General features: G+C 50.4%; 1 protein-coding gene across 1 annotated transcript; it reads right to left on the bottom strand.

Moving 5' to 3' along the window:
- Positions 1-18996: 18996 nt before the first annotated feature.
- Positions 18997-69232, bottom strand: PKP1 (plakophilin 1). Its single transcript, XM_058819340.1, has 14 exons — positions 68910-69232; positions 61211-61311; positions 48793-49214; positions 39633-39777; positions 37215-37422; positions 36364-36541; positions 34208-34322; positions 32974-33129; positions 32696-32872; positions 30230-30383; positions 29597-29783; positions 24485-24569; positions 23150-23249; positions 18997-22173 (listed from the first exon to the last, which is right to left on the bottom strand). The coding sequence occupies exons 1-13, from the start codon at positions 69109-69111 to the stop codon at positions 23178-23180; spliced, it is 2202 nt and encodes a 733-aa protein (XP_058675323.1). The 5' UTR covers positions 69112-69232; the 3' UTR covers positions 18997-22173; positions 23150-23177.
- Between the last annotated feature and the right edge of the window lie 1709 nt (positions 69233-70941).

Below are 70941 nucleotides of genomic sequence, written 5' to 3'. Positions count from 1 at the left end.
TTATTGGCTCTCGGTGGAAGGAAAATGAGCTTCCTGGTGATGTGTGAATCACTGCTTTGCGTGTGCTCTCATGCCCTGGTTTCAGTGTGGGGCCTGGGTGTAAACCCTACTCCTGAGCACAGGCAGCAGCCCCTGGCAGGAGCATGGAGGGGTTGGGTCCTGCCTGGAGCTGGGACTGCCCTGTGCCCAGCACTGGATCCCTGAGGTCCCTGACAGGTGAGGGTGGCGCTGCCCTGTGGGGCTGACCTGGAGCTGAGCCCTGAGGGATCCCTGCAGTGGCAGGCACAGGCAAGCGATGGCACATCTGGAGCACTGCAGGGAGCTGGTGCTGCTCAGCACGGCCCCTAACCCACCCCAGCCAAGGGCACACTGAGATGGGACTCACCCTATGGATCTGGGACTCACCCCATGGAGATGGGACTCACCCCATGGAGATGGGACTCACCCTATGGATCTGGGACTCACCCCATGGAGATGGGACTCACCCCATGGAGATGGGACTCACCCCATGGGGATTGGACTCACCCCATGGGGATCGGACTCACCCCATGGATCCGGGACTCTCCGTGGCTGAGCTGCTCCCAGAACTCTGCAGGAGCAGTGAGTGTGAGGCAGGAGCCTTTAGCAGGGTCCCCCAGGTGCCACCTCTGGCAAAGCCCTCAGGGACAGGTCCCAGAAACCACCCCTGCAGTTCTGAGACCACGGATCTTCAGGACACAGACACACACACAGACACAGAGACACAGACACACAGAGGCACAGACACACACACAGACACAGAGACACAGACACACAGAGGCACAGACACACACACAGACAGACACACACAGACACAGACACAGACACACAGACACAGACACACACACACACACACACAGACACACACACAGACACACACACACAGACACACAGACAGACACACAGACAGACAGATGTGTGCAGTTCCAGCTGTGCACACACACACAGAGGAGCCTCCACACTCCCAGCACCAGTCCCTGTGGAGCCCCTCCAGAGGGAGGTGGAACAGCAGCACCGGGGAGAGGGGGCACAGGGGGCACAGGGGGCACAGGGGGCACAGCTGGCACAGGGTGTGCAGGGGGCACAGGGTGTGCAGAGGGCACAGGGGGCACAGCTGGCACAGGGCGCCGTTCCCCTGGCATTGCCAGGCCCTGCTGTTGCCTGGGCTGTCCCACAGCCTGGGATGAGGCTTTGGGTGTCCCCCACTCCCAGACCCCCGTTCAGAGCTGCCAGGGCTGTGCTGGCAGAGGGGGGCCCGGGGGGCACAGGGCAGGCAGAGGGGCACAGGGGCTGTGTTGGAGGGCTTGGGGCCATGCTCAGGGTCAGTTTGGGTTTCTCTGGGGAAGCCCTCAGGTCCCAGCTCTGCTGGTGGCCCAAGGCCCCTCCATGAGCAGGGTGAGGGGAGGATGGGATTTCAGAGACTAAGAGCAAGGTCCCACACCCGGGGCTGTCACCTCAGGAGCTGCGAGCCCACCTCCACAGCTGGGGGAGATGGAAATGCGGGTGTGAGCTCACAGGCTTTCCCTTCAGGTGTGAGCCCACAGGCTTTCCCTTCAGGCCTGAAATGACCCGGGCCTGGGAAAATCCTCATTCCACAGCAATTCCCTTTGGATGTCTGGCTGTGAGAAATGAACATGGGAGCAGCTGCTCTGGTGCAGGTGATGGAAGGGCCTGACCCCGAGGTGCCAGCACACCTCCCTCAGCCCTGCCTGCTCTCTGGGGCTGCTGCAGCCTCAGCACCTGCACAGAGCACTGGGCTTTATCCCAGTTTGCCTCTGAGCTGAGCCTTAAACCATAAACAAAGAGGAGGAGGGAAGAGCAGAGGAAGGGAAAGCATCCCTTATCTGACAGCTCAGAGGGCGCAGCACTTGCTGATGGGGTGGAAAATGTGAGTTCATGTCCTTGTCTGACACAAACATGGCTTTGAGCTCTGCTTTTTAACCCAGCTGAGGTGGGGTTAAAAACTGCAGCACTCAGTGCTGTCTTTGTGAGGTGCTGGTTTATCACAGAATCCCAGAGTGGTTTGGGTTGGACCTCAGATCCCATCCAGTGCCACCCCTGCCGTGGCAGGGACACCTCCCACTGTCCCAGGCTGCTCCAAGCCCTGCCCAGCCTGGCCTTGGGCACTGCCAGGGATGGGACAGCAACACCTGCTCTGGGCACGTGTGCCAGGGTCTCACCAACCTTACAGGTGTTAAGAAAGTTAATCCACAAACACCAGAGGTTTATGCCCAAAAAGGAGACTGAGGAGTCCTTTCTGGCTTTATTCCAATAAAGGGAGAGGCCATGGGGCATTCCCCTGGGATCTCTCACATTTTCAGAGGACACAGCCTCCTTTTTATACCAATTTCCAGCCACATTTCCCTTCTCTCTTTCCCCATTTCTGAGGTATTTGAGAAGTTCACACTTCCCAGAACACCTGATACCAATGATTCCCTCTAATGTACAACCCTCTCTTTAAATTTTTAATTCTTATGGAATTTAGGGGTTTTCCTTCCTCATTGTTCATTTAATCTTTCAGTGTCTAATTTCCTTTATCAGCAAACCTAAAGTTTATTTGTAAAAGCAAATATCTTCTTCCATTCATCAATCAGCGGAATCCTTCCCATTGTTTCTTTTATCTCTCAGTGCTGGTTTTATCTACCAGCAGACCCAAAGGTTGTTTGGAAAGACAAATCCACTATTCCTCTCACAGGGGAGAATTTCCAATAACCAATCCAGATCTCTCCCTGTCACTGTCTGGGTAAGAAGCTGCTCTTTTTGAGCCCCCTGTAGGTCTCAAAAGGCCCCTGAGATGTCCCCGGTGGATAAACCAGTGCTCCAGGCTCACGGGCACACTGGGATGTGGCACCCCGGGATGGGATGGGATGGGATGGGATGGGAAGGGATGGGATGGGATGGGATGGGATGGGATGGGATGGGATGGGATGGGATGGGATGGGATGGGATGGGATGGGATGGGATGGGATGGGATGGGATGGGATGGGATGGGCTCCATCCCTCTGCAGCTCCGGGTTGGGAAGGGCTGAGAGCCGCTCACACCTTTTATCTGCCTGAAAACAAACACGGCAGTGCCTCGGCAGAGCAATAGATGCGGCTCTGATAGCACGACAAAGAGGGAACACTTTGATCCAGGGCAGCGCTTTGATCTCCGCTGTGAGTCAGATGCTGCTGATTAGCTGTAAAAATAGAGCAATTATGGGCACTGTTCACGTGGGGTGGCAGCGGCTGTGCCACGGGGGCTGTCCCTGTCGCCTGTCCCTGTCACACCTCGGGGAAAAGCGACAGGACACGGAATTCAACAGAATGTCAAGTCCAACTGAATATTAAAATCAACTAAGTCCTGTCATTCTCAATTTTTGGACCAGCATATCTGGAAAAGGAAAGTTCGGCTTTGAGAGGTTTCCACCTCAAGGTTTTTGTTTTGTTTCAGACCCGTTGGTGTAATTATAACCTGGCAAAGACTCAGAAGCATCTCTGGGCTGGAGGAAGACAGGTCTGGTCCCTCAGGCTGAGTATCTCCAGGATGTCGCTGCTCTCTGCACATTCCCAGGGCTGTCACCATGGGCTGGCTGCACCAGGCTCGGTGTGGAGCAGCTCTGAGCCCTCCTGGGTCCGGATGTCCCCACTGGAACCCAGCCCTGGATACCCCCAGGGCTCAGCCTGACTCTTCTCCAGCACTCAGAGTGGATCGGGCACAGGAGGGTCAGGTTTATCCCAGCTCTCTCAGAGCATGGCCTGATTTCAGCTCCAGGTCTCTCCCAGCAGTGGGTACAGATAAACATCTCCAGAAGGTGATTCAGTGCTGTGTGACTGGCAGGGCAGAGCCAGCACAGGGTCCTGGCTGCGATGGGAACCAGCTCCTGAGTGTTTGCTGGATGGGGCAATCAGTGCTGGATGTTCCTGAGCCCTGTGATTAACTGCGGCCTCCAAACAGCATCATTGAGAAAACCAACTCAAGGATTCTGGAGACTGTTGGCATTTCTTGAACCCCATTTGCAGCCTGAAGGCCCCTGGGACAAAAACCCACAAACAGCTTGGAAGGAAGGAAGGAAGAGCTTCTCTTTTGGGAAGAAGGAAAACCAATGCAAATGCCCCCAAAGCTTCTGCCCAGGAACCAGGCGAGGAACCAGGGTGACTCCAGGCAGGTGGGTACAGCATGAAACCCATCCCTGGATGGTTCCTGAAGAACCAGGTTCCCTCAGGCACAAAACTCCTCTGCAGTTACAGACCCCATTGTCTGGGACGGGTATTTTGGAAATCTGCCTCAGTGCTCCATGGAAAAGCACTGGGCCCAAAAGTTCTGCCTCAGGCTGTGAGGGTGACAGGTGCAGAAATGTTTCTCTGGCTCCTCCAGGGGAAGCTGCAGCTCTGGCTGGGGCTTTGCAGCCCTCAGAGAGCAGAGAGGGACAGCAAGAGCACGGTGGCAGCATCCTCAGCATCCTGCTGTTAAAAACAGGACCACACTCCCAGTGCTAAAAGTGATTTCAGCATGAGAGGAATGAGGGATTTGTCTTTTACAAATGAGCTGTGGGTCTGCTGGTAGATAAAACCAGCCCTGAGAGATAAAAGAAACAATGGGAAGGATTCCACAGATTGATAAATAGAAAAAGATATTTGCTTTTACAAATAAACTTTAGGTTTGCTGATAAATGAAATTAGACATTGAAAGATGAAAGAAACTATGAGGAAGGAAAACCCCTAAATTATGTAAGAATTAAAAATTAAAAATTAAAAGGGAGGGTTATACATTAGAGGGAAATCTTTGGTATCAGGTGTTCTGGGAAGTGTGAACCTCTCAAATACCTTGGAAATGGGGAATGAGAGAAGGGAAATTGGGATAAAAAGGAGGCTGTGTCCTCCAAAAAATGTGAGAAATCCCAGGGGAATGCCCCATGGCTTCTCCCTTTATTGGAATAAAGTAAAAAGACTCCTCAGTCTCCTCTTTGGACATAAACCTCTGGTGTTTGTGGATTACTTTTCCTAACAAGCATTTATTATAATAAAAAGAAAGGCCTAAAGCAGGGGGGCCCAGGGGCTGAGCAGGAGCTCCTGTGGAGAATGGAGCGGTGCTGGGACGGCTCCAGCTCAGCAGGGATGGCCCCAATGATGTCCCCAGTGATTGTCCCCAATGATGTCCCCAGTGATTGTCCCCGATGTTCCAGGTGGAGTGTCACAGATTCAGTGGTTCAGATCCCCCTTTTTATCCTGTGTTTTCTCCCTCTGGATTGATTTCTGTTTAGATCCTTCATTTACATGAAAATTTAAGGCACTCGATGGGCCCATGACAGTTCTGCCCAGGCTGGCTGTTTCACTGGGGGTGCTATGGTACATTGAGTATTTCTTATTGTTGCAGACATCTTTTCATTAAAATCCCTTCTTTAGGATTTTCCCTTCTGGGAAGCTGAGGCCCCCGAAAAAGAATGTAAACAATGGTTATCTGCTGCTGTGGAATGCAACAGGTGCACCTGTGATTGGCCCATGTTGGATGTGTATAATTAATGGCCAATCAAGGACCGAGCTCTCTCTGGGACAGAGTCGGAGAGAGCTCCTTTGTTATTCATTCTTTTCTATTCTTAGCTTAGCTAGCTTTCTGAGAACTTTTCCTTCTATTTCTTTTTAGTATTGTTATAATGTAGTATATATATAATAAAATAATAAATCAAGCCTTCTGAACATGGAATCAACATTCTCGCCTCTCTCTTCACCTGAAAACCCTTGTGACCACTGTCATATCTTATAACTACCCTTTTAACCCTTTTACAATAACCAAACTAACAGCACATGCTCAACAATTATCAGATATTTTACAGAGGTTTCTAACCTGTTTTTGACACTGAATCCAGGTGGGATGGGAGCCCATCCAGCACCCCTGGGACTGGGGCTGGTGAGATGGGGCCTGGCATCCCTGAAAGGGGTCCTGGAACTGGGCACCTCCCTTGGAAAGGCCCCTGCCCTTGAGCAAGCTCCACAGTTGTGTTCCCTTCCCAGCAATCCCCCACAATCTGTGGGCTGGAATTTGCTGTGGATCTGGGGAAATTTGGTTTAATTTGGACTGAGGTTTCAAGGTTCTGCTTCAGATACAGAGCAGGGATGTTTCCTGCTGGAAATACACACAACTGGGCAGGAATCTCCAAGACAAAATTCTTGGCCTGAAATCTCCAAATTCTTCTGTAGGGCTGAGGCTCTGACTTCATTTATCCATGTTAAAAAACAATGTTCTCATCTTTATTTTGCCCAGGTGAATGTGACCCACGTTCCCCCAAAGCCAAGGACCTGCAAGAGAAGTCACATTCTTGTGGCATTTGAGAATTTGCCCAAAGCAAGGAATAAGAGCTGGGACTTAACAGAGCTCCTCCAGCTGGAGGAGCATGGACTTTGTAGCACCTAGAGTTATGTTAAGAAAAGCTAATTCTACACTAACAGACGGTGGAATGGAGTTCATTTGTGTCAGGAAAATTAATCCACAAACACTAGATGTTTATGTCCAAAAAGGAGCCAGAGGAGCCCTTTTTTGGCTTTATTCCAATAAAGGGAGAGGCCATGGGACATTCCCCTGGGGTGTCTCAGATTTTGGAGGATGCAGCCTCCTTTTTATTCCAATTTCCAGCCACATTTCCCTTCTCTCTTTTCCCATTGGCTGAGGGACTTAAGAGGTTCAGACTTCCTAGAACACCTGGTACCAAAGATTTGTCTCTAATGTATAACCCTCCCTTTTAATTTTCAATTCTTATGGAATTTGGGTTTTTTCCCCGCACTGTTTCTTTCATCTTTCAATATCCAATTTCGTTTATCAGCAAACCTAAAGTTTATTTGTGAAGGCAAATATCTTTTTCTATTCATCAATCAGTGGAACCCTTGCCATTGTTTCTTTTACCTCCCAGTGCTGGTTTTATCTACCAGCAGCCCCAGAGCTCATTTGTAAAGACAAATCCCTCATTCCTCTCATTTAAATCCACAATGCTGGGAAGGGGCTGTGTGCAGGCAGAGCCTCTCTGTGTGCAGCCCCCTCCCCAGCCCAGCTGAGCACTGGGTGTGAGCTCAGCAGTTTCACCCAGAGCCTGCAGATTGAAAGGAGGAGCTCCACGTTGGGTTTGGGGCATTCCTGCCCAGGTGCTGCTCTTTTGAAGTTGCTTCTCCCGGGTCTGTCCCTGGAATGTGGATTGGGGCGACCAGTTGGGCCAGTAAAGCCCTTCCTCCAAAATGAGTTTTTACTGAAAACTGCAAGGAGCTGTCGTAAGCACATTGACTCACTTGGTTTCTCAGCTCTTAGTTATGAGCTTGTGCTCTGGACAGTTAATTATTTGTTCTGTGGAGGCTTTGAAGATGCAAAGCAGGCTGGGAGAGTGGAGTGTTATTAGCTCATCTGAAATCCTTTTTATGTGACAGAGCAATGAAGTCCAGGCTCAGCCTGAGATGCTGAACAGCACTAAAATCTGAATTGTCTTCACACCCAGCTCTCTGATTTCTCTCTGTTCTCATTCAAGGCTCATTGACTCCTCAGTCCAAAGCTCTTTAACACAACCCAGGCAGATCTGGAGGGCTCAGCATCCCAGCCCTGGCAATCAGCAACAGCTCCAGGATTGACCTTACCCCGACAGAACACCTGGAAATTTGGAATTCGGGCCATTAATTTAAATCTTCTTTCTACTTATTTCCACTCAGACACAAAAGGGGAGATTAAAGACAGTTTGGGGTTTTTACAATTTCTGCCCTGATGTGGGTGTGTTCAGGTTCAAGTTCAGCATCTGAGAACCTGAGATTTTTATAGAGGAGTAAAATATAGCAGCCCAGAAAGCCATGAATGAGCAGCTGGGGCTGACTGAGGGGTTCTGACCAGCTCTGTCCACAGGAAGCAGCTCCTGTGTGTCTGGCTCAAAGAACAGAACTTGTATTGGCAGTTTTGTTTGTGTTTCTGCCAAGGAGAACTGGCCAGGTCCCTGCCCTGGGCACAGCAGCTCCAACAGCTCTGTCACAGCTGGGCACTGGTGCTGCTCTGGAAATTTGGGATCTCACCAGAGGCACCTCAAAAGCTGGAATGTGCTGGGATTTGGGCTGCTTCAAGGAATTGTGTGTCAGAACTGGTGCTTCACCTCTGCTGGCCCCATTGCAGTGGTCTCACATGCAGAATAAGCCTCTTGCTGAATTCCAGACCGTCCCTGAGCAGAAATATCCATGTGTTTCTCACGTGGGCTGTGCTGGTCACCCTGCAGAGCCCAGCCTGAGGCTGCAGCTCCAGGAGCAGCACAAGCCCAGCCTGTGGGAAAGGCTCTGCTGAGTGTGAGCCTCAGCCCTGGGCACGTGCAAGGCCTGAACATAAATGGGAATTCAATCATGAGCTGCTCCCAGGGCTCACTCCTCACTGCAGGTTTCACTGATACCATCTCATGAGCACTCCTGAGACCTTCCCAGAGTCTGCTACGAGTTTTGTTTCTTGGTGTTGCTGGACAGAAATGATTAATTCCTCTTATCCCTTGATACTAGGATGAATTAATGGTGTTCCCTGTGTGAGGAACAAAATGTTTCCTTTTCACTGCCTTTTGTGGCTCCTGGCACCAGTTCCCAATTTCCAGCTCCCATTTCAGTGCTGGCTCAGAGCCCCACGAGGGCAGGGCTGGACAATCAGGTGAAGCTTCCTTGGCTACCCAGCCTCCCTTTGCATTGCTGTGTCCGACCAGAGATGGGGAAAGCAGCCACAAATTGCCAAGGAAATGCAGGCAGAAGGGTTTCCACAGAGGCAGAAGGGTTTCCACAGAGGCTGAGCACAATGAACATGAGTCAGAGCACTCAGGATTTACAGAGAAATCTCTTAATCCTGGCCATAAAGATGCATTACCCTGCAGCACAAGGGTGGTGCTGAGCGTGCCAAGCTTTTCTCTGAAAACTTCTGCTTGCAAAGAAAAGAAAGCAAATGTCCTGGGCAGGGTAATGACTGCAGGAGGAGGGGATTTCAGAGGAATGGGGATGGCAAGGCAGGAGCTGGCAGCACTGCAGTGCTGGGAGCCCCTCAGGTGCAGCAGGAGCTGCAGAGCTGCTGTGGTTTCACCTCTTTGTTGGGCTGGCAGCAGTTTCAGCTCCTGCCAGAGACACAAGGAATGTGCTGTTTGCCATCCCAGCCTGCCAGAGCTGGTGTGGCTTCCTGGAAAGGAGATTGTTCCTCTGCAGGGAACACAGGCTGCCTGAGCCTGTGCTCTCCCAGCAGATAAAGGGTCAGGTTCCAGCCCTCCTCTACCTGTGCTGTGGCTGTGCCTGTGCTATAATAGGAGTCCTAGTAAAATCTATGTATTGTATAAGTGGCCTTTCCCAGTCGAGTTGTTCTAAATGGGCTGCAGCTGTGATGTCCTTAATTGGGCAGCAGCTGTGGCTAGTGAAGATAACTGGGATAAAAGGGCGTGGGTTGGCTGGTCAGGGACAGGCTTGGAGGAGCCCTGATGAAGAAGCAGGAACAGCACTGCTGTGAAGGGCTGCTTGTGAGAAAACCACTCAGAAGGTATGGGACTCTAGGAATGTGAAGACAACAATATGAATATAACAATTGGTGACCCCGATGTGATAGAAGATAGGACAGCTGTGAGCAGTGGCAGCCTGAGAGCTGTGAAGAAACATGGCCTTTGAGCAAGGAGCTGTGGTGAAACATGGCTTTTGAGTCATGAGGAAATGTATGTATTGTACTTAAATACCTATATAGTATTTGAATATCTGTAAGTAAAAGAAAAGGGGGAATATAGTAGGAGTCCTAGTAAAATATATGTATTGTATAAGTGGCCTTGCCCTGATCTTAGTAGTTCTAAATGGGCTGCAGCTGTGATGTCCTTAATTGGGTGGCAGCTGTGGCTAGTGAAGATAACTGGGATAAAAGGTGGTGGGTTGGCTGGTCAGGGAGATCCTTGGAGGAGCTCTGATGAAGAAGCAGGAACAACACTGCTGTGAAGAGCTGCTTGTGAGAAAACCACTCAGAAGGTATGGGACTCTAGAAATATGAATACAACACTGTGCCTGTGCTCTCCCAGCAGATAAAAGGTCATGAGGTCATGTTCCAGTCCTCCTGTGCCTGACCTCTGCTTGTCTTAATCTGCACTTCCTCAACCAGCAGTGGAAATAGAAAACTGTTCATTTGTCCCTCCATCCACCTGTGCCTGGCCATGAGGTGAAGCACGTGCTGGGCAGTTTATTTCTCCCCACTGGCTGTGAAGGGAACCCAGAACAACCATCTCAGACTCCAGTATCTCATTTTAAGCTGTCCAAGTGTGGGTGCATTGACCTTTGGAGATTCCTCCTAACAAGGAAGGAGCAATAAAGGCCAAGAAGGTGGGGAAACCTTCCTAGATGTGGTTGTTGAACTTAGTTTGTAGACAGGTGTTGGTGGCACCTTAAAAAAAACAACCAAAGAAGCTGCCAATGCTGCAACTCCATCCATCAGGGGTGGGAGGGCAGGTGTTGTGGGCATCCTCTGCTCCCACACCTGGCACGGTTGCCCTGCCCTGCACTAGCACTGCTGGCACTGATTTATTTATTTATCCTGAATAAATTATGCTTGGAGACACCCCCAAGCTCAAAAATACAGAATCAAAGAACCATAGAACAATTTAGGTCAGAAAAGACCTCAAGGATCATCGGTTCCAACACCCTGCCATGGGCAAGGACACATTCCATGAGTCCAGTTTGCTCCAATCAGGTGTCTGAGGGTATCACAGAGCACCTGAGGTTATGTGAGAAGTTTTCTGCCAGGATTTCCAGGAAGGAGGAGGCACGGGGAACTCTGTGGGACGCCTGAGCTGCCTCTTCTGCAGGGATTTGTGGAGGCAGCTCAGGACCAAAGCAGGTGCCCCATGTTAATGGCCTGGGACCTTCTCAAACCAGCAGAACAGATAACCTGGGGCCAACCAGGCACCTGGAAGGAGAGAAACCCACTCCTGGCTGGGCCTTGAATGCTGAAGGAAGGAGGCTGTCATGGTGCCAGCCCCTCTGTGGCCCAGGGAAGGGTGATGGGGTGGTGGCAGCACCTGGGCTTGGGAACCTTGTGCTCCTGGCCCTTCTGGGAAGGAGGAGCAGCCCAGTGTCCATAAACATGGACAGAGACAGCCACAGTGCTCTCTCACATGGGGATTGTCCCTGCAGCACCCACCCAAGCACAGCTGGACACACCAATGCTTTGGGCCTGGTTCCTCCTCAGGGCTTGGCCTTGGGCGGTGCTCCTGTGGTGAGAGCCCAGCTCTGCACTGGAGGGTGTGGAGGGGCTGCCCGTGGACAATTCTGGGCAGGCTGCATTCCCCTTTGGATAGTTCATGGTGGGTGCCTGTGGCTCTGGATCACAGTCACCACCCTGTCCTTGGCACAGCCATGGGGCTGCAGGATACTGCACGTGTCCCCTGCCACAATCTGCTCCTGTCCCCCAGCTCAGGTGGAGGGGAGGAGGGTCCCTCCCTCTGCCAAACCCCAGGAGATGTGTGGGACAAACCCCAGCCCCAGAAATCTGCTGGCACTTCCCCCTGCAGAGATGGTCCATGGCAGGAGGGTGGTGGCAGGGGGAAGATATTCTCACATCCCTTGCTCTTGGCTCTGTCAGCACTGGGCTCAGCTTGACCTGTCCCAGGGCAAAGCTGAGCGCTCCTGCCCATAAGTAAAGGTGTCTGCTCATCCCATCCCATTCCCAGAGACCTGAAAGTCACCATCAGCCTATCACTGCCTCAATCACTGGAGGAAAAGCCCATCCATCCATCCATCCATCCATCCATCCATCCATCCATCCATCCATCCATCCATCCATCTGTTGAAGTGAGGGGGAGAACGACCATCCTATAATGCATCGAACTCCAAATTTATTGATCGATCAGTCACTTTAAATAACAGTGTTAATTAACTTCATGCATATTCCAAAATCCAGGTTTACGATAGGCTAACAGAGAAAACTCTAACCACTCCTTTTGTTTTACAATACCGTTGATTGTTTACACAAAATAAAACCAGTGTTCCCACTGTGATATGAACGGTTCCCTAAACTTCCACATCTGTTCCCAGGGTGCCATCTTTTCCCAGAGAGGATGTTACATTTGTTATGGGAAGACTGCCTGAGAACCTTATTGTTTATACAATGATGCCTGAGAGAGACTAATTGTTTATAGAAGTCAGGCTGGGAACTGCTTCACAGCTACCTGTTACTTTTCTCTCAATTGCATGGCTTCATGCCCTTTTTCTTTAAGCCATGCTTGAGCTAAACTCCTGACATCCATCCATCCATCCATCCATCCATCCATCCATCCATCCATCCATCCATCCATCCATCCATCCCCTGCTGTGGCCGCACTCTCGGACAGTGGGATCGGGTTGGCTGTGCCCTGGCAGTGGGATGGGATGAGGTTGTTTCTGCCCCTCTCTGCTCAGCCTTTCCTGGGATCCCCCTGGGCTGTGCCTCCTGCAGTCCCTGCGGGGCAGGGCAGTGACCCAGCCCCAGCCGGGCTCGCGGTGGATCCTCCTGTGCTGCTGCTGCACTTGGGTGCTGGGTGTGGGATCTGCTCCCTTACCAGGCAGCCACCACTGCAAACACTATAAACACTCCCTGAGACATCTCCTGCTGCTCCCTCTCTCCTGGCTCCTCTTCTGCTTTGGCATGTCCTATGGGAAATCATTTGTGTGACTTCTGGCTTACCCTTGGGGAAAAAAAAGAAAAATATTTGGGATAGGCACAGCCAGTTTCTCATTGCACAGACAAGAATGACAGAAGCCATTTAAGAGATGTGCTGCTGCCTGGGAAATCCAGGGTCCCACTGAAATCCTGCCAGTGACCCTACTCCAATGATCCTTTCCAGTGTCTTTCTCCCTCCTGGCTGTGTCTCCTCCCCTGGAGGGAAACAGGAATCAGTTTTCTGCTCAAAGGCTCCCAGATAATCTTCAATTCTTTCCTTTACATTTTTTGAGCATTTCTTTCAGCCCTGGGAAAATCAGTGGGACTGATTTTCCTGTTCTGCTGGGAGAGATCCTCGTTGGTTGAATCAGGAGTTACCTGCACTGGGAGGGAAGGAGGCTTCCTGGAGAAAGAGGAAACAACTTTGGGAAGAAGCCACAGAGATGCACAAAGCAAATCTCTGCTGCTCTTTCCTGGACAGCAAAGGTTAGGGCATCTACCACACCAAAACTTGCCCTGGGGACCCAAAGCAGGGACAGGGACTGTCTGAGATCAGCTCTCAGTGAGATCGCTACCTTGTGAGGCTCTTTGTGGAGACAAGTGCCAGGGAAAGGCAGGAACAACTCTCCTTCTGTGGGAAAGTTTTTGGGTTTTGCAGTGCCAGGAACAGCCAATAAGTTTATGACCTTTGAAAATTTCCACCTGCTTTTTTCCCCATGGCATTCCCTTGGGAAGCCAGACCCACCCTGGACATGAGGGGATTCTTCCCTGCTGCCCAGCCTGGGGGTTTGGCTGCTTTGCTCCTCCTCTGCAGAAATGCAGCAATGCAGGGCCCCTGCAGGCTCTGCACACACACAGTGCTGAGCTCTGGGACTGCTGCAGGAACTGTACTCAGCTCTGGCCACCTCTGTCTTGGTTTGAAAGTCAGGTCTGTGCTAAGGAAGGCGGGAGCCTCTCCTGAAATGGAAAATGTAAACCTCCCCCCCTCTCCAAATTGCCATAAAATTTAAATTAGGGGGCTTTCATGCAAAAAATATGGGAGCAGGAATAACAGTTCTTTAGTAGGGAAGAAAATCAAAGGATAAAACAAACAATGCAGTAAACCAAAACAACACTGCCAGAGTCAGAACACAACCTGACACCCTGTGGGTCAGGCTGTTGGCAGCAGTCCCATTGGAATTGTGGCTCAGCCCTCCTGCAGTGTCAGGGCTGGTTCTGCTGGAGCAGGGATCCTGGAGAAAGGTGCAGTCTCTGCCTCTGAAGATGCAGGGGAAGAAGAGGCAGCTGCTGTTCCTCTGGGCAATCCAGTGCAGAAGCTGTGCTGGTGTTCCAGAATCTCCAGATTATATCTGGGTAGGAATGCTTGGCTCCTCCCTCTGGGCTCCCATCTCCCAGTGGGATGCTGTAGTTCTTATCAGCCATGCAGGGACATTCAATGGCTGTTATCAGCAGATGTCTGCCCAGTTGTGGAAGAGCTAAGGAAAACTGCCCACTGAACTGAATACATCTGCCATACAGATGGTAAATAGAATACAATTTGCTTGACAATCCAGGACAACCTCCCACCTTTGGGATACCCGAGGTCTCATCCAGGACCTGAAATATTGGCCAAAGTGTTGATCAAGACCAGATCTGCTGCCTAAAAATGCCTGTCAGCAGTTCCACCTTCCCAATGGCATTCCTTGATATCCTGCAGGGATTCCTGCTGTGCTCTTTTTGTGCTGAAGTATTTTCTTGGTCTCCATCTGCTGCGATGATGAGGCTGGGAGCACCAGGGATCTCATTTCTGCCCCAGGGATCTCATCTCATTTCTGCCACCACATCCAGGAGGGGTAAGAGGGAGGTAATTACATCAGAACCTCTCATCAGAGCCTTTTCTGCATGAGAGGATCAAGCTGCAGAGAGCTGGGATGGGAGAAGCATTCCTGGGGCTTGGGAGTAGATGCCACATCCTGACAAAATGTTCTCAGTTTTCTTTATCTGGGAAGTGTTGCTCTGGGTGTCACTGCCTCACATCCACCCTGATGGAGACTCAGGCTCAGTTTTCTGCATCCCATCAGTGCAGAGGAAAAATTTCCTGGTGCTGGATGCAATGGACCTGGCCCTGTGCTTGGGGTGCTTCCTGGGTATCCCTCAAAAGGCTCTCCTGAGACAAAGACAAGCTTAGGAAACACTGAAAAAGGGCCCAAGAGCAATGTGGGATCTGCAACACCTTCTGTGCAAGATCCAGTCTGCAAGGCTGGGTAACTGTGGGATGGGAGAGGCACAACTGGGGTTGTGCAGGAGCCCAAACCCTGCCTGTTCCAGGGCAGGCAGGCAGGGACTGAGTCCCTGTGGGGCTCTGCCCCCTCTTGAGCCAGCCCAGATCCCAGAGGAGCTGCCCTGGACTGGGGATTCTGGGTGCCAGTGCCAAACCCTGCCCTGGGGCTGTGGCAGTGCCAGCAGCAGTGTCTGTGCCTGGCCATGGGGCCAGAGCACAGCCTGATGATCCCTCCCAGCAGCTGGGAAACGCAGGCAGAGGGGCTTTGCTGAGCCAGCCTGTCCCTGCAGGGGCTCTGTGTGTCCCATCAGGAGCTCTGTGTGTCCCTGCAGGGGCTCTGTGTGTCCCATCAGGGGCTCTGTGTGTCCCATCAGGAGCTCTGTGTGTCCCTGCAGGGGCTCTGTGTGTCTGCAGGGGCTCTGTGTGTCCCATCAGGAGCTCTGTGTGTCCCTGCAGGGGCTGCTGATGCTGGGGGGTCCTTGGGGCTGCTCAGGTTCCTGCCCTGGCCTCGGTGCTGCCTGCACAGTTCAGGCTGGAGCCTGGGCCATGGAATTCTCTTGCATGGGAAGCCTGGGAAAGTCAGGCAGTTCTGGTGCCTGGATGGGATGGAATCCCATGGACCTGAAAATGCAGAGTGGGGTCTGTGTTGCCCTGAAGCATCACAGGCACAGAAAAGGATTCACACTTTGTGCTGTGGGATGGGAAGGGGCAGTGCCAGGGGCTGCCTGGCTGTGGGATGAGGCTTTGCTGGTGGAGCCCCATGGATTATTGGGGATGCTGGGGCTGTAAGACCTGTAGGTTTTCCACGGATTTGGTGCCTGCTCTCTTTGGGACACCAAGTGCTCTGTGGGTGCTGTGCACCCTGTAGTATCCATTTTCTCCCCTGGATCCTGCTGCAAGTCCCATTACAGTGAGCTAAATCAGTGCTGTGTGACTGTCAGCACAGCTGAGCCCCACCTTGCCTCCTCCCTGTGCTCTCTGTGTGTCCACAGACTTCCCTATCCAAAACTGGCTTTTGTCTCATGTCCACACACAGGATGCAGACCCCAAAAGGACCCAGTGGTTTCTTGGGATTCATTTCACCTGCTGCACATGGACAGAGATACAAACACGGGGTTGTGTGTTGGTTCCAGTGGTGAGCAAGAATTCATTTCCCAGCTGGAGATGTGTTCTGAGCTACACTGTCATGAACTGCCCTTCTCAGTGTCCAGGGAGCTACTCAGGACTGGGCAGCAGGACTGACCTGCACCCCTTGTAGACAGATTGGGTAGAAGGCAGCTCCCAGCCTGTCCTTGATCTGACCTTTCTTAGATGTGACTTCAGGTGGGATTCATGCCTGAAGAAGCTGCACACTGGACATCTCCAGCTGTGATGTTTGTGATGTCAAATTTAATCCTCCCTAGGACTGCTGGATGTGCTGCTCCCTAATGGGCTTTTATAAAACAATTATTATGTACCACACTCAAGGCCAGTGACAAACACTGCTGCTGTGCCAGGGCCCAGGAACATCTGAGTGATCACAGCTGAAATGCAATCAGGCTTTGAAGGGCTGTTGGGTCCACCCAAAGCTGGTTTAGACATTTGAGTTTGGATGCTTTGCCTTTGTGCTTAATCCTTTAGTGCTCACCCACCCTGAGCAGCCCGAGCAGAGCAGCAGAGGGTGCTCCTGGAAAGCAGCTCTGAGCCACGTGCAGGGAGTGGCACCTGTCCCTTGTCCCCTGCATGGCTCACAGAGTGAGCCCAGCCTGTCTGATGGGCTGCAAATCCTCTGTTCATGAGATCCTGGCAGTGGCAGAGGATTATTCCTCAGCCTTGCCTTGAGTAAATACCAAACACAGCTCAGAGGTGAGCTCATTCCCCTTAGCTTTGAAAACTCTCTGAAGGACATCAAGAGGAGCTGTTCCTTATCCCCTGTGTGGGGCTGCTCCTGTGCTTGCCCACTCCAGCCCTGGCAGTGCAAAATCCTTTGTTCATCCTGCACTGGGCTCTGGTTCCTGCAGGTCTGATGGAAAGACCAAATCCTTTGATGTTGTCACCAGCAATTCCATGGAGCAGGCTGGGGGTCCCCAAGGGCGCAGGTGCAGCTTCCAGTTTGGTCCTGAGTAGCAGGAAAAGTCTGGGCTCAACAAAACCCACTTTGTATCCACCAGCACAGGCTCATCCTCCAAAACAGGAACTCACAGGGAGCTGCTTTTAAAGGGAAAAGGAAAGGGAGAGTTAAAGTTTCCAGGCAATGTGGGCTGCATTCATCATCCTGAGGCTCAGCCCAGCACATCCCAGCAGTGAGGAACTCCCTGAGGAGCAGGAGATGGCAGCTGGCCTGGGTAAGCAGCAGGAGGAGGAAGTACCAGCAGGTGCTTTTCAAACAGCTAAAGACAAAAATAGGAAAGGCTTCACAACCTCTTCCAAGTTCAACATAAACTACACTAAACCTGCCAAAAGCAGTTGAAGGAACAACCAGCTGGAGTCAGAAGAATGAGCCAAAAATTCAGAGCATCTCTCAATAGAGGGGAAGGCCCTGCCAGGAGATTGGGGGATCAGTGGGGATCAGTGGGGATGACAAGAAGGAGAAGTCAGGAAGGAGAGGAGCAGAGAGGAGCAGTTATTTACCTTTTCCAGTTTGTGATGCTGGTGAAAAATGGGGAGGATTCCTACAAGCTGCTCCACCTGATACATCAGTGACATTCCTGAGGATGGAGGAATGTCTGTGGAATTTTGGGGAGGTAAATGACAGACAAACATCAACACAGTGAAATGTTGATACATGTGGGGTGAAATAATCTTTTCTTTTGTGAGATGGGCGTGGAGGTGACTCCATGGACCATTCATGGCCAGCCCATCCCAGTGACAGCTCAACAAAAGCTCAACCTCATATTCCAAGGGAATATTCCAAGGGAATATTAGCTATTGTGGGAAGGGGCTAACAGCAAGCCTGTTAGCTAAAGGAGTGAGAAGAAGCTGAGAAGCAAGAAGAAGCTGATAAGGAGCTCTCTCCAAGGCTGCAACCAAGAGAAGACACCAAGAGAAGTGAAGAATTCAAGAAAGATAAGAGAACTTTGCAGCTGGACAAAGAATTTTTAGAAAGTTAGTTGAAGTCATTGTAGCTTTTCACCAATAGTGTTATGTTAATTTATTGTAGCCAACAGTTAAGGTAGAAGAAGTATAAACAATTAGAAAGTGTATAAAAAGTCAGCTATGTTGGCTAATAAAGAATTGCCATCTGTGACTGCTTGTGGTCTCTGCTTTGTGTCGTGACCGCCTCAACAATGAGAAGGCAAGGGCAGGGTTGGAGCAGAGATCAGCTCTGTGATGTCCAGCACAGGCCTGGCCTCACTCCCCCTGTGCCCTGTGCTGGCTCCTTGGCCCAGGAAGGAGCCATTCCATGGGGCAGGGCCCCGAGGAGGGCACTGAGTGCCAGGAGCTGCTGGGTCTGAGCGAGGAGCTCCGCTGAGCTGGGCCTGCCCAGCCTGGCCCAGAGAAACTGGGGAGGATCCCCCACCCTCACCTCACCTTTGAAATGTCAGAACCACAGAGCTTCAACCACAGCTCAGGTGGGGCAGGTCTAGGAAAAGCTGAGGGGTTTTCCCTGCTGCAGCCTTTGGATCCTTTCAGCAATGGCACAAATGACACCCATGGTAATTAACTTTTCCATGGACTGAAGTCATGGCTGTGAAAGCTCTTGGGAGAGAAATCCACTGAGGATGAAATCATGGAATCATGAAGATCCTGGGCTGGGAGGGGCCCACAGGGATTCCTGAGTCCAACCCCTGCCCTGCACAGACACCCCAACAATCCCACCCTGGGCATCCCTGAGAACATTGTCCAAAACCCCCTGGAGCTCTGGCAGCCTCGGGGCTGTGCCCATTCCCTGGGGAGCCTGGGCAGTGCCAGGCTGGAGGAAATTGGATTTACAGCTTCCCTGCTCCTGTTGGGTAAGACAGATCAGTCCAAGCTGATTCCTGCTGCAGGGTAACAGGGTTTTTTCCATACCTTTCAGACCTTTCTTCTTTCCTAACACTGGCAAAACAACTAAAATAAAACCATCCAAACCAGAAAGCTTGAAGAATTTCAGCAATTTTTATTGATTTCAGCTTTTCCAATGAAGCAAATACATACAGTACAGCCAAAACAAAACTCTGAGACATTTTTCTCACATACCTATATCTTACAGAATACACTGTAGAGCTATGGACTGGGAAGGCTGAGTTGGTCTCACACTGGTGTGTGTTCAGAAAGGAATGAAACTGCCTTTGACTTGTCCATGAGGCTTCTGAAATGCTGGGGTGGGATTGTACACACACAAAATAAACAAAGCATTTAGAAGGAAATAGACCAAAAAAGCTCTGCTGTGCCCAGGACAGTGAGGGTGGTGTTTATTTACATGGCTGGGTGTCCAAGTGCTCCTGCTGGCCACACTCCTTCCTCCTCCTCAGGAATTCTCCATCCCTGTCTCTGTGCCCTGTCCCTGTCCTGGGGTGTGCCCTACCCCGGCTCTTCAAGGAGCAAGGAACAGGAAACCAGCTGAGAGAGAGGATGTCACAATTAAAATTATGACTTAAAAAAATACCTCCCCAGAATAAAAATAATTATATTGGAGGTGAAAACAGCATTAATTTATGTTGGGGAGAACCTCACTGGGCTCCCAGAATAGCTGGTTATGAGCAACAGCAGTTACTCCAATGTCTGAATTTCCCTTCACTTCTCAGAGTTGGGCATCAAAGTCACTTCACTGACTTGGGTGTCCAGATTTTAGAGAGACTGGGAGGAAAACAGAGGGTATCAGAGAATTTCCCAGGGGAGATCCAGCTGCAGAACAGCCCTGGAATGGCAGAATGGTTGTGATTTCTGCAGCTCATGGCTCTCCTGAGTGGGCTTTGCCCTGAGGTTTGCAAGCAGTGACAAACAGCATCCTAAAAACAGCTCAGGGGGAGGAACCTCTCTGGTGTGCCCAGCTCAGGGCAGGGACAACATCCCAGCCAGGTGAGGCTGCTCAGGGCTGTGCCCAGCCACATTTGGAAGAGCTTTGAGCATGGAGACAGATTTTATTTTTAGCTTTAAAAAACCCCTGTAATAAAAACAAGAGTAACAATGTTTTTTGTAATAAAATTTATGTGAATGATGAATCTGCCTCCTGGAGTCCAATACTCACTAATGAAATCTCCAGCACCTGTAAATTTAATTGTGAGTTGATGATCATAATGCTGTGGCTCTTTGTGCCTTGTACAGTGACTCAGTAAATGCATTAGGGGAGAAAGCAGCTGCACTGTTTTAAAATAAAGCCTAAATCACAGCCAATTAGAGTGAATTTCCTCTATATTCCATCATTCAATTTTGTAGTTGTTTCCTAATTAGTTTTCCAGAGGAAAATATCTGCTCCCAGGACTTGTGTTGGATGTGTCATTACAGATCAAACCTGAATGCAAAATTGCACAGAACACTTCACACCCAAACTGAACCAACCCTGTGGATGCTGCAGCCCTTGGGGACATCCACAGATGGGCCTTGCCCAAAGCATTTCCAACATTTTGCATCTGGGAATGCACATGGAGCAAGGGAACTGCTGGAAGGGCTTTGCCCACACACAGGGGCTCTGTGCTCTGTTTGAACCCTCCTGGAACACTTCTGTCCAACTGGATTCTCCTGGTTCTGCCTCTCCACTTCAAAGGGGCTTTTTTCCCTTTCTCCTTTGGCTGCAGCTCAGCACAGACTGACTGAGAAGGGTGGCTGCTCAGTAAAGTGCACGAGATGAAGCCACCCTTTGTAGCCCAAGAGGAAAAGCAGCTGGAAATGACCTCTCCCTATGGGCAGGAGCTCCCTGTGCTCCAGAGGGGAACCAGCAAGGGCCACCTGGAACTGCAGCAGAGCAAACCCAAACCTCACAGGGGGCTCTGTAGTGGGCACAGATCACCCCATGGATGTGAACTGAATATCCTGAGTCCCACCAATTAATGAGCCTGACACTTAAAATGAGACTGCTTTTCTATTTCCAGGCTCATCATCCATCCTTCCCCAAGCACCTCCTGTGCCCCTGATGTTTGAGAAACAGGGCCCTGTGCCCCTGCAGCCTTTGAGGAATAATAACCAGCACAGGCAGCACAGACAGCCTCAGCTGCTCCTTCCCTGTGGGTCTGAGCTGTGTCCCCTCCATGGGAAGGATATTTTTCTTCTGGAGAGAGGAAGGTTGTGAGAATTGAGTTGCTCTGAAATGAGCTCAGCAGTCCCTCAGCACAGCCTCAGCATCACAGGCAGATGAATGCAATTCAAGATCCCGAGAAATAAAACATTTCCAAACCTGACATCACACAAGTGCTCACATTCCTTTGCACATCAGTACCAGTTCTTTACATTGATCAATAAAAACAAAGTATGATTGAAGAGGACACATCCCTCCCCTCTTTCATTCCTGTGGCAGTCATTGATTCCAGGGGGAAAACACTTGGCCTGTCCTGCTCAGCTTCTCAAATGCCACCTTTGTCCAGGCACAGTCAGGAACTGGAATTGCTTTGGTGCCCAGAATGGATCAGGACCTGGGAATGTTCAAGCTCTGCAGCTGTGTCCCAACTGTCCTCTCACAAACAGCTTCAGGGAAGGGTGATGGAGGCCTGGGAGAGAATCTGCAGGTGTCAATTTGCTTCTTGAGATAAAGAGTTCATGTGACAGGAAAGAAAATGTTAACAATTATCAGAGAAAAATCCTAAGCAGAGAAGAAGCCCTTGTTCATAACTGTGAGGAATAACCAGCCTTGGAAAGAAGAGAATCCTTGTGTGTATCTGTTAATAATGGACAGATGCAAAGGGGGAACTTGACCTAAAATTGACTTTTTATGTGTTTGTGGACAAAACCACGTAGTGACAAAATTTTAGCATGGCAGTATTTGGTGCATGGATAGGGTGAAGTTGAAATAAAATCCTGCAAGGGGTTAAACTGCACAATCACCCTGACTTTGGGTGGAAAACAGGGGACTAAGCTGGAGGAAGATCCTGCTCCCCACGTGTGCTCTGTGTGCTGCCTGCACACACCTCTACATCACACCCAGAGTTACACAGACACACTCTTGGCAAAAAAAATAATTATTGACATCGAGAAAGTATATAAAAGTCCCTTCTCCCCCCTAAAAAGAAGAAAATGCTTAAAAATATCAGTGTCATCCACATGAAATCCACATGTTTGGTTTGCTTTACAGTTGAGTTGAACTCAGAAACTCTCTACATCTTTAACATCCTCAGGAATCATGGAAGTGTTGCTCTTCCTGGACATGAACCGACTCCAAATTCTGAAATGGAAAATAAATAAAACAAAGAAAAAGCAAAACTCCAGATAATTAAAGCATTCAAGAGATCTTTTCGTTACAGCAAACCCCAACTTTTAATCTTTTCTCTGAGCCTGGCTGCAGCTTCTCAGCTGCACAAACCTTTTCACCCTGGACTTCCACCCTCCTCAGAGTCCCAGTGCAAACATCCCAACAGAGCAGGAAGGGAAATCCATTCCTGGGCAGAGGGAGGGAAGGAGCTTTGGCACTGTTTTCCCTTGGTTTGATCACAAGGAAAATGCTGGGGAAGGCAGCAAATAATTCCCTCTGCATAATCTCAGACACTATCCAAGAGACCTCTGGTCTTTCCAAAGTGCTTAAAGCTTTTCCCTTCAGTGGGAATCATGAGTGAAAATTGCCTGATGGGTTAAATCCTCATTTCTCACTGAATATAAACCCATAACAATGCCCTGGAAATTCTGCCCATGGTTTCTCTTCCCTGATGCTCTATTGGGATTTTCAGCTGACAGAATGTGGTTCTCAACTCTGACCTGAGGTTGGCAGGCAGATTAAGGGCTCAAACAATTAGTTAAGGCTAATGATGCCATGAATGTGCTGGAATTCACTGCACATCACTGGCACTGTCTGGGTAACACTGCTGAAAGCTCAGCAATGAGGGCAGTGCCAGGGAGAATCCCAGAAGAGCCTCACCTGTGAGGGTTTGGGAAATGCACAAAATCAGTGATTGCTTGGCAAAGAAGGGAGAGGCACAGCCAAGCTTTGTCTGTCCTGTCACATCTGTCCTGTGACACCTCCAAAATGCACAGCTGGGCAGTGGGGGAAACATCTGCCCTGGGCCCAGAGACAGCACAGCCTCTGATCTCTCATAGAAACAGACTGGGATGGAAATCTCACAAACACACTTCTGGGGTGATCAAAAGTAGCAACAATCTCAAAGGATTCCTGTGTCCCAAATCCACCACAAGGGCCATGTTCTCACCTGCGGCCTGAATGTGCATGGAGAGGCTCTAAAATCTGGAGGAGAGGGTCCTGAAGGTCGTTCCAGCTAAAGATCCCATCATGTTCTTATCAAACCCTTGCTAAAAAAGCAGAAACATAAAGTGCATATCAATTTCTACACTGAGAAAAGGAATTGAGCAAAGTGTGCTTCATCCTCAGCCAACCTCCTCTGTCAGCTCCCTGGGTACTTCTGGCACCCTCACTGATGAACTCCACAGAACCATGTGATGGTTTGGGTTGAAGGGACCTCAAAGCTCATCTCACCCCACCCTGTGCCATGGGCAGGGACACCTTCCCCTAGACCAGGTGGCTTCTCCTTGCATTGCCTTCCACAAACCCAGAGCTGGACCCTTACAGGTTTTTGGAGGGAACTTTTATTGAATCATTCACTGAGTATTGTTTCATTTAGTTCCTCATCCTGCAAAAAGAGCAGAAGCCTTCACATGGTGCATGCACCCCTGCAGACTCCCATCCTCCTCCCTGACAGGCACCTCTGCAATAAACCAGTGTGTGAACACCAGAGTGACTCAGTCTCACCAAAATGAGCTGGGCTGTGAGCAGAGCCTGGCACAAAACCACCCCAGCCCCTGTGCAGAAAGGCCTCACTGTCAATGTGGGAACAGACTTTGGGTGCTCTGCTTTTGCCTCCAGGTGCTCCCCTTTGTAGGGATCCCTCCTCCTCTTTAATTTGGCCCTGTACTCCCTGCAGGTGCTGCTGCTTTTGAGTTGGAAAAACCCAAACTTGTTTAAAGAAAGCCACTGGGAGCTGGAGCTGGGAATTGGGAGCAGCTGGAGCTGGGGGCTGGAGCTGGCTCAGTGCCTGTTTGGCTCTGCACTTTCTCAGCTTCTGTTGCAGGGAGTAAAACAAATCCCAAATACTCCTCTCCTCTTGGTCTGAAAGTTACTCTGACTGCAGGGAGGTGTAACCACAGGGCAGGGCTATGGACAGAGAAGAAAATGAGGGGAAAGAGAGGAGGGACCTTGCCAGGCACCTGCTGGAACCCGATGGGCTGCAGTGAAGGAATCCCCTAAATGAGGGTGGAACAGCCCAGAGTGGGGGAGCTGTGCTGGGGACCATTCCAGCACCCAACCCAGGGAGGAAGGTGTCTGACACAGGCATGACACCCTCTGCTTTGTGCCCAGAGTGAGTCCCAGCAGTGTCCCCCTGCCACCTGCTCAGATGCCAAGTGCCCCAGGCTCCTCCTGGGCCCTGCCCTCCTGGCTGCTGGATCAGGGCCTTCACCAGCTCCCCACCTGAGCAGGTGAACAGCCCAGGGCTGCTCCTGACCCCCAGAAGCAGGAGAGCTGTCCTTACCTGCTTCAGCACACTCTGCAGCTCCCTGTTGGACCAAAGGTCTGTCAGGAGAAGTCGAGCAGCTTCAGCTGCTTTTGGACAGGAGCTGGGAAGGTGAAAGCAACAGGAGGATTATGGCAGGCACAGAGCAGCACCCCACAGGCACTGCTGAGCACTGGGACAAACCCCACAGGCACTGCTGAGCACTGGGATAAACCCCACAGACACTGCTGAGCACTGGGACAAATCCAGACACTGCTGAGCACTGAGACAAACCCAGACACTGCTGAGCACTGGGACAAACCCCACAGACACTGCTGAGCACTGGGACAAACCCAGACACTGCTGAGCACTGGGACAAACCCAGCTCCAGCTGGCCATGAACAGGACTGTCAGTAACACCCTCCTGCTCTCTCAGCAATGTTGTGTGACAATTGTCACCAGAGCAGGGCAAATGAAAGAGAGAGGAGGATCTGAGTGGGAAAATGAGCATAAAACTGAGCAGAGTCTGAAATTTGAGAGAGGGAAAGAGAAGGGAAATAGTGCCAGCCTTTTGCTGGAGTGTGCAGGGACTGCCAGCGTGGGTGGATCTCCTGGGAGGGGGCAGAGCAGCGGGCTTGGAGCTGCCTGGAGAGGACAAGGGATGGGAGCCTTTGCAATAACAACATCTGCAAGCAGCCCAGAGCCCTTACTCAGCACAAGGGAACAGATACCTGCTCACGTAACAGCTCGAAACCGTGAGTCATCGCAGGACCTTTTATAATTTTGGAACATTTCATACCCAGATATGCCCTCCCTGCTGGCTCCCATGGCTGCTCCTCATCTCCTGGGCCTCCTTCTGGCTGTGGGACTCCTGCTCTGGGCTCAGGGCAGCAGCCCCAACCTGTCCCACCCAGGATGATGGAGAGGAACAGGACCAAGCTCAGGACCCTCCCTGTCTGATACAGCTCCACAGAACCTTGTGCCCTCAAAAACATTCCTCAAAACAGTCCCCAAAAGCCTACAAGAAATGGGACCAATAGATCATGAGGAACCTGGGACATCAACTCCACACTTGGAGTGTGGCAGGACAGGGATGGAACCACATCCAGTAAATTTTGAGGCGTTTCTCTGATATACACAGCAGCTGTTACCAAAGAAATGATTGAGTTTAACTTGGTCATAAACTCCAAAGGTGTTGTGCAGCTCCTAGTGTTGTGTGGAGGGCTGGAGGACAGCCAGAAATTCCTGAGCAATGCTTTGGGACAGAAAAAACAGGTTTTATTGCCAAATCTCTTCTGTAGTTATAAGCACACTATGCTCTGTCACCAGAATGACAATGTTTTAAAACATTTTTGCCTGAAATGTCTGTGGCTGAAAAGCCATTAAATCCCTACAAACCCAAGGTACCTGTGATCAGACAGGCAGAGCATGAACTGAACTCTCAAGGATCTGTAGTTTCAAGTTGTTTCTCTCTTCCTAAGCCAGAGTAATTCTCTCTTATTTTTGAAAAAAAATTACTTCTAATGATGCTAAATATGTGCTTTTTGCCACTATGTCTCCAGAGAACACCTCAGAAGTTTTGTATTTTCAAGCCAAAATTACCAGCATCAGTACCTGAGTCATTTATGAATTCAGGCAGAAGTTCTGAACTCTTCATTTGAAGAACTGGCATTGACTGTTTCTTCCAGCATTGACTGCTACAATTTAGATATAAAAACCTCAATATGGGCTGGTGGAGTGTGATGCCACCTTCAGTAGGTAAAGCAGCATATCCCAAACAAAACAGTGTGAATATAGTAGTGGGTAACACAGAGCAGAATATCAAGGACAGCTGATTTGGGGGGGAAATTCCTTAATAACAAATTGCCTGAAAATCAAAGTTGATTTTAATACCATCTGTCCTTTACAAATAGAATTATTCATGAAAAATTGTGGAAAAGCAATGAGGGAGATGTCCCCTGGTGGCAGTGGCAGGAGTCATCCAAAAAGCTACAGATGTAACAAAACATAAACAAGACACAATCAGAAGGAGATGGTGGGGAATGGGGAAAAACAGAGTGGGGGCAACGAAGACAAACATCTTATCCACAGATATCAAATAATGGGGAGAAATAATCCTTCCTCAAAGGACAAATGTACAAAGAACTTAAGGTGTGTCACTGAGAATGCCAAGGAATTCCCAGAACAAGCAAGAGGTTATGAAATTGATATCAAGGTGCAATCTTTGGCAGAAATAGGAAATTGGAAATCTGTGGATAAGAACTCTCTGGCACAGGGAATAATCAAGGGAAGACCTGAGGCTCTTGAAAGATTAATTTTGGTGAAATGCTGTGGTGCAATTGAACTGCAAAATAAAACTGCAATAGCAGAAGTGTGAAAAGTGAAGGAACAAAGAGAAACAGAAATAAATCCATGGTAAAGGGATAAACTGCAAATGTTACACTACATAGCACAAGGAAAGATTTTGGGAAAAGCTTTGAGTGCAGCCAGTAGAATTAATGAGGGGAATTTCAATTTAATTAGTGAAATAATGTTGCTTGAAAATGAGTAGAGAAATGTTTTTCAGACAGAAAAGGAAACCAAACACCCTAATAAATCTGGTCCAGTGGCTTGATTTTCAGAAACACCACCAGAAATTGAAGGCAGTATTAAATATTTTGGCAACTTCAATTAAAAATAATGAAGAGTGAAGGAACCCCACTGACCACAAACTCCATGTCATAGAGGAGAGCATCTGCTCTATGACAATTACTTAATTGGGATGCTCCAGGAAGAAGTAGAAACCACATCCATCAGATAAACTGCTGAACTCTTTCTGCCTTTCTGCCAGAACCCAGCTATGAGAAACATGAGGAGAAAGAAACATGGGGAGGGAGGAGAACATGGGAAAGGACAAGATGCATAACTCACTGGTCTGGAACCTGGAGTCTCTTTCTAAGCTATGCCCCTGCAGCAGTTTGAGCAGGTGGAGCTCCTGGTTTGCAGCTGGCAATGTAGTGAGAGCCCAGCTCAGCAGCACAGGGCAGGATCTGTGGGTGGCACAGGAGACACAGGGAGGGAGCACCCAGACACCAACCCAGCCTGGGGGTCAGGGAATGTCCACAGGGACCTGAGGCAGATTACCAGAGAAAACTGCAAAGTCCTGACAGGGTGCAGGGTCCCCCCTGGTAATCAGACACCCCTGAGCCTCGTGCCCCCATCTCTGCTGCCTGCAGTGCTGGCAAGGAGCAGGTTGATGATGTGGGACTCACCACATTCAGAACCACAGTGGGGACCTGGGGGCTTCAGCCACCCCCCAGGAGAGGTGGAAATTTATTGATTTACAGTGGGGAGGGGGAGGCTCTTTCTGATGTAGGACTGGACAAATCCCACCCTAATTTTTCTTGTTTATCTTCACAGGCAGCATGTGACACTGGGAAAATTTCACCTTGGACCCAGCAAGAGCCAAAAATCTCTCCAACATCTGCTCTGTTGGGACAGCCTGAAATAATACAGCCTGGACAAGTAAGATTAGTCCTGGGTGGAAATTGTTCTCTTTTTCTTTTTCTGTAAGAAGTGAACAGCATAAAAATCTTTGAGGACAAAAATGAATAATGGAGGCAAAGGAACAACTCAAGTTTTGGACATTGTAAGAACTGGGGAGTTTCTCAGAGGACTCTGTGATCCAGGCAGGACTGGAGACATCTCCAGAATTTGGTAACTCCTCACAGCTCAGTGACTCACCTCCAAGAAAGCTCATCCCCAGCAGCCAAGGCAATTAAAGTGTTCCCAGCCCGGGTTGTGCAAGGCTGTGCTGGAGCAGCAAATTACTGAGCACTGGGCTGAGGAGCCACAGCAGGACTTCAGCACAAGTAAATAGCATTCAAAACAAGGAGGGCTTAGGAGAGGGCTGGGTTTCATGGTAATTGGGCTCATTGGAGAGTGGAAGCAAGCAAAAGCAGCAAATAGAGCAATGCTCCTTGGCCCAGGCCCAACCCAAACAAGGAGGCCCCATGTAATGACAGAGAGTGTCTCTGCCATGGAACAAGAGGTGGATTGGAATAACTTTATCAAAGGATGATGAAGGCATGCAAATGGATTTTCACAACAGAAAACAATGGGTTACTTGTCTAAGGCATTTTAAAACAAAGACAGATGGCAGGAGAGATGAAAGCCTAGGAAGGAGAGAACATGGTTGAAGATAATAGAAGTTTAACACCAGTTTGGCCAGAAATGAACACAGAACTTGGCAAGGCTTGACAGGCTTGTGCTGCAGGGAATATGGATAACAAACAGGACAGAATTCCTACCACCAAACCCCAAACCAAGTCTTAAAATAGAAAGAGGTAAAATATGATGAGATTGCTCAGCTGGTGTAAAATACAGGAGTAGATCAGGAAGGTACCTAAAATAATTCCTGCCTATGTTCCCTCAGAGTTGCCTCTTGAGGAAGATGATTCAACTAAAAGATGAACAGATTTGCCCATAAAAGTTAAGTACAGTCCTTGAGTACCTACAGTGTTGAACCTTCATGACAAGGTTTGAGGGAAGCCCAGGAGTCAGGAAGTCACTGACATCCCCTGCTCTGAGGGCTGGAATTTTTCATAGATCAGAGAACCCCAGAGTGGTTTGAGGTGGAAGGGACCTTAAACCTCATCCAGTCCCACCCCCTGCCATGGCAGGGACACCTTCCACTAGTCCAGGGTGCTCCAAGCCCTGTCCAACCTGGCCTTGGACACTTCCAGGGATGGAGCAGCCACAGCTTCTCTGGGCAACCTGTGCCAGGGCCTCACCACCTTCATGGGGAAGAATTTATTCCTAACATCCAGTATAAATGTCTCCTCTTTTAGTTTGAAACCATTCCCTCTTGTCCTGTCACTATCTGTTTGTGTAAAAAGTCACTTCTCCTTTTTTTCATAAGCTCTCCAAGTAATATTTTTAAAAGACTTTAAGATATTGGTGCTTCAGTTTTTAGAAATTCCTAAAATTCAGCCATAAAGTTTCCAGAGGACCTTCTGGAAATCCACCTTGCAGGATTTGCCTCCATCCTGCCTGTTTTCAAGAAAGCACTGCTGAGGATTTCTGCCCACCAACACACCCAGTTCCTTTATTGGGAAGGAATAATGCTCAGCCTGGCTCTGTCCCTGCCCCTGCCTCGTGCCCCACACTCACCCATTCCGGCACAGGCTCACTACATTATTTAGCAAGTTGCTGGACAGGTAAGACTTTCCCAGGTGGGGGTTGGACATGATGAGGTTCCTCAGAGTGTAACAAGCTGATGTCATGATCTCCCCATAGCTGCTGGTGTTTCCAGACTGGAACGACAGGAGACGGGACACATCTGGGAGCACCTGGTGAGCTAAAGAGGTGGAGGAATGTTCCAATCAACATTTAAACACAATCTGGCACAAGTGAATGATGCTATTTGTGTTAACACCAAGCAGAGTTATCTCTGCAGGGAGACACTGAAGTGTTGGACAGCAATGGCATCGTTGTCATGAGTGGATTTTCCCAAGACAAAGCGAGGCCTGCAGGCCTTTGGAAGGGCAGTGTCGTTGGCCACAGACACTGAAGTCCAACTCAGTTCCCAAAACACTGTCACCCTCATGGTCCTGCAGGTTTGTCACTGTCCATAAAGCACAGCACGTGTCACACAGCACTGGTGACTGTCCTTGGGGCCAGAGGAAATGACACTGCTCTGCCCAGCTTTGGAGCATGGCTAGGTCTCCTTATGGGGCTTACAAAGCAAGCTGGGCAGATCCCACAGAGCTGAAAGCTGGGATCCAGCATGGGGGAAGGACTTACCCATGGTTTTGTGGAGCACAGGATGCCTGGACATGTTGCTGAGCAGAGAGGCCCCGGAGCGCACGACCTCGGAGCTGTTGGACTGCAGCAGCCGCGCGATGCGGGGCAGCCCCTTCTCCTTCAGCCCGATCATCTGGCTCATGGCATTGGACATCTGGGGGACAACACAGGAGCCCATGGTTACAGTGCCAGGGGAAACAGCTGGCATGATGGTCAGGCCTGGAGGAATGTGACTGCACCATAAAATGAGCACTGTACCATCCTTTCTCCTGCTGTTGTAATCCCACTCTGTCACTTTTACCTCTCTTCCCCACAGCTACGGGAGCCTGGAGAAAAGGAGGCTCTGGGAGGATCTTCTGGCTCTCCTCAGCTCCCTGACTGGACGGTGCAGGGGGTTGGGCTCTGCTCCTACAGAACAAGGTACAGGACAAGGGCAAATGATCTCAAACTACCTCAGGGGAGGTTTAGATTGGATACTGGGGAAAATTCTTCACCAAAGCAGTTGCCAAGCAGTGGCACAGCTGTCCAGGGCAGTGGTGGAGTCACCATCCCTGGGAATGTTCAAAAAGTACGTGGATGGGGCACTTGGGCACATGGGATAGTGGTGAACATGGGTGAGCAGCTGGACTTAGTGATATTAGAGGGCTTTTCCAAGCTTAATGATTCCATTATTCTGTGACATTTGAAAAGTCAGCCTCTCATGTGCTGTGCTGGTGCTGTTCTTTGGAGCCCCAGAGGAGCAGCTGATCACTCAACTGACATTCCAAAAGCTGGAGAAGCTTTGCTTTCATGTCCACGTTGCCTTCACCCTTCACAACCCCCTGGCAGCTCCCTGCCCTGGCCCTTCACAGCTCCTACCATGCCACAATGGGCTGTTGGGGAGCAGGAACAGATAATGGATGCCTTTAAAAAGCAGTCTGAGGAACAAAAATACTCATCTTAGATGTGATCTTGTGCTTGTAAATGTAGAAAGTCTAAGGATGCAGCCAGGGCAGAGGAGCTCAAGCACATCTCCTGAATAAACTGCCTGACAGAACTTAAACTGAACTTCTCAGCTGCCCCACCAGAAAGGCTGATGGAGACACATGTCCATCAACAGTGAGATGGGAGGGGACAGAAGGGTCTGGAAAACATGTGCCCTGTTCCACATTCACACCAGCAGGACTGGGGTGTGAAAAGCACAGTTGAAGGATATTCAGAGCCATCCTCTATGAGCTAAAGGATCACAGCAAGCTCCATAAGCTCATCCCCAGATTCACTTTCCATCAAATGAGAGCAAACTCAGCAACTCCAGCTCCAGCTCTGAGCTGGAATGAGACCCTTGAGGGGAGGAGCCACTTCTGCACACCCAGACAAATTTCAGCCATTCCATACCAGGAGGCTGAATTAAGTTGCTCCAGCACTGTCAGAGCTGGGTTTGGTTGTTTGTCCCTTGTGCAATGTTGTTGATTGCTGAAATTTTCTTTTCCTGGGAGCACAGAACTCCAGCCCCATTTCCCTGACCAGCTCTGCCCATATGTGACAGCCTCTCTCCACCTTCAGGTTCGTGGCACTGCTTAGTTAAATTGCCAAAAGTCAAGGTTCCCAATTATTTAGCATGGAAATGGTTGTGACAAAAGGAGATCAGAGCTGGCAGGTTAATGCCATCCCAGCAGGGAAGGCTCAGAGTGAGTCACCTGTGTCTCTGGGTGACTCCCCACACGTGACACGCCTCTCCTACCTATGGAATCATTATCTCTTTATCTCCCCATCCATCTTATTTAAATTGGGATTGATGGAGCTGGGCACAAACAGACAAGTCAAGGGCTGTCCCAGGGGAGCAGCCTGCAAGGACGTGCCCAGGGCAGTGACGTGGGCCTGTGAGCCATGGCTGTGACGTGTCCCCACGGTGCCACAGCATCACCCAGCCCCTGGCACCGCCACGCTGCGTGCCCACGGGTCAGGACATCTGTCACAGCTGTTTTACAGGTAGCTCTGAGGTGTGGACAAGCCACAATCCACAGCACAACCCACCCTGTCATTAGAGCCACCTCCCCTTGGAGCACATGCACAGGTGGTGGCTCAGCCCTTCTCCCATCTCTCATCACATCTGGCTGGGGGTGCACATCTGGGCTCACCCTCACTGCCACCCTGGGAGAGGCTGCCAAAACCAGCAGCTGCTGGCAGTGTGAGCAACAGACTGGGGAAACTTGGAAACCCAGAGTACGGGTCTGGGATAGATCCTTGGGATGCTGGCTGTAGCTCCCCATGTGACCCTGAGCTTGGAGTTAGGATCCCACTGATCAAACACTATGGAGAGACTGGCTGTGGTGCCCTGAGGTTTAAGGAGGACATTTGCCTTTTTCATGGCCAAGAAGTGATGCTGATCAGGGACCTTAGAGGTCTTCCCAACCTGACTGACTGTCGGGTTCCATGAAGTGCTGACACATTTGGGTGCACACATGAGGAGGGGAGGGAAGCTCTTACCAGCCCTCGGCTCGCAGTGAGGTTCTGCAGAGCTCCAGCACAAGCCTCCAGGGTGGCATCCTTCTTGCTCTGATCCATCAGGGACAGGTAGGTGCGGATGGCATCTGAGTGGTAGAGCCAGCTGGGGCCTTTGGGCTTGAAATCCTCCTCAGGAAGGGGAACCCCATACTCATCATTCTGCAAAGACACGAGAAACGGAGTTCAGATCCTGCTCTTCCTTTGCAGCCCCTGCCTGGGGTTGAACATCACATTCCCAATCCCTCTGTGGCACATCCTACCTCCATTTTCCCACTCCTGCTGTTGAAGCAGCCTGTGAGAGTTTTGTCCATGTACACGCTCCGGGCCATGTGGTTGAGCTGGGTGTATTTGTTGGGAACTTCAGCATCCAGGCGGTAGGAGAGGTTGTGCAGGATGCAGATACAGTTCTCCACAGACTGCATCACCCCCAGAACACAAATGCAAACATCACATTAGGCAGAAAACTATGGAGCAGCAGCAGAGAGGGCATGGACTGGGCCATAATCAGCTTTTTAGCACCATAGATGCTCTTTAGCCTTTTTCAGGGAGCAAGGGATGGGAGGGAATGAGCTGGAATAGATGTGAAGGAGAAATCTCAGTGAGCTGCTGACCCAGAAAACCTTGGGAGGTCTCACTTGCCACAGACAAGTTGGCAAACAGGAAAAGAGAGTGTGAGAGTGGTTGGATCAAACCATGAAATTCTGAATCTTGAAATGCCCCTCTCACCAGGGGTAACTTCCAATGACTCTCTGAGTCACAGCTACAGATCAGGTGACACTTTTTACCAAGAACAGGCTTTAAAGCTCCTTTCTCTGAATGCCAGAGTGCCCAACGGGAAGAGCAAGAGAGAATTTTGGCTGGATACCCATAACCAATACCAGAACCTGTGGTTACTTTTCCAAAGAACTATGTTTTGTGTGTGCTGCTGGAAAGGGGCTTCCTGCAAAAGCCATCCCCAAAAGAGGGTTTGCTCAATCCAGAGAGAATTCAAAATAACTTTGGTAACTTTGATGGTTACATCTGAAAGGTGTCTACAAACACATTTTTGTCCAAGGCAAGTGCTGCTCACACACAGCCATCAGTCACAGTCAGGGGACTGGCAGAGAGATGCCAACTCCTGGCTTCCTGCTAAACATGGTGCCAAGCTGGGGATTGCACACTTGAGTCCTGCTGGATGGCAAGATGTGGGGGTAAAGAGCAAGAGATGGAGACTAGGATGGTGGAATGGGGAAGGGGAAGGGAAGTATTCTGGGGACTCAGGAGACAAAGTGTTTTACTGCTCCTCTGTGTCCGTTAAAATTTTAAAGCTCAGCTCTACTTCAGGCCCAGAGGCCCAAGGACTTACAACCCTCCAAGAGATCCCACTGTGGCTTGGAAGGACAAAAGCAGCCAGAGTCCAGCCACCTCTTGTGTTGGTTGGAAAGGGATTTTGAGGCATTCCCAGGGTTGCAATTGTTAACTGTGGGGCTGGGAGCCCAGGGCAGCAGCTGGTACCTTGTCATCAGGGCGGCTGGAGGCCACGCAGTTCTGGGTGTAAGTCATGACAGAGTCGATCAGGCCAGGGTAATTCCTCATGGTCTGGCGCCCCATGTCTGCAGAGCTCAGGTTCCTGAGAAGCCATCGAGGAGCACAGCAGGGGACAAAGAGGAGAGAGGGTGAGTTGGGCTCTGTTCTGGCTATGGCTGTCACTGAACTGGGGGATTTTTTGGCAGGTTCAGCAAGGCTGAAGAACTGCTCCTGTTCTGGAGGCCTTTGGTGGGACTGCACCAGTGCACACCTCTCTTGCTGCTCCTTGGGACTGATTTCACTTTGAACATGTCCTGCAAGGAGCTCTGCATAGAAGACACCCTCCTAGGGACAGTCCCCAGCAGGAGGCTGCCTCAGAGGCTCTGCATGTGCCACTACATAGACACTGTGTCTCCTGAGTGGAGTTTCCAAAGGGAAGACTGGCTAAAGGCTATCGGGGCTTGTTGTGATCATCAGGAAGGTGCACAGGGTTGTAAGCACAGACCTACCCAGGGTCAGCAGCAATATCTGTGTGGAAAATGGGCTGGAAATGCTGGAGAGCAGCAATGGCTCTTGCCAGAGGGACTGACCCATCTGTGAGGTCGAAATGGGTTCTTGGACATTGGCAGCTGTCAGGACAGGGGAGTTTTTCCAGTAACAGGATATGGGTTTTGTTGTTTTGCTCTGGGTTTTTTTTTCCCTATTTTATTGCCTTATAGCTTGCAAATGAAAAACAAAGAGAGGCTGGCAGTGGTTGTGAGATATTCACTGCAGGCGTTCCAGAACTGGATCTGATGTTCACTGTGATTTGCAGCCTCCTCATTAACATGGATTCATCTGCAATCCAGAAATGCTTGAGCAGCAATGGCTTGGGCCCAGGGCAAACCCAGGGCTGTTCTCATCCCTGTGTTCTGATGTGGCAGGGCAGTGACTCAGAGTAGTCCTGGCTCAGCCCTTGGAGCAGGGGCTCTGGATCCAACCCCAACTTCCCTCACTCTCCCTGCTCCCCAGTCCTGCTCCCTCAGGCCTCTGGAGCTCCCTTGCTGACCTGCAGCTGCCAGTCTTCCTTGGGATGTTGGGCACTGCTGCCACAGGCTGGATCATTTTCAGGAGGTAGAGCCTACCTCTAGTTAAACTCCACAAGATTTTTACAAGCTGTTGCCAATGTCTTTCCCTCATTTTAATGGGATATTTTATGGTGTTGTAGGCTGGGATGGCCTTAAAGCAGAGCAGCTCATACCCACTGCACCCCATACATCCCGAGCTGCAGCTGCTCGGGGAGCTGCCTTCCAGGACAGGCAAGGAGGGAGCAGCACTCCCTATCTCCCAGACACGGTTCCCAGCCACAGAAGCTGATGGTATCAGGTCTCCAAAGGCCCTGCCATGATCAGCCTCTCGTTTCATAAGCAGCTCCAGCTCCTGCGAGCTGCATGTCTGGGAAGGGCGCGGCCGGCGCTGCCTCCCTCAGGGAGAGCTTCCCTTGATGAAAGCACCTCATTATACAGGGCAGGTTTTTTGCCCCACTTGTTCCCATTGAGACAAGGAGCTCATATCCAAGTGGAGGAGGAAAGTAGGAGAAACAGCAAGTCAGGGCGAAGATCCTCTACAAAAGAACTCTGGTTTCCCGTGAACAAAATAAACTACTCTAGGCTCAGTCTGCACCTCCTGTTTCGTAGCTGAGTCTCCAGATGAAATGAGACAGGAAAAGTCCTGTACTGCACTAAAACAGTTATCAAAAGAAGTGGGAAAATGCTTGTTTTCCCCACATAGAGAATTCTGTCTTTTTGTCACCTAAATCCTTTTCTCTGAAAGCCTCAAAACTCTATAAGCAAAGTCTGTCCAGTTTCCTGGTCTGAGCTAAACACTGATGGTGATGGGTTTCCCTAGTACACAAAACAGCTTCCATTTTTTTCTGAGAAGAGACTCAGTAAGAACAAAATTATTAAAATAAAAAGCTACTAGAAAAGTATTCTACATGCAAATTTTTTTCTGCACCTTCTCTTATTCAAGAAAACTTTCTCAAGGAGAATTTTTCATGACGCAATTGTAATGAGCATGAATTCAGCTCATTGTAAGAGGATTTAGATGGCTTTAGCTTTTTCCCACAGACACAAGCTACAGTCAGTCCCTGCCTGGTGACTCACCTCAAACACCCTGTGGCATTGAAGAACACTTCTGGGTCGATAATTTCTCGTGTCCTGCTGCAGCTGCCATCAGACCAGCCCGAGAAAGGGATGATAACACAGTCTGTCAGCACAGGCAGAGCCTCCTGTATCAACTCTTCTTTTAGCTCATCAGTGGAGGATAGGTTCCAGAGCAGTCCTAGGAAGGATGTGGGACACAAGCTCAAGCACAAGGTCAGGGCATTAGGAGCTTTGTTTAGCTCAGGGTGATTCCAGCACCAAAATCCTTCTTCCCTTCACCTCTCTGAGCTGAGGATGCAGAGGCTGACTGAAACCTCAGTCCCTGTCCACCCCTATGGGAGACAGGCAGGATGGGTCCACATGGAGGTGGGCATTTAAGCATCCTTCCTCCTCCCAAAATTGCTGTTTATTGCTATTAGGTTGCGGGGGACAGCATCTCTCCAGGGAAAGACAGGCTTGCACATAAAACTTGGGACAGAGTTGAGGGTGACCTGCATCAAAAAACTCCCATCAACTCCTCAGGCAAAGGTGAGGCACCAAGGAGAGAACCCAGCCAACCCTACTGGGGTTGGCAACTTCCTCAGCCATTCCTGGAACAGCACAGGGGCCAGAGTGCAGGGAGGTGTGGGAAAGGCAGGGTGACCATATCTGGGAGGGGACCTGGGGCAGGTGCTTCCCCAACAAGCACTGAGGAAGTGAGGAACATGGAAGGGCCAGGACCTCCTCTGCTTTCTGATCTAGGCCCCGCTTTGGTGCAAGAGGAACAGAAGAGCCCCCCTATGTGCTAGGGTAGCACCAGGACTGCAGACCCCAGGCAAGGGGAACCTCATGGCTGAGCAGGCTCGGGGTACCTGTGAGCTGTTTCTGGATTTCAGTGTTCCGTGTCCTGCGGAGGAGGCTCACACACTCCCTGATCCCGTTCTGCCGCCGAGTTTCAATCTTGTTGGTGGGGTTCTTGAACACCAGGTTCCGGAGGGCTCCGGCTGCCGCCCGCTGCACGTTCTGGTTCTGGCTGCGGAGCAGCTCCACGAGCTTGGCAATGCCCCCCAGCCGATAGACCTGGACAGGACAGACACGGTACAGACACGGGACATGAGCATGGGGCATTGGGAGAGACACGGGACAGACACGGGACATGAGCATGGGGCACTGGGAGAGACACAGGACAGACACGGGACATGAGCATGGGGCACTGGGAGAGACACAGGACAGACATAGGACATGAGCACGGGGCAGCAGGACAGACATGGGACAGACACGGGACATGAGCATGGAGCACCGGGAGAGACACAGGACAGACATAGGACATGAGCATGGGGCACCAGGACAGACACGGGACAGACATGGGACAGACATGGGACATGAGCATGGAGCACCACGAGAGACATGGGACAGACATGGGACATGAGCATGGAGCACCACGAGAGACATGGGACAGACATGGGACAGACATGGGACATGAGCACAGCACCCGATCAGACACAGGCCATCAGCACAGAGCACAGGACACTGCTGGGACAGGGACACCCAGAAGTGCCCCAGCAGTGCCAGGGGTCAGACAGCCCATCCTGGGGGAGCTGAAGAAGCAGAGCTGCCAGGGAATGAGGGCCAGAGATGACAAGTCTGGTTCAGGCTGTGGGTCACGAGCTACTGGGCTGGAGGTTGGAGCCAAAAGCTCAAACTGCAGGAGTGGCTGTCTATGAGTAATGGCCATGGACAGAGTCCTTTGCTGATGGAAATGGGCTCCTGCAAACTTTCACCAACCTCCACAGTCTGCACCAAGTGGAAATGCTGCCTTGCCCATGAGCAGAGGCCATTTATAGCCATCTAATGACATGCTGTGGTCATTTATCTGCAGCCCGAGATCACAGGCTGAGCTCAGAGGGATGGTCACGGCCGGTGTCACCACCCTCGAGGTCAGCCCAGGCAGTGGAGGCAGCCCAGCCCCGCAGGACCCCGCACACGGAGCTCTGAGGGCGGATCCTGCAGCTGAGCTCTCCGAACGCTGAGCGCTCCCGCTGCGGGATGTGCTCTGCAGCGGATCCCGCCCGGAGCCCGTCCTGCCACAAAATCCCTCGGCTGAGCCTGCTGAAAATGGACAATGAGCAAGCGCCTTTGGGAGGGAAGGAAAACAAGCGCGAGCTGGGATGAGTCACCGACCTGCTCTGGCACATCCTCCTGGGAAGGATGGCACGGCCCAGCGCTCAGAGAGGGTTTGCAACGGTAACAAAGGGTGTGGCCAGCCCACAATGGGGCACCTGAACGTGGGCTGGGCACCTGCACTCATCCAGGCACCGCCAGGGCACAGGGGCACAGCCCCACATCCGGCAGTGCTTCCAGCTCCACTGCTGTGCCAGCACAGGGAAAGCCACTTCTAAAGGGTTGGCATGTCAGTAAAACCAGGGTGGGGATAAACTCTGGTGACATCCTTGCCACAGCAGATTCATCCCTCAGTCTGCCTCCTTTGCTGCATGTTGGCAAAGGAATTGATGAGTAAGAGCATCAGAAAAATAACCTGTGCTATAAGAAGGGCTTCTCTGTAGTCAGGTATCACAGAATCACGGAGGGATTTGGGTGGGAAAGAACCTTAAAACATCCTGTCCTACCCCCTGCCATGGGCAGGGACACCTTCCACTGTCCCAGGGTGCTCCAAGTGCCACCCAACCTGCCTTGGACACTTCCAGGATGGGGCAGGCAGCATTATGGATGTGCAAAATTATCTTTGTACATGGTCACTAATTAGCCCATTGTCTCAGGTGGCTGAAATAGTCTGGAAAAGGGCTGTGGAAAAGGCTGGCAAAGGGCTGCACGGTCACTGGCCAATGCCCAGCAAAGTTCACAGTGGGATTTAAAGCAGCTTTTATCTGGCTCTGACTGTAGCTCCGAGATAATGGAAGATTGATGTGGTATTGGGTGCAAGATTGATGTGGAACTGGATACAGTTGCCCCCAGGAGAGGACACTGGGTGGCAGCTTCCACACTGTCAAGCACCATCACCCTGTGCCAGAGCAGCTTGTGGTGACAACAGGAACAGTCTCCCTGCTACCCAGAAACTATTCCAGGCATTAAATCCTGACCAACTGCTGTTGTGAGAAAGTGGCCATCAATAGCTGAAAAATCTACTTAATTAATACCTGGGCCTGACTAAAGAGGCACAAAGCACCCTCATGAAAACCAAGGGAACCTATGGATCCTTGGCACTAAGGAAACCAGTCCCATCCCTCTCTTGTGCCATCAGCCCTGGTGTGGCACTGGAGGAGTCTGCTCACCTCCTGCTTGGCAGACTCATCCTGGAAGCAGGTGTGCTGCAGGTAGTAAGCCCCCATGGCTTGGTACTTGTCATCAGAGGAGCACAGGAGCTGGATGGCCTTCTGGATGGTCATGGTGCCAGCATCAATCTCATCACCACAGATCCTGTGTCAAAGAGAAATACAGAACTGGGTGAGTGCTCAGCCCTGACAGCTATGTCAGCACTGGGAGTTATTGGGAAGGAATCAATGGTAACATATTATCACATTGCAACACAGACCACACAGTGCACTTCTAGTGGATCTCTCTGTCTCAAAAAAAGAGATGGTAAAAGATGGAAAAGACACAGTGAAAAGCACTAAGGGTGATAAATTCCAGATCCAGTCTATCCACAAGCAAAGGAGACAGAAAATGAAAGCTGGGTTGAGGTGGTGGATGTCTGACCACGCCCAAAATGGAAGTTTAATAAAGAGAGAGCCAGTTCAGTGTTCCCCAAATAAAGGAGTGAGTGGACAGGAGTGAAACCATCCACCAGGTGATGAGGACAAGGTAACACAGGCAGGTAGTTTTCCCACAGCATGGGATTCTTTGATGTGAAAGGTGATGCAAGCAGAAATGTGAGTGCAGTTGATGGTCTTGGGAAGCTCAAGCAGATCCCTCAGTAAAAGGCCTGTCTGGAGTGATGGGATGGACAAATAGGCAGTTTATGAGATGCTAATAATAGCTCTGAGACATCCTGCTCCCAGGGGATGTTCACTCTGGCTGGCTCCAAACTCTTATAAAAGCTGACCACTGCCATCATCCCTGTTAGAGGTAAAGAATGTGCCTGCAACTCAGGAGGAAGGATATGAATTCCTCTGGCTTGTGGCAGGACTGGAACCTCGGGAGAAATACAAACATCTGGAGGTTCTCCCACTTGTTTAGAAACGTGAAGGTCCTGCTCTTTTTGGCTTGTTCTTATTCAGTACCATCTGTGATGGTTTAACCACATAAAATTAGAAAAGGGTCCAAACAGCAAAGCTTGTTTGTGCTTCCAGTTATAGAAATTAATGTAATTGAAGGTTCCTGTCTCCTCTCAGCACCCTTGCAGCTGAATCCTGCAGAGGCTGCATGGGGATCTCAGCTCATGGCAGTGGTGACTGCATTAATTTGCAAAGTCCAGGACTGAGGAGAGTCAAAGCCAAACTCCTGCTTGGTTTTCTGTCAGCAGTGACAGGATACAAATGAGAAAGGCTTCATTAGCAGTGGATGGAATCCAGAAGTGTGACGGCTTTCCCAGGCCAGTGAAGTTGTGGCTGTGCCTGGCTGATGATGTTCCCTGGGACTGATGGGGAGTTTCACCTGGAGGAAATCACTCCCTGATTGAACCACATTTATTCATACACATTTTTTCTACATGTCATACCAGGAGTGACTCTGTAGAGGGGCTGCTCAGCTTCAGACAATGCCACAGATCAACAGAACAGTGGTTTTTAATAAGTTCTTTAAATAAACCCATTACATTTGAAGTGTTAAACTTCACCACAAGACAGTAGCACTTCCAGGCATGGGATGGACAGAGTTGCTTTGACTGTGCCAAAGGAATGTAAAGAATAAAGGTCTGGAAAGGACATGTGGTCACCAGCAGCAGCACCTACAGTGAGATAAAACATTTCTCCTTATGAATCTAAGGGCTCCCCTCCACACAGCACAGAGCAGGGAATAATATGCACAATTCCACAGGGAATTTCACACAAAAGGCAGCATGAAGGACTCTGGTCTCACTGGCATAAAGTTACATTCAGCTTGCATCACTCAATCAAGCACCTGTGGAGTGAGTGGAAAGAATTCAGTGTTTTCAAAAACCACCTTGCCTATGTGTCTTGGACATTTTTCCTAGGAAAGGAAGCCCTGCCCTCTGGAGACACCTCTGCCTCTCTTGGTATGCAGAAATGAAAGACAACAGTCTGGGGTTGGACCTGAAGCATTCCATGTCTAAGACTGGGTAAACCTCATTCCACTTTTATTTCTACACTGCAATAAAACATCACTTCCTCATAAGACTTTCCATCAGTTTGAACCTCTATCAAAACCTGGCACCAAGGAACTTCCATTAAACTTGCAACAGGGAGAGACAAAACTGGAAAGACTAAGTAAACTAGAAATTATGGAGCCCCAGAAACCCTTGGGTTGGATCCAGGATGTGATTTTTTCTCAGTTTTTTTCATGCTCCTGAGACGATTGAGCTGAGAACTGATGGATCCTGCACCAGGGAGGGGCTTCTCCTTTGGGAACTGGGACCTGGACTGGAGGTATGGGAAGAGAGGCAGATTGGGAAAAATACCAGGTCAGTGGCCATGTAATCATAGTGATCTGTTTTGCTTTATAATTATTGAATCAAATGCACTTTTTCTGAGACAGAAGGATGTTCTCTTGATCCAGCTGCTCAAGGAAGGCAATTTTCTTCATATCCACTCTATAGAGGGACAAACCCTCCTTCAGCTGGGAAAAACTGGGATGCAGGTGCAGTTCTGTGGGAGGAAATGGGGAAGGTTCCCTTTTCCTGCTGTGTCCTCAGCAGAAATTCACAGCAGCTCAGCAGTCAGGCTCAGTCACACTGCCCAGGAAGCAGCAGGGATTTCTCCTACCTGAGAATAAAATCACCCTGGCAAAGTCCAGCAAAGGGGAGACTGTTCCTCAGCCAGTCAGGGATATTCCCAACCAGATGCACACTGTGGGAACAACAACCTGCTTCAAGACAAACTCTTGGACTGAGCCATCTCCAGCCTGGGCAATGTGACTGGTAGGAACAGCTCCAAAGGTTGTTCTTCCACAAGAAAGAAGCAGACTAGGAAGAGAACACAGCTAGAAATTATTAAATGGAGACAAAGAAGATCAGATTCTGGAATGGAAGGCAAACAAATACTGAAGAGGATCAGTATCAGAGAAATGAAATTTCCCTCACCTTTCATGAGCAGATTGTTTTGTGTTAATCCCCATCTAAGTTTCTGTCCTGCTTGTTAGGGCTACAGCTCCCAAGAGAGGAGGAATTAACAAATTCCATTGTTCATAAATAAAATCAGAGTAGAGACTCTCAAAACAGTACTCAGCACATCCCAGCATTCTATCCCAAATAAAAACAAACCAAAATGAAGGTGCCTTTCATCGTACTCGGTTCTGCTTTCACCACCTGGCTTAGCCCTGAAGAATTAATGTTTTGATATTGATCAGCTTTAATTATCCCAAAAGACAAGAGATAGATCAGAAACCACCCTCAGCACCTTTCCTGTTTCAACAGCTCCTGTCCTTCCCTCTGTTTGCTGTACTGCCAGAGAAGCTGAGCTCAGGAGGGAATGAATGGCTGTTGGGGACACAGTGTCCCTGAGCTTCAGGCACAGCACAGAGGCTGCAGCAGCTCAGCCAGGGCCAGGTCGGTGTCACCAGAGCCAAACGTGGCACCAAGAAATCCCAGAGGGTTGTCACAGTCTATACTGCCCCCTGCACAGCTGTCAGCTGAGGCATCCAAGACCTCTGCCAGAGCAACTCTGAGATGTTCTGGATCCCCAGGTGCCTGGACAGACACTCACATGGTCTCTAACGAGGTGTTTCAGTCTCCTCCACACTCAGAGGACTCCAAAGGGAAGAGCATCCACATCTCCCAATGGGGCCAAAGGTAAGTGTGGGTTTGCAGGTGCCCATTAAAGGCTCCTGATCCAGATCAGCAAACCTCAGCCAGGGTGTCTGCAGACACCCAGCTCCCCGTTCCATGCTCCCAAAGAAGAAACCCCCCTTCTCCAGGGGTGGGATGAGTCTGGGCTCTCAGCCATGTCTGCAGCTCAGACATCTGGGATTCCCTGAGAACAGCAAGAGGTGTTGGCTTTGTTAGGGGGTAACTCAGGGACCTGTCTCTGAATTCAGCCCCACTGGCACTGGCACCTCAGCTCAGAGAGAGGCATCTCCTGCAGTGCTGTGACCAGCTCAGACCACTGCAGGGCCACTGATACCACAGCCACCACCTTTCCCTGTCTGTGCCATGAGGCCCCTGGAGCACAAAGCACAACAGCTCTAAGCAGAGCTAATACAATGTCAGTCCCTGATGGGCACAGATTTCTTGTACCTCAGGTTCCAGTTGGAGGGGCACAAACATTCCAAATTTCCCAGGAGAATTAAACATCCCATTGTTTGTTACTGCTTCTTACCACTGCTCCCTGATGACCAAGCAGGATGTAGAAACTTTTATCCTGAGTGGGCATAAATAGTATCAATAACATCAATAACATTGCAACATGTAATTTAGCCAAAAGCTGCCTGCTCAGGGTGCTGCCCTGTCACCTGGAGCATGCTGCAAGCGCCACCCAGCAGAGGAAATGGTTCCAAGTGGGCAGATGTGGGTGGTCTCCACCAGCTGCTGAAATCACTGCAGTGCTGCAGCTTCTAGGGTGAAGTACTGCAGCTCTGGGGGATGTCACAAGAGATCAGGAAGGAGAAGGGTTCTGTGGAGAACAGGGAGTCCTGGCACCAAGAAAACTCCTCCAGCTCTACCAGACTCCAGAGAGCAGCATTTTGGCAAAATGTGAGTGCTGCTCATTGAGAGCAGCCTTTGGGCAGGAGCCACTGGAAAACCCTGAATGTCTGAGCCCAGGCCAGAGATGCTGAGCTTGGAAATGTTGATCCAGATATGCCATAGTGATTACCAAGGCTCAAGTCTCTGAGTGAAGAGAAGTATGTCTGGAATCCCAGAATCACTGAGGTTGGAAAAGATCTCTGAGACCATCGGGCCCACCTGTGGCCAGTCCTCACCTTGTCACACAGCCCAGAGCACTCAGTGCCACATCCAAGGTGTTCCTTGGGCACCTCCAGTGATGAGGACTCCTCCACCTCCCTGGGCAGCCCCTTCCAATGTTCAACAACCTCTTCTGTGAAGAAATTTTTGATGTGAAATTTTTCTGTGAAGAATTTTTTTTTTCCACAGACAGTGTGTCTTCCACAGACACACTGTCTATGGAAGAAATGGAACAGACATGAGTAGGTCCCTCTCTGCTCACTGAGGCAGGATCATGACTGGGGCTGGTGAAGAAGAATAAACTGCATGAGGAGTTTTAAATAGTGTTCAACCTCCTGATCTGGCAAACTTTGCAGAACTCAGATTTCATCACCAGGACCAACAGCATGGGATGAGTCAACCCCTGTGTCATGATTTAGTTTATAAGGGAATCATAGAATGGCTTTTCCTGACAAACAGTTCAGTGTTACACTGCTCAGCAGGCAGTTGGAAGAAAGGGGCTGTGGTCAGAGCTGCTGCTGTAAGAGGGAGGACTCTGAGAGATATCAGTTATCAGCTGTTATCAGTTATCAGCTCTTCCCTGTCTCATACAGCCAAACCCAGTTCAATAAATGGCAGCAATCACACAATCAAGACCAGTTGTGGAAATTAAATAACTTTGTCACCAAATGCAGAGGGACTGCTTAGCACAGACAGTTTGACAGTTACTGCACAATCAGAATTTTGATACCTGCACACCACTGTTGCCACCTGAGAACACTCAGTGACCCATCCAGGTCACACCATCCAGGGAGACCAGATCCACAGCAGAGGATGACTGAGAAGCACCACTCTGGAGCCAGTCCATGGGCATTACAGAGTTTTGTGTCACAGACAGACCCAGTGGAGCACAGGTCCCACTGCAATCCCCCTCACAGCAATGGAAATCACCCCATGGATCACCTCAGAAAGCATGAAAAGCATCCAGCCCTTCCCTAGCTCTTGCAGGTTATTGGCAAACCTGCAGACAAGACATCCAACAGATCCCAAACCAGGAGATCTGCAGCACAAAAACTGAACACAGAATTCTCCATGTCATAGAGGGACAAACTGCACCTGGAGAATGACCACAATGGAAGGACAGAGCCCCAGACTGGGAACTGGCAGCAGCTGTGACCCTGCATGGGGAGGTTAATAATGGGGTACCTGCAAGCAAAGCTCTCCTTACTCAACATCAGGGGAGCCAAGGGAAGATTGAAATCTCTAAGTGGACAATCCTCCAGACACAACAGCCCTACATAGCAAGGAGAGCCCAGACATGTTCCTGACCCACCTCAGAAGCCCCTCCCCAACAAGAGCACTCTGAGAGCAAGGCCAACAGTGCCCTGCAAGACACTTGTGAAGGCTAAGAGTCATCCAAAAGAGTAATTTTTTCCAAAAAGGACAACTTTGTATGTCTCCAAAGCTTTAATGACAACCTCCTCCCCTCTGAACACAACTCCTGTACCAGTGCCCCCTGCACCAGCCCAGCTCTGCAGAGCTTCAGCCAGAGCAGGGACTGTGCCACAGCCACATCAGATTCACCCAGGAGACCCAGCCCCAGCTGAGCCCACAGCTTGAAGCCCAACTTGGAACCTGAGGTTTCCACAGCAGAACCAGTTCTGCCAGATGAGCCGTGCCCCAAGCCAGGAGTGTGTAAATGGAGCCACTCCCTAACCAAGGGCAACCAGAGCTGGAGAGGATCCCTCTCAAAACAGCAGCTCTCCTCCCAGAAAATGCCATCATTCTCCAAGTGACCTCTCTAAAGCCATGAGCAAGCCCCTGACCATGGCTTTGGCCAGAGCCTGCCAGGGCTTTTGCTCCAAAGCTGTGTCCTCCCTAGGAGAAGGCAGCTGCAGCCCTGAGTTCAGGCATTCTGCCATCCTTCCCACTACACTTTTCTGCTCCTCAGTGAGAAATTCCCTAGAACAGATCACTTCCAGTTTGTGTAACATCTCTGGATCCTGTTCCAGAGGATTTACAGAGCCGCTGACAGCAGCAAAACAAGGCTACCAGTGCTCTGGGCTGGCCGGGGCTAATTTGGCATGTGCCAAACATGGAGAACTGGGCACATGAGCCAAGGGCTCATGATAACATTCTAATGGGGCAGTGATGATTCTTGGCACCCATGCTCTGGGACATAGCCTCCTACTCAGTCCCAAAGGAGGGAGGCTTATCCAGAGTAACCTGGGACATTCAGATGTGGAGAAGGGCACAGTGTGGCTTAGGCTGCTGAAAGGGAAGGGGATTTTCTCAGTATCTCCATCATTCCTTGGGGCAACAATTCAACGGTTTCAGACCTTTGCTGGGAGTTCTGACAAAGCCTATGAGACCTTATAAACAGTCTCACACACATCCTGCAGTGGGAAATTTCTCCTTGGAACCAGGGACCACCAGGAATGAGTGCAGGAGCTTTTACTGTTTGTGTGACAAAATTCCCCCTGTGAGGGAGTTGTGAGAGCTTCTGGGCTGGTGCAGAGCAAGTCCTGTGTGATGGTGATGCAGCACAGGAAGTGCAGTAACCCTGGGAACTCTTGTGGAAGCTGCAGCCCCTCCTTCTCCAGCTTTCACTGCAATGTTTTGCAGTTCAAAACATGCAAACCATGGTCTTCCAAGGCTTCCAAGACTGTGGTTTGTGCAGACCAAGCCTCTCCCAAGACTGCAACAGGACACGGCTGGTGCTCCAGAGCTGGAGGTAGCACAGAGCATTGGGGCAGTGCTCAGTCACCACCCAAACCAGGTGATTGCCAGTGGGAACTCTGCTGCATTCACAGGTGCAGCCTTGGGAGGGTTTGAGCTCACTGCTGGGATTTACACATCCTGTGCTTGTAGGCAACATCTACAAGAAGGGATCTGATGCTCAAACATGATGGACTATTCTCCACCCTTATATATTTCCTATCCCAAATGGGACTGGATGCTCTGGACAGGAAAGAATTGAACAGCTTCCACTGTCTCCTCTTTCCTGGTTAGTCAGATTATTCCAATTAGGATATTTATTTCAATTTATGGCTCAGATTTTTTCTGGAACCAAAATCAGACCTTTTGGGCAAATGGAGAAGAGGCTGGGTGGAGAAAAGAGAGGGAAACATCACTGCTTAGCAGGCTCTCAGCTCTGCTCTGAGTCAGACCCTCTGGAACTGACTCCTTCCAAGACAGGTTTTTTTTTGGGTAAGTTTTCTGCCAGGCTGAAGCAGCAGGACAGCCAGGACAGACACCATGACTGCACACCAGGCCTTCTGCTCCTCACCTCCCCATCCTCATATCATTGTGGGTTAATGCCACCACAGACACTGAGGGATTGTGTTGCCCAATATCACAGAGCTACAGCAGAGATATCTGCACTGAGCCAGTCCTATCAGCTCCCCTCCACAGCCCAGGAAATGCAATAAAGCCCTGAAGAGTGACTCATCTGACCCACTTAGCTGCAGGATGCGCTGCTGAGGGCTCTGCAGCAGCTCAGGTGCCCGGCTCTGGTGGGCAGAGCTCCCAGCACTGCCCAGGCTCCCTCAGGGTCAGAGTGTGAAATACCAAGCTGTGTTTGGTGTCAGGTACATACAGGTAACGTGTGTATTTGTGATTGTCATGTGTGGAAACCGACCATGGGACAGTTGAGAATTCTAATAATAACTGAGGAAAGCAAAGCATGGAAGAAGGCCTTTGAACCTATCTTTTGTTTGCAATTAACCTTGGTTGATTTAGGAGCACTGAAATTAAAGTGCTAAGGATGTTGCATTTGCTTGTAGTTAATCCTTAAAGAGTTCTGCAATAATAACCTTTTGAAGTATAATTTTAGAATATTGCTTGTATCCTTGAAACTATAGCTTTGGAATATATATAAAGGAAATGTGCTTATCTCATGCCTTAATAAAGCAGAGAAAAACAGCTTGAGAAAGGAAGATGAACATCATCTCAAGGATTTATAGTTTTGACCAAGGGAAGCTGGACATCACTGTTATGAGATTTACAGTCCTTGCAATTAAAAGGTGGATCCACATCTGGAGAGCTGGACCTCACCAGATGGGATTCTTCTTTCAGAAACCAGACCAGCACCATCTGAGGATACTCCTTTTGGGATACATCCTGAGAAAAACTAAATCACAATGGGTATAGAATTGTGACGTAAAAATTGGGAATAGAAACTGCTGATGAGTAAAAATTGGAATAGAAACTGCTGAGAAACTTTATGAGTACCCCTATAAATACCTGTAACCCTCAAGTATTGGTGTGCAGCTGGAGGGAACTGTACCCAGCGCTGTATTGCTCATACTTCACCATATTAATTAATAAATTGATTGCTGCTTGAATATTGGCCTAGTCAAGCTTCTTATTTATATCAAGAGCACTTACTTGGATATATTGGCCTAGTCAAGCTTCTTATTTATAACAAGAGCACTTACTTGGAGCTGGACTGGGCCTGTCCATAGACCCCGTCCTGCTTGCAGCTCATCACGGGCTGGGCATAGACCACGTCGGGCTTGTTGCTCGAGGGGCAGGACAGGGCCCGCGCTGGCACCTTTTTGCTGGTCCTGCTGGTTCCCTGCTGGGTGCTGCAGCTGCTGTAGATGCTCTGGCGGTTGAGGGTGGCCTTGTGCTCGGCGCGGCCGCCGCCGTGCGCCTTGCGCAGGGTGCCGCGGGGCGGCTCGCAGTAGAGGTCGGGCTCGCTGCGGCTGCTCTTGATGTTCTGCACGAAGCAGTAATCGCTGCCGGCCCGGGGGCTGCACAGCGCCTTGCTGTGCGCCCGGCTGGCCCAGCCCTCCATCTGGCTGTACGAGCTGTAGCGCCGGTTCTCCACGTCCCGCTTCAGCGTCCCGTTGTAGAGCTAGTGTGAGAAATGCATGTGTTTTGTTATATTATGATTTTAAGATGAATCAAAGATACAGTTTTGCAAAATTCCTTCTTTAAAATGCTATACAGTATCTTCACTGCTTGTCTGGTCAGTGCTCCTTAGACTGTGGCGCAGTTCATCTGAGCGCATGGATACATGCTTATATTATATGTGTTGTGTTAGAAAGTAATGCTGTGTTAATGCTCTTAAGTACTGTGTTAAATATAGTTTTAGGTTATAAAAAATGTTAAAATAGAAACTATGCTACGTAGGATTATCTTTTAAAGAAAGGACTTGCAGCGAGATAGCAGCCACAGGACACCTGAATCTTTCAGAGAAAAAGAATTCATTGCCCTCTTATCAGAAGAAATGAACTTCTTCCCACCTTGAAGGCACTGTTAGGATTCAGAGGAAGAAGTTGACGATGACCAGACAGAATCCTGTATTTGAACAGAATTTATGCACCGTGTATGAAGTGTATGAATATGCAACAGGCCATTGCTTTTAAGGGTTAATCCTCTGTTAACGTGGGTCCTTTTTCAGGCTCGTGCTGCCCAGAAAAAGGTACCCGGACATCCGTAACTCTTTGTATTTATTGTCTCATATTGTCCTAATTCAATTTGTCCAAATTGTTATTACTCTAATTGTGTTACTATTATTTTATAACCATTTTATTATTATTAAACTTTTAAAATTTTATAAGCAAGTGATTGGCTTTTTTCACAGCTGCCAAACACAAACACGGCATCAGGGCTGAGCTGGGCACGGCCAGGCCTGCCTGGCTGCCTGTTACTGCTTTCCTGGGCCTCCCAAGTGTTTTCATGACCAAAATTGATGGGAGGCTTGTTGGAATCCAGGACATCCCTCAGGCTGCCCTGGAGGGCTCGAGCCCCTGCCAGGGGGCTCAGAGACCTTGGCACAGAGCCCAAGACCCCTGTGCCTTTGATTTTGACCCATGGAAAAAATTACTAACCTTATATGAGGAATTACAAGCCACGAAAGTTTAAGTAGAATGATAGTTAGTTTGTCACAGGGCGAAAAGTAGAATTTGGGGGTTTTTAGAATGGGGTTCAGAGTTCCAAGAAGGAGGAATTTGGGCGTGCCTTGTCCTTCTTTCTCCTTCTTCCTAGCCTCCATCTTCTAGCTGATGGTGGCACTTTTGGATTGGATTAGAGTAGGAACACACTGTCTAACATAGGTGATAGGTATTGGAAAATAATTGTAAATAAAGTACAGATAGTTTTTAGTATAAAAACACAACACAACCCTGAAGGCAGGCAGTGCGCCACTGACTGACCTGCTGAAGGAATCTCAGCAGGCCAGGGAAAGAATGTTACAGATAACAGAAAATAAACAACCTTGAAAACCAGAACAGAAGAATCCTGACTCCTTCTTCGGTTTCCAGGTTGGAAAAAGAGACTCTGACACACCTCGGGGTCGGCAGACGCCTGAGAGAGATTATCCAACCTGCAGCCCTTACAAAGGAGCCAAACCCCACCTGGGTACCAGGGACACTGAGGGATCAGGATGTGGCATCCAGGAGCTTTAATTACAACTGAAAGCTGAAAGCCAGCAATAGAGAAAGTGCTTTATTCCCAACACACAGGGTCTAACCCACCCTGTAACTACAGCACCTCACTGCATATCTCTCACCATCATGGAGCCTTCCAGCAGTCCCTGCACTTATTTTTAATTTCCTTATGCTCCTTTCTTCTCCATGCCATCTATTAGAAAGGGAGTAAAGGGAGTGAAAAATGAGTAAGAAGGGATTCTTGAATCTTGTTTCTTGAGCCAAGAAACAAGTGGAGACAATGAATATCAGCTTATGAGTTACAAGGTGTGTAGTATCTGCTCAGATAATGGGATGCTGTGGGAACAATGGGCAATATGCAATAAAAACTGAGATGACTAAGACAGGAAATAAAAAAAGAAAGGATAAAAGATGGTAAAATAAACCATCTACAATTAGCAAAACAAAAAGATGGCTTTAGCTGCCCTGCTGTCAGTTCAAAATGCCTTCATCAGAAGTCCTCCAGATTTGCATCAAGTTTGCCACACCAGGATTGAATTCAATCTTCTGCCATGTTAAACCTTTGGGATGTCAGTTCTGGCTTGTGGGAGCCTGTAGGGTTATGCCCAAATGAGAGACAACTCATTCAGGTGTGTACTACAGAAAGAAAAAGAAATTGTTTTAGGGCTGTTTGCCCCTCAATGCTGAGTTTGTGCTCTGCATCCCCTCAGCAGTCTGGCAAGGAGATCTCCAAGATATACAGCAAACAGGGATAAAAAGAACTAAGGAATAAAACTGCCTTCCCCATGTCCCTTTGATTATCCTGGGAAAGCTTCTCCATGGTCTCCTGTTGGATCAAAGTGTTTTTTTCTCATCCAACTCCAAGCAGGGGCACTTTGGGTGCTGCTTCCTGCAACGGCCACTCAAGGGTCCCTTTGGCTGGGAGAGAAAAGTCAACACTGGCTCCTAATAATTTCCTTGGAATTGTGAAAAGCCTGTGTCTGGTGTAATAGTTCATGTCACTGAAAAAAAAAAATTTCCATATTTCCTAATCTAGAAACACTCTGTGATGGAGAAATGGGAATCCTCTGCTGGCTAACCCTGGAGTCCCTCAGCTCTGCCCTAACTCCATCCCAGCCCCAGCACACTCAGCATCATTTCTGCCTCCAACACTCTGCAGAATTGTCATTATGTTAATTAATTAAGCTAAATATTTCCATTAACAAACTGATCTTCAGGAATGCAGGGAATCCTCTCAGCTGTGTCCCAGAGAGCTGCAGAGGTAACGGCTGAAACCCTTCCCTGGCACCACCTGGGTGGGACTAAGCCCTTTAGTCCAGCTCTGCTGATGCCCAAATCACTATTCTTTGAGTAGTTTTCATATTTTCAGATGTGCATCTAAACAGGTGAAGTGCTGCAAGGGGACAAAAGGGGAGCAGCTTCTCTCTGTGCCTTCTCCAGAGGACATAGAACAAACCTGGTGCTGAGTGGGGCAGGGGCAGGTTTGGAGCCTCCTGCAGAGGGGTTGGGAAGGACAGGTTGCAGGTGAAAAGAAAAGCCACATCACAGTACAATGTGATGAGTCTTGGGGGCTCTCTGGCAGTGGGACAAGCCCTCTGCTGCCCAGGATAAATCCAGGATCACCACATACACAGGCTCTCTGATCCCATTGCTTGGGATGCAGCACACACACAGCAACAGCGAAGTGACCTTCCATGAAGTCATGAGCTACCATATATTTCCTTCTGAGCTGATGTCATCCTCATTTCAATTTATTCTCCTGGGTTCAGAAACCCTGGGGACAGTGAGGGATGGACAGGGCTGCAGTGGGAAGGTGCAGGGTGGACTTTTTGCTCAGTGGAGCCGCTGGCAGCAGCCACAGAACAGAGAGCAGTTTGTCAGATGTGAGCCCTGCTGGTTTTCTTTATGAGTCAGTTTAAGCTGGGATTATTCTGCAGGGCTGTCAGAAGCTTGGCAGAGCTGTGGAGCCCCTGGGCATCTGCTGAAACCGACTCAGGAAGCCTGGAAGAGGAACTCGTTGTTTATCTAAAGCTGGATTTGCTCTGCAGTGCACTCACTGAGGGGAGGGGGGAGTCTCTGTTTACTGAGACAGAATCACGGGTTCTCGATTTCCTGCTGGGTTTTAGAGTGGCCATAGCGTTGTCCTCCTTGGCAGCCCTGAGACGGGTGAAGCTGTTTGCAAAGACACCTCTCTGCAACACAGGAGCCCTGGCTGCAAGTCCGAGCAGGTCCCAGCAGGGCGGGGGAGCCTTTTGCAAACTCATGGGAAAATCGTTCCCGTGTGATGTGAAGCTTATTACCAAAGGCAGTCCAGGACTTTTATTGCTGATTCTACCAGATGCTTGGCTGAGCCCATTTTAATCTCTTTCAAGTGGCACGGACCTAATTGGTATCTCAGAATTCCTTTTTGCAGCAGGAGCCTGATCCAACGGCTCCAGATCGATGAGGATTCTCCTGCCAGCTCCAATGGACCTCAGACCTTGAGCCTGTGAATCCCTGCAGGAGTGGGGCTGACCTGATCCCTTCCTGGTCCTGGCAAAGCTTCCCCACAGTAAAACCGAAATCCCTGTGTTGAATTCTGACCCAGCTAAGTCAGGGACTGGAGCAAATGTGGCCAAGGGAATGGAATTCCTGCAGCCATCAGTGAGACAGGACACCCAGCGAGGAAGAAGGGAAGCACTCTGTCTGCAGAGATGCCATCTCTGAGAGCAAAGGTGTCACACAGTCTGTGGTTTTAAGAGCTACCAGACAACAGCTCCCAACTTCTGCTGATGCCACTCTGGGTGCAGGGAGCTCTCCCTGTGCAGAAGAGCAGCAGTGAAAGGAAAGAATCAATCTCTGGCCTTCAGACCTCATCAGTGCCCAGATTTCCCACTGCTGTGAATTGCATCTGCCCACTGCCCACAGGTGCGTGCATGGTGTGCCATCCACCCCTCTGCCCTTCAGGAGTGTGGGGAAATGATGGGAAAGACCAGGAAGTCCCTCACAGTGGGGTGGAGACAGAAGGCAGTGATTCCCTGTGCACTGCAGCATCTGGGCAGCATTTTGAAGGGTTCAGGCTGTCACTGAGGCTTCTCCCCACAGGAGCTGAGAAGCCAGGACAGCCTGGAAGGTGTCCCCTTCCATCACACAACTCCTTGGATTGCCAAGGAGCAGCCCAGAAAAGTCATCCATGTCCCAGGCTCATCCCCCAGTGTGGGCTGCAGGGAGGGAGAGGATTCTCCCATCTACACTGCTCTTGTGACACCCCACCTGGAATGCTCTGCACAGTTCTGGTGCTCCCATCATGGAACTGTTGGAGCAAGTCCAGAGGACCCCACCAAGCTGATAAGGGGACTGGAGCAATTCCCCATTGGAGACAGGCTGGGACAGCTGGGAATGTTCAGCATGGAGAAAAGAAGGTTGTGTGGAGACCTCACAGCACCTTCCAGATCTGAAGGGGCTACAGGAACATAGAGAGGGATGCTTCATCAGTAACTGGAGTGACAAGACAAGGGGAAAGGCTTCAAACTGCCAGAGGGCAGTGTTAGATGGGATTTTGGGGAGAAATTCTTCCCTGTGAAGGTGGGGAGGTCCTGGCACAGGCTGCCCAGAGAAGCTGTGGTTGTCCCATCCCTGGAAGTGCCCAAGGCGAGGTTGGACAGGGCTTGGAGCAACCTGGGCTAGTGGAAGGTGTCTCTGCCTATGGCATGGGGGGAATGAGATGACCTCAAGAGTCCCTTCCAACTCAAACCCTTCTGTGACCCTGTGATCCTGTGATTCTGATTCCAGCCATTCCATCAGGCCCTGGGAGTCCCTGTCTTTAGGCTTTAGGATGCAGGAGGATGCTCAGGTGCAGCCAGGCCACCTGACATTCTGAATTTTAGTGTGAACTTCTCCTCCCCACTGTGAAATGAGTGTCTGTGTGAGGCCAGGCCTTGGGAGTTCATTCACAGTCAGACAGGGAAAGCAGGGAGGGAGGAAAGGCACTGGAGATGAGCACTGGTGTCTCTGCTGCTCCTGGCAGGCCCAGGAAGTGCTTCCCTCCCTGGCAGCAGCACCCACCTGCCTTCAGATTAATGAGCATTTGTGGATCTCCAGTTCTCAGCCTGCAGTATGTTCTTGGAACAACAACTGAAATATCCAACACGAGACAGGTAAACAAACATCTTTAACCTCTTATTTCAGCTGGAATAAAAGTGGTACTAGAGAGAAAGTCAAAAAGGCATTTCCCCAGCCATCAGCCATGAGTCCTTTTCTGTTTTTTTTCTTCCACAAACCCTTTTGCTTGGCAGGAGAAGTCTCTGTCCTCCCCCTAGTTTCCAGAGAAGCAGAAGCACAGAGCAAGGTGCATCAGCCCAGGAATGGCACCCGGATCCAGCTCTGCCTTCCCACGTCAGAGCCCTCCCAGAGAACTGGGTGGTTCTGATTCTGCATCTGAGGACGCCATCAGTTCATTACCTGCCTGGATTTTTTTCCCTTGCAATTTGTTTGTTTCTAGAGCTGCAGACAGAGAAGTGAGGGCTCCGTATAAACACGTCAGGAGCAGGTTTCTCCCAGGCTGGAGGGCAAAGCACAGGAGATGCAACCTGAGCAGGTCCCACCCTGAGCGCTGGGTGGGGAGAGCTCCTCACGCTCCTTGCGAAACCCTCTGAGTGCTGCTCCCTCCATGGCAGGGAGAAAAATTGCAAAACCAGCAAATACATTGTTTATCTATTTCTGAAATGCTCCTTCCCACCTCTCCCAGAAGCTGCTATGATTTTTCATCTCTTTTTTCTCATTCAGCTGAGATTTAGGTCTTGCTGGTTCTGTTTGTTCTGGCCAAGGAAGGCAGTGTCCAACTTGCTGCTCCAAAGCCTAAAGCCTCATGCAAACCTCCCAGGGATACTCAGCTCTGACCAAGCAATGATGTGCAGTGACTCTAAGCCTTTGTTTTCTCTGGCAAGATTATCCAAACCACTCTCTTTTGGGTTTTTTTTTTTAAGCTTGGATGCATTGTCACAACAGACAAAAAAATTTTGATCTGAAATCCTTATGGAACAAAGCTCCCACTGGCAATGAGAGGTTTTGTCCAAAGAGGCAAAGGCAGGCAGGGACAACAGTGACCACCTCTTGTTCAGGTAATGCTTTTCAGAGAGAAAGCTCTGACACTTTGTCCCACAGAGGAGTTTTGGTTATAAATATTCCTACAGTCTCTGGTGCAGAGGGATCACTGGTGTGTGTTTCTCATTAGTGCCATAACGGATGCAATTACTACAGATAATTGCTTTAATCCAGTACCACCAGACCAGCCAAATACTCCTTGGTCTGGGAGCATGGCTGCTCCTAGAACCATTGTTAAAGTAACACCTGGGCCTCCCCTGGAAGAGAGACACTGAGGGGCTGTAGCTTGTACATGTAAGGGAATGGAGCTGTGGAAGGGTCTGGAGCACCAGGAGTGGCTGAGGGAGCTGGGAAAGGGGCTCAGCCTGGAGAAAAGGAGGCTCAGGGGGCCCTTCTGGCTCTGCACAACTCCTGACAGGAGGGGACAGCCTGGGGAGGGTTGGGCTCTGCTCCCAGGGAACAGGGACAGGACAAGAGTAAATGGCATCAAGTTGTGCCAGGGGAGTTTCAGGTGGGACATCAGGAGGAATTTCTCCATGGAAATGGTTGTTAAACATTGGAGTGGTCAGCCCAGGGCAGTGGTGTGGTCACTGTCCCTGGAGGTGTTCAAGAAATGACTGGACCCTGCACTCAGTGATGGGTCAAAGGTTGGACTGGATGATCTCAGAGATCTTGTCCAAGCTCAGTGATCCTGTGATCCTGTGAAAGCCCCAGTTCAGCTCTGTGGGTATAAGGATCTGCTGGAGACAGGACACATCTGAGATTCCCTCCCCAGCACATCCAGGGTTTGTTTGCCCTCGTTGGGGGCAGTGCTGGGGGGACACACTGGACACATCCACATCATGTGGGGGATTTCCTTCTTGTGGAAGCAGCAGCATGGAGAGCCAGGGAGGCTCTGTACCTTGTCCTGGCCCTGCCTCATCCTGGTCATGCTGTGGGACCTGGGAATGCCCAAAGTCCCTGTCAGCAATGGACCTGCCAACCCAGCAGACCCAGGCAAGAGCTGGGTGGGAACTGAGCCTCAAAGGTCTTTGCTGGTGGAACCCACATGCTGCCCTCCATGTGTTTAGGATTTGGTTGTGCCTCTCTAAAGCTGTACCTGCAGTTGGGGTGAGCACCAAGGTCCCTCCAACCCATGGACCCATTTGGCTGTGGCTTTGCAACACTGCTGGAGAAACTCCATTTCTGGGGTGAACTGAGCTGTCAGAGACAAGGGTGTGGCTCATGCTGAGGCTTCTGCCATGACTGCACTGCTCTAGGTGCTCAGTTCAGCCTCCTTAACCCTCCCCTGGGTTTGCCTGTGTAAATCGTGGTCACCACTGCCCCTCCTGTGGGACCTGAGGTGTTGCTCACACCAGGACACAGCTCCTGAGGCTGGAGGGCTTTGGGAACTGCTGGCCACTCTCAGCTCACAGTGGCAGTAGGGTGACAAATGTTTCTAAGGCTCCACAGCACCTGGGTTGAGGTATCACCCTAACACAGAGGGGTTTGCAGACATGGATCCTCCCATTACTGCATCCCAGTGTGGATCTGAGCAAAGGGATTCCCAAAGGAATTCCCATCCTTGAAAGCTGTGCCAGCCCCTGACACATGAGGCAAGGAAATGCTGCAGCCAGGAGCAAACCCACTGCCCTCCAAGTGCCTCCTGGAGAGCCCCACTGGCTCAGTGCTCCTTGCACTGGCAGTGAGAAGGGGCTCACTGGGGACAGTGATGCTGCAAATGAGGCAGCCCACAAGGGGAATTAACAGAAAAGAATGTAATTTGTAATAATGGGTGAATTGGAGAGTTTAAAAGTGTTAGAAACAAGGAATTATGGAATCATTAAATTAGAAACGCCCTCTAAGATCAAAGAGTCCAATCATTAACCAAACACTGCCACATTCACCCTAAGCCATGTCCTCAAGAGCCACATCCACAAGTTATTGAACACTACTGGGGCTGGGGGCTCCACCACTGCCTGGGCAGCCTGTTCCAAACTGACTGATCCAGAAAGAGCTCTGTCTCCAGATCCATCATTTCTCTTACTCTAATATTTCAACATTAGTCTCACAAGATTGGGAAGAAAACACAGAAGTGAAAGTTTGACATTTCCAGGAAGACACAAAACAAGACAAAAGCAGGAAGTCGGGGATAGCAGCTTTTAGGAGCTGTGGGTGCGAGAGGACACCTTTAGTGTCACCATCTGAGGCAGTGCCTTAGATCAGGACACTCCAAAAGCAGTGTCTCAGGTGCAGGTGCTGCAGAACAACACCCTGGAAATGGATTTCCCACTGCACCTTTTTAACTCCAGGGGGACTGGGAGGCAGCTATTCCCCTGAATATTACACTGGGTCACTTCCCTGGAGTATCTGAGCTTGCCTGTGCACCTCAACAGACTTTGCCCCTTTTCAGACACATTCACAGCACCAGCTCCAGCTGGAAATAAGTCCAGCAGCTTTGCCTTCAAAAATAGATTTGCTTTATCTTTTGTTTCACATCTTACAACCCAGGAATTACAAACAGGAAACATTTTTTAGGAAGCCCAGAACCTGCACAGACTTCAAACAGGTCTGTAGACAAAAGCTGAAGTTATCCCAAGCTGGAGGCTGGTGGCGGATGTGTGGAACCTTTAATACTATCTAGAAAAAAGCAGAATGGAGGAGGCTGCTCAGTGTGGTTGGGGAGTCTGGTGTCTGTTGAGCTCTTTAAGCACATTTAGGTTTGAGGTTATGTGTTCCAAAGTGCCAGTGGCTCCTGGGACTGCTTGCAGTCATCTCCCTGTGCACTCATTTCCCTGCTCCATCCAGCTCCTGTGGCAGAGATAGGGATCCAGGGGGGCTGATTCATCCTGACCTGACAGATCTCCCAGGTGGAGCAGATGAATCACTGCCCCTACCTCTGCCTTTGTTGGCCAGGGGAGGAGTCAGACAACTTGTCAGGACTAAATGGCTGATTCTCAGATAGACTCAGGTAAGATAAAGTTTGCTGTGAATCCTTCACAGGTCCCAGTCCTTTTTGCTGAAGTAACACAGATCCTGAAGACTTTTATCAAAAATATCTAGAATTAAAGACTTGCATGACACTTAAATTTGTAGAAACACCTTCCCTCCTCAGTAAGTGCAGAGGAGTCTCTCAGAGAACAGACAGAGCTGCCTAAATCCCCAGAGAGCCTGAAGGGACTGAACTGTTTTGTCTAATGGAGGTCCTGAACTTTACCACCTTCATCACCACCTTCCAACTGTTCCTCAGAACACCAACACTGCCGACTGAAACCCCCAGCAGCCAGTGGCATGCCCACCTACCCAGCATTTGTCCAGCTGCCATAATGATTGGGAACAAGATCAGGAACTAACAACAGGAAACAATAACCCTCACATCAGCAGCAGCAGCTGCAGCAGCACCTTACCAGCATGAGCAGAGCCAGGCCTTGACTTCCTCCATCTTTACCAAAAAACCCATCTACAAACCCTTAGAATGTCTGAAACAGAGCAATTTTGCTTGGACAAAGCACAGCAAACTCCATTCAAGAATCACAACAGGCAAACAGCAACATATCAAAACAAAACATCTCAATTGTTTGAGTCTTGAAGCTCAGGTGCTCCACCTCTACCTCGGGAACTGCCTCAGTTGCATTTTTCTAGTGGCCACCAAAACCCTGCCTGGTTACCATGGCTGGACCCTCTGCAGGGCTCCACCACTGTCTCAGGGATAGAGACAGGAGACCTGGATGGATGGACGGACCTGTGCTCTGACACATTACAGAATCCCAGAATGCCAGAATGGTTTGGGTTGGAAGGACACTCAAAGCCCATCTCATTCCACCCTGCCATGGGCAGGGACACCTTCCACTGTCCTGGGCTGCTCCAAGCCCTGTCCAACCTGACCTTGGACACTTCCAGGCATGGGGTAGCCACAGCTGCTCTGGGCAACCTGTGCCCAGGCCTCACCTCTCTCACAGGGAACAATTTCTTCCATCCCTCTCAGGGAAGAAAATCCCATCTTAACTCTGCCCTCTGGTTTGAGGCCATTCCCCCTTGTCCTGTCACTCCATCCCTTGAAATAATCTCTTTTCATCTCTCCTGTAGCTCCTTCAAGTACTGCAAGGCCACAGCAGGGTCACCCCAAAACTTCTCTTCTCCAGGCTGAACAATCCCAACTCTCCCAGCATTTCCTCACAGCAGAATTCTCCATCCCCCCAATCTACTTGGTGCCTCCTCTGAACAAACTTTTGCCATCTGGGGACAGGAGCCCCTCTGGCAGGGATTTAACCAGCACAGGAAGGGACACTGAAATGGGCCAACAGACAGGCTGGAAAGAAACATTTCAAAGACACTCCAGTGCTCCCAGTTTTCCTACTGAACACCCAGTGAAGCAAACTCAGCAAGTGACACCACTGCCTCGAAGCCATCATGCTCCAACAAGGCTATTAGGAAAGACCCAGGTAAATCCTTCTGAAGCTGAGGAATGTATGTGCTCTGAACAAGCAGAGGATCTGGCAACCACCAGGAGAAGCTGCAGCCCTGTCTGTGTGTTTGGAGCCACCAAAACCTTTCCTGGTTCAAACCTTTGATGGCTGACATGGAGCTGCTTTACAGTCCCAGGGTTGTTGAAAGGAGTCTCATATTCAAATCCCAGATCTGTGAATTGCTCCTTTCTGCTTTAGAGCTGATGAAAAGCAGGAAACAGCAGAACACAGGCCTGAAATGGAGGGGCAACATGAGCACAAGCTGTCCCAGTGGACTGTGGAGTGGTTTGGAGCAATTCCCTGTGTACCAGGGATCTGTCCCCAAGGACCAGGAGCTCTGTGGGATGTCCAGACTCACACTGCACAAAGACAGGTACCATCTCACCTGTGCTTTTTCTGGAAATCTACAATGATTTTTTTGGAAATCACTGTGGAAGAACTGGACCCACTTTTTTGCAAGCACAGAGAATATCTCTGAAGGGTCTGCTGTAGCACTGAGGCTGGGAACAGCAGCACAGCAGTTCTAATGCAAATCCCCTGCTCCACATTCCCCAGCCACATTCATGTCATTCAGAGCCATGTTTTGGTGCACAGGAACAAAGATGGGAACCCCTGGATGTGCTCCAGGCTTGAACTGAGCTGTGATAGTCTGAACCCAACCCTGATCCCTCAGGCAGCTTCCAAACTCTTGTGCCATTGGATACCAACCTGCAGATGCAAACTAAATCTTGGTTACTCTAAAATCCCCACAAAAAGCAGCTTGGGGCCCTCAATCCTCCTCCTCCACGGCACTGAATCCCTTTCTAGGAGAGTCAGGATCCCTATCAGGTGAGTTTCTGAAGCACTGTGACCTCCCTATGTGACTGTGAGATTTTCTTGTTGTCCAGGGGACCTCAGACCATGCCACAGTCCCAGATCAAGGAGGGTCTTACCGGGTATCCCCAGTTGCTGTTCCCTGTCTGGGTTTTGGTGTAGTAGCTGCCCCGGGATGTCCCGTAGCCATAGCCATCAGCTAAACCATCATACATGGAACCTGCAAATGGAAAAGGCATGGTCAGCATGAGAAAGCATTCCCAGGAGAAAGGATTCCCAGCAGGTCCCTTTCAGAGCACAAAGCTTTTTTTAACAGCAAGATTAGTTACGGAGAAGTGACAGTTATAAATCTCAACAGGAACACAGGGAATACAGGCAGGAAGGGGAGCCCTTGTCACTGCTGGGAACTCCAGCCCTCACACCACAGACCCCCCAGGGCCCCCCAAGGTTTGCAGCACAAATGCCCAAGTGCCATAAAACCTAAAGCAAAGGAGCAGAAAAGGTGAGAGTTGGGGATGGTGTCTGACATCATGGAATCACAGAATCCCAGAATGGTTTGGGTTGGACCTCAAAGCTCATCCAGTTCCACCCTTGCCATGGCAGGGACACCTTCCACTGTCCCAGGTGGCTCCAAGTTCCATCCAACCTGGCCTTGGGCACTCCCATGGATGGGACAGCCACAGCTGCTCTGGGCAACCTCACAACCCTCACAGCGAGCAATTATTTTCCAATATCCCATCTTACTCTCCCCTCTGACAGTGGGAAGCCATTTCCCCTCGTCCTGTCCCTCCAGGCCGTTGTAAATAATCTCTCTTCATGTTTTCTGTCAGTTCCTTCAGGTACTGGAAGGGCACAATTAGGTCATCCCAAAGCTTCTCTTCTCTAGGGCTGAACAATCCCAGTTCTCTCAGCCTTTGCTCACAGGCAAGTAGTTCCTTTCCTCTGATCAGCTTGGTGCCTCCTAGTTGTAGTATGAGAGGAACCTGATGATATTTTGTGCTACATGTCCCAGAATGTCTGGCCATAGAAGACTTGCAGTAAACAGAATTTCTCTCTCTGAAGGCAAAACCTACCCCTGACCCTTTCACCAGTTCACTCCATGTCTGAATCCTACCAATCCCATCAGCATGAGCAGCCTGAGCAAGGCTTGCTAAAACCAGTCAATGGTCACTAACAAACACCATGGATAAAGGATGACCCAGTCTATTTAACACCTGGGGATCTAAAACAATCAAACACTTCAAAACCTCATTGCACTCTTTGAATTCCAGTCTTGTCTCTAAAAGATCACTTTGTGCGTCTATACTTTCTTTTCCTGAAAATGTATAGAACTCCATCATTATTTTTGGGATGCTAGAGGAATAAATGAGACTGGATCTCAGATTTGTTTTTTAAAGATGCAAATATCTTCGATCAGGAGGAACCCATCAGCCATTTTTTCTGTTTCTCAGTGCTTTAACCAGAATTTGGATTTACCAACCCCAGCCCTTCCAAGAGCTCTCCCAGCAGTCTCTGGCACTGCAACCTTTGGATCCCTCCTAAAACTATTTTTTACTCAATACCACACTCATCACTACAAGACAAATGAAGTGAATAATTCTCTTTCCACAATGGAATTCCCTTAGCCCCCTCTGGATGGTCCAAAAGAGTTTAGGGTGATTTCAGCTTCATTTTCATTTCACATATTGAGAAATGCTCAATAATTGTGGCATCTCAAGTCCCGTTATGAGGAAGTGCAAACCCTACACTCCAATTAACTTCCAGAGGAAGCTCTGAATGTCTAACAAAGTACAAAATCAGGACTTACCTGTCCTAACTTATGCACCTAAACTGGTGGGTAATGTCAGAAATATCCTAATCTCTGTGACTGTTTGATAAGACTCATCTCTGAGATAAACTGGATAAGCTTGACCACAAAGGCCCCGGAGCCACTCAAGTCTCCTCCAGCCACTGATCCTTGGAATAAACTTTATTTATTGCCCTGCCTGAGGCACCCAGAACCTGTTATGGTGATTTGGTTTGTGGCTAAAAATTCTTGCATTTTCTCAGGAAGATGATTCCTGTGGATGTGGTGTAAATAATGAGATTTGCTTTCTATTGTCAACAGGACTGCACCTGGAGAACATCCCTGGATGGAGAACAGGCAACAGCCAGCTCGGCTCTCAGCCCTGGCCCTGTCCAGGAAACCATAGGAGCTCCTTTTCCATAGTCTGGAGATTTGGTGGGCACTGCTCTTCACCCAGATCTCCCCAGCCCCAAGTGCCTCATGCACAAAAAGCTGCACAGCACTTGCTGATAAGACAAAGAAGTGGCCAGGGAAATTCAATGGGAGATTCAGTCAAGCCCTTCACCCTGTGCTCCCTCTCCACCCTGGGATTTCCTTTCAATTCCACACCAGGACATCAGTGTTGGGCCTCAGCAGCAGCAAGGCAGGGCTGGAAGTGGTGAGTTTGGGCCAGGTGATTCCCCAGGACACAGAGTTATCTGATAACCATAATTCTGAACACGAAGGTAAAGCCATTCCATGATAAATTCCTGGGAATTCCTTCTTCAAATCTGCCTCTTGTTCTCTGTAAACATTCTGTAACTGCAGGTGAGAGCAGCTGGACCATTTTCCTGAGTGAGCAGCTGTAAAAAGGGGTTCTGTGCCTGACTCACAGGTCTCTCTGACCAGTCCTGACCAGTCCTGCCTGGGAACCACACTTTTCCTTTCAGGATCTGTTCCTGCCATGCACTCCAGACTTTGGGGTTAGAGCAAGGAGATACCCAAAATAAGTCAGTTTAGGCACATCTGTAACTTTCTTCATAAATTCACTGCTCCATGGCCAAATTCAGGAGATCAGGCAGCGGGTTCAAGTTTATGTTCTCCAGCAGGGAAGGGTTGCCTTCACCTACCGGAACTTGTACATAAGAGCTTATAAACACAGAATTATACAGAACCTCAAACATTCAAGGCATTTTGAAGTCACCCTGCTGGCTGGAGAAGATGTTTCTCCTGCCACTACTCAACTGGGATTTATTGCTTGGAGAGCTCAGTATTGAGACAAGGAAAAACCTGGGGATTTTCTGGTGGAGGTGGCTGAAGAAAACCTGATCTTTGTGCAGGTTTGGACACTTCTCTGCTTGGTTCATCTTGACAGAGAGCTTGACAGCCAGTATCCCCAGCCCCCAGGAACAGGAAGGAGATCCCTCTTTCAAACACCTCAAGAATAAAGCCCACACAACCTGGTCCCAGGTCCTTGGAATTGGGATAAACCCAGGCAATCACAAAGACCATTTGGGCCAGGTGGAAATGCTCTCAGTAGGAGGTGCCCCCCTTGTGCTTTTTTCTGGCTGTGCCCACAGGTCTGTGTCCCAGCTGTTGTTACCCTAGCAGCTGTTTAGGTCCCTGAAGGGCCCATGTGCACTTGGGCAAACACACAGAGTCAGTAACACAGAACCAGGGAATCACAGAACCACAGTGAGCTCGGAAAAGTCCTCTAAGATCAAAGAGTCCAACGTTCCCCCGGCACCGCCACGCTCACCACTAACCCACGTCCAAAGTGCCACATCCACACATGTTTGAACATTCCCAGGGATGGTGACCCCACCAATGCCCTGGGCAGTTGTGCCAGGGCCTGACCACCTTTTCCATGAAAAAATTTTCCCCCAAATACAACCTGAAACTCCCCTGGCCCTCTCCTCCTGTCCCTGTTCTCTGGGAGCAGAGTCCGACCCCTCCAGGCTGTCCCCTCCTGTCAGGAGCTGTGCAGAGCCAGAAGCCTCCTCTTCTCCAGGCTGAGCCACTTTCTCACCTCCCTCAGGTTCTCCTCATGACAGAGGACCCTCAACAGCTGGGACAGAGTTGGAAAGATGTGGCAGAACCACCCAGATGTGGTGCAGCCTCTCAGTGACCATGTGGGGCAGAAAACAACCCTGAAGGCTGCTGAGATTTCCCCCTCCCCAAATGATCACTCCCCTATGACATCTCCTTTAAAACTTAGACACTTTAAAATCTCTTTTATCGTCAGTGGGACAATTCATGAGGGTAAAATTCAATTACAGCAGATAAGAAGTGCAAAACCTTGCGGTGCATCTCTGTGAGCCCCCCTACACTGCTCCCACTGCCCTCATCCCCTTCTCCATCCCTGTTATCCATTATTGCAGAGCAAACTGAGAGCATGGAACCCAGTGTAGCTGTTCTTGATGAGTTATTTCCTCTCCTCAAAGGCAGCTCTCCTCTCTTGCAGCTGGCACTGCTGGCAGGAGGAGAGCTGTGCTCCAAGTGCCATTTTCCCAAAGCCAGCCGGACACACAGAGGCAACGTGGAGATTGTGGAAAAGGATTTCTGTTAATAAATATTAATCTGTGGCAGGGAAAGGCAAGACAAGAACCAGTCACTGGCAGTGCAGGCTAGGCAAGTTAAATCATAAACTATGCACAGCTTTAAACAATAAGGATGATTAAACATAGGAAAAACACAGGGAGAGCAGAGGCCTGTGGGAGGCACAAAGCAAAGCCTGGGTGCCTTCTAGGAGAGAAGTGTCAGTGAAATCCCAGACATGGAGATTCCTGCAGGAATGACAAAGCTCCAGTTCTGCCTTCTGCCCTATGAGCAAATGGGGATTTTTTGTATCCCAATAATCTAAGATTTGTGGAAGAGTAGAACCTTTCACTGAATCATCTCAAGCTAGGGGAAGTTACAGAAGTCTTTTGAAGACTTTTATCCCCTAAATCTCATCTTTCCTTCATATCAGGGTCCTGATCCCCACCAAAGCCAGATGGGGTCCCATCAGACCTTGGTGGAATTACTCTCCTCTTAGCCACAGCCAGCACAGAAACTTTTCAATCCCAGCTCAGCCACAGGACAGTTAGATCTGACACTCCTTGGATGTGTCTCCTCAGTGACAAACCACTGGCAGAACCTTCCTTTAGCCACAGGACTTTGTAGAACAGAGCTGATGGCTACAAGGAGCTGGTTCAGCTTGGCCTGGCCTTTTCCTCTGCCACGCTACTGAAACTAATTTTCTCCTGGAAATGTGCATTACTCACAAATTCAGGGGGAGCCATCTAGTTTGGTATTGCCATGGGGAGGACAGATAAGCCCTAGAGCAGAGCCCACAGACCCTACCCCTAAGGAGGAGAGACCCCACACATCCCAGACTCCAAAGCCACCCTTGGGAGCAGCTGCAGCTGCTGTGCTGAGCCAGCCCCCACTGGGCTCGGGAGTGTTCTGCTGGCAGCAGTTTTCTGCCCACTGTGCCACCCCAGTGCACACCAGTTTGAGCCCACACTGGCCACCCTGCCCTGGGGGACACCAGATCTCCAAAGTGGCCACAAGACCTTGACCTGCTGGACTCCCAATCACCAACTCATTTATGGTTCCATCAATCCCTGGGATAGTGAGGGAGGGTGTGCTCCCCCTGAAGGATACAACACCCCCGCCCTGCTGTGTGTTTGAGGGTTCCATGTCCATATTCCCCATCCTACACACACCAGGACACGGCTCCTGTAGGTGGGGGAAGCTCTGGGCCCTGCTCCAGCTCCAGCTCAAACCACAGCTCCAAACACAGCAACAAACCTGGACCTGGCCCAAGAGCTGCCCAGCCCTGCTCTGGGACTGTCTGGGAGCAGAGGGAACAAAGCACTCAGGCACTTGTGGGGGGCTTTGGGAATCCCCCAGCTTGTGCTGCCTCTGAGGAGCATCTCTGGGAAATCCCAGGGGATGCAGGGAGTTGAAGTTGGATGAGGGTTTGGACAGGCAGAATCCATGCTTAACAGATCCACACAGCCTCTCTGTAGGAAAAACTAATTTTTCTCATCAGGGCAGCCCACCTGATCTTTGGGCAAGAGCAGTAAAACCCAACACCTGAAAGCTGAGCCTGACCCACTCCGACACCAACGAGGAGACAGCCCTGGGAAGAAACAGCAACTTCTCACCCTTCTGGGATTCCATCCAGGAATGCATGGGATGAATCAGGCCCCAGCACCTTTGCTGGCCAACCACCCCTGGTGGGAACGAGGGGAGGGGGGGCCTGGGCCCTGCACTTGGAGGCAGCTCCTGGGAGTGGGATGTGACTCAGCTTCCCCGGGACACAGAAACCAAAGCTGCACATCTCCACGCAATTCCCATTCCCAGACATTCCCCAAAGTGTCTGGAGGAGGGGTTTAGCTTGTTGAGCAGAAACTGGCAATTTGGCAATGTGCTATTTTTTTTTCCCTTTCCCAGAGGTTTCACCTGGGCTCCTCTCCAAGCTGAATAATCCCCCTCTGCCTCCCTTCTTTCCTGCCTGTGGATCCCTCTGCCCACTTCCCTCTCCATCCAGAGCCACTCAGCTCATCCTGGTGTGAATGTTATTTTGTCAGGTCTGTCACTGTAACACCTTAGGCAATAAACCCTCTGGAGGTGGGAGGAGATTCCCATCTTCCACTTTGGTGGCAGAGGAAAGCTCTCCTTGCCCCAGCCCCCCTTCACCTGCTGGAATCTGTGTTGACAAAAACAGAGGAAGCAGGGATTTGTTCCTGGCACAGCCCACCTGCCCTCACCCTGGAGATGCTCCATACCCTCTGTTCCAGCAGCTCCAGAGCAGGGATGGCTCCCGAGGAAGCACCAACCTCCACACTCCCTCCAGCAGCCTGCAGCCACCCAGCTTCTCTTGCTAATCCAGCCCCAAACATGTCTCTGGACCACGGCAGCTCACCAGCACAGGGTTCAGCCTCACAATGCAGCTTGAAAGAGCTGCTGGACAAGGCACAGCTCCTGAAGGAGGTATCAGAGCCTGGCCCAGCTCACCCAGGACCCCCCTCCATGCTGCTCACTCCAGACTCAGCTGAACGCTCAGTCCCAGCTCCAGCACCCCAATGGCTCCCAAAGCCTCGGGATTTCCTCTCCCTGGTGGACTCAGTCAGGCCAGAGCTCTGTGGCTGCTGGAAAAAGCACCTCCAACAGCCAGAAGGTTTTGCACAGAAGTTGTCACAACCCTGGGTTTGCAGCTTCCAGCTGGGGAATGCTGGGCTTTAGCTCCAGATCAGCTTTCTCTAGACACAAGGACGGCAGAGAGAACCATTTGCCAAGCCTTGATCCAAACAGGAGGGGTTCCAGTGGGACACCTGGCTGCAGGACTCAGCTGATTGTTTCTGTGGCACACACCCAGTGCACAGAGGTGGAGCAGCCGCCTGGACCCCAACACAGCCAAAGTGAAGGGGGCTGTGAAACACCCCCACCAACCAACACCAGGGACACTTCTCCCAACTCATCTCCTTCCTAACACTCCCATCAGGGTCCCAGAGACCCCACACTTCTCAGCCTGTAACTGGGAGATGTGTTGGGAGTTCCAGAGGTGAGTCCCGAGCTGAGGTTTGTGTCCCGTGTGTGGGCACAGCCTCCTGCTCTGCACCTGCCCCGCGCTCAGGAGCAGCAGAGCCCCAGCCCACGGCAGGGCGGAGGAGGAGCACTGTCAGCTTTGCCGTCCACAGGAGGGGGTGGTGGGGAATTCCAGCCGTGGGGGCACTTGCGGAGGAAGGATTTGCAAAACCAGACAGCTACTCCAGCTTTAGACCCAGGGAAAATTGGTTATAGTACACACTGAAACGTCCAAGTGCCTCAGGGATGTGGAGCAGAGCAGCACTCCCAGGGATCAGCTCCAGCCAAGAAGGAGTTGACACTTCCAGCTCTGTACCTTGTCCTAAACCCTTCCAACCAGTGCAGGAGATCTTGGAACCACCTGCCTGAGGTGAGCCAGGAGAGAAGCAAAGCAATCTGTGCCCCCTCCACAAACCCCACCAAGGCAGCCCCAGCACCAGCCCTGCCCCGGAGGCTCCCTCGCTGCGGGACTTTACCTCGGTTTGAGTGGCCCACGCTTGACGACACCGACGACTTTTGCTTCTGCCTCTTGACCGTCATCATCACCTGCTCCTGGACGCGCTGCTTGCCCGTGCCCTTGGTTTTCAGCTTGTGGTCCGAGGGCAGGGCCAGCGTGGAGCTGGCCTGGTCCTGGAAGCACTCGTAGGCCAGCGCCGTTTTCAGCGGGGAGTGGAGCATGGCTGGAGGCCGCGGGCGCGGGGCTGCACTCGGCTCGCACGGACAACACGGGGCCACCGAACACCGGCTCTGCTGGGCTTAGTCCCCCGAAGCCCTCCTTGCCATACGTCCCCTGGCCCAGGGTGTCTCAGGGCTGCTGCTCGCAGCTCGGCTCCCCGGCGTGTGAGCAGTCACACCCTCTGCCAGACTGGATATACAGCCCTGCCCGCACACACCCACGCCTCCCGCCAGCCCCGGCACCCCCGGGCCGCTGAGGGCCTGCCCGGCCCCGGGCCTGCCCCAGCCCCTGCCCAGCCCCGGGGCCGCGGCCGTGCCGGTGCCAGGGCGGGGGGCTCCAGGGCTGGGCACGGGCACTGAGAGAGGTCGGGCTGAGGCTCTGTGGGTCTGGGATGCTCCCCGGGGCTGGAGCATCTCCCACACGGCTCCTCTAGGGCTCCAGTGTTTCCCTCAGCCCCAACTGCATCAGCCCTAAGAGATGGCCCTGCCTGCAGGAGCAATGCTGCCCACAGCGCCCGCTCAGAGCCCAACTCTGCAAGCACAGGCTGCAAATCCACCCCTGCAAGCCCTGGAGTGCAGGATTCCTGCAGGATTCCTACAGAACGCCGGCCCCAGGGGTCAAGGAGGGCCCTGACAGTCCCCTGGAGAGCCAGGGACATCCCGCCAGAGGGTGTCCCCTTGTCTGAGGGACAGGCCTGGGCAGAAATCAGGGCACTGTTGGGGCAATTTTTGCACACAGCTTGGGGTAGCAGGGAGGAAAAGAGGAAATTTAGCAAGAAGAGGAGATAAAATGGCTGTGCAAGAAATGACACGCCAGGCTATGAATGGCAGCAGAGAGTTCTCCCTCTGCCAAGCCACACTGCAGCAACTCGTTTGCAGAGAAGTGAGCACCTCGCTGCTGGTGTGACCAGTTTCAGGTCACAGCAAGTGCTGACAAAGCTCCTGCCAAGCCACAGGAGGCTGATACAGGAGAAGAGGAGCAGTCCCCATCAGGAGGGAGGCTGAGGAGAGGATGCCCAGGGTAGAGGCTTCCTGGGTGCTCCAGGATCAGGACCTGGGTGCTTGTGCCAACACTCAGAGGAGCAGAGCCCTTTGTGCTGCCAGATGGATCAGCTGGGAGAGAAAAGAATGTGTGGAGTTTCCCTCCAGTGAGAATCAGCAGTGCCCAGGGTCTGACCTGGTGCTTGCACTCCCATCCATCAGGTTTTGTGTTTCCCTGGTGGTTTGTGTCCACCTTTCATGCTTTGTAGGAACAAGAGCAGCATCAGAAAGCACAGAGCAGGCTCCTGGGAAAGATGAGCTTTGTGCACTGTCCTTTTCCATGCTCCAGGATGCTCCTCCCATGAAACCCAGGAGTAGAAAGCTGGGTTTTGTCAATATAACACAGGAGTAGAGCAACTAGAGGGTATTTATTTGCCTTTGGTCCTCCCTTCTCCCTATCTTCCCTGATACCTCACCAAGGGATGCAGAGGCTTTACCCTGCTCCATCACCCAACCAGCAGGACTTTTAGACTAGGCAAGGCCAGCCTGGAGGAGGGTGGGGGCTGCCCAGGACCGGGTGGGTGATGCCCAGTGGAATGAGTGGATGGGGTGAGTGGGTGCCCTCCTTTCCTGCTGCTCCCGAGCATTCCCCGAGTGGGGATCAGGCCGTGCTGTCCCAGTGCAGGCAGGAGCAGCACAGCAGCTGTGCCCAGCTGTTGTTTTCCCCTGCCCCACTTGTTTCTCCTGAAAGCTCGATATCGATGCCAAGCGGTGTTTTCGCAAATCAATGACAGGCTGTCAGCGTCAGGTGGCTCCTGCACAACAAAGTGCCAGCTCTCGCAAACCTGTAAT

This window comes from Ammospiza caudacuta, chromosome 24 (genome assembly GCF_027887145.1).
Source record: "Ammospiza caudacuta isolate bAmmCau1 chromosome 24, bAmmCau1.pri, whole genome shotgun sequence".
NCBI classification, from domain to species: domain Eukaryota; kingdom Metazoa; phylum Chordata; class Aves; order Passeriformes; family Passerellidae; genus Ammospiza; species Ammospiza caudacuta.
Note: the sequence above shows the minus strand (reverse complement) of the source record. Positions and strands in the feature narration are given on the sequence as shown.

Bases quoted from the DNA above. Each gene is read 5' to 3' on its own strand.
- PKP1 (XM_058819340.1), bottom strand. From the start codon at position 69,111: ATGCTCCACTCCCCGCTGAAAACGGCGCTGGCCTACGAGTGCTTCCAG. The intron at 61,312-68,909 runs GTAAAGTCCCGC...TTCCATTTGCAG, and splicing joins CGTGGGCCACTCAAACCGAG to GTTCCATGTATGATGGTTTA. The intron at 34,323-36,363 runs GTGAGTCACCAG...ATGGCTTCTCAG, and splicing joins AATGCCACAGGGTGTTTGAG to GAACCTGAGCTCTGCAGACA.